Source organism: Phyllobates terribilis, unplaced genomic scaffold (genome assembly GCF_046119375.1).
Source record: "Phyllobates terribilis strain yellow unplaced genomic scaffold, ASM4611937v1 Scaffold_8__6_contigs__length_399053987, whole genome shotgun sequence".
Taxonomy (NCBI): domain Eukaryota; kingdom Metazoa; phylum Chordata; class Amphibia; order Anura; family Dendrobatidae; genus Phyllobates; species Phyllobates terribilis.
The window spans coordinates 234,887,726-234,959,814 of NW_027362768.1; positions in this window are offsets into that span (position 1 = coordinate 234,887,726).

Consider the following 72,089-nt stretch of genomic DNA (forward strand, 5'->3'; position numbering starts at 1 on the left):
ATTGAAAAAAGTTGAAAAAAAATTTTTTTTGGACTTAGTCCTTTTTCCGGCGTTTATCAGACTTTCAGATAGGGGAAATGTCAGTGAGCATTCCGATTTCAGTTCCAGAGCGATTCGCCCAATGAGTCCTTGATATTTAGTCATTTTCAGCCAATTTTCTGGATTTTTGAAAATTTTACTTTTTTGTGAAAATTGCCACTAAATGAGGGAATAATATGTGTGAGGGTACCCCAGGAGAGTTCCAAATGTGTGTGGGTAGAATATATATCCCACGGGGGTAAAATTGAAAAAAGTTGAAAATAATTTTTTTTTGGACTTAGTCATTTTTCCGGCGTTTATCAGACTTTCTGATAGGGGAAATGTCAGTGAGCGTTCCGATTTCAGTTCCAGAGCGATTCGACCAATGAGTCCTTGATATTTAGTTTTTTTCAGCCAATTTTCTGGATTTTTGAAAATTTCACTTTTTTGTTAAAATATCCACTAAATGAGGGAATAATATGTGTGAGGGTACCCCAGGAGAGTTCCAAATGTGTGCGGGTTGAATATATATCCCTCGGGGGTAAAATTGAAAAAAGTTGAAAAATTTTTTTTTTTTGGACTTAGTCATTTTTCCGACGTTTATCAGACTTTCAGATAGGAGAAATGTCAGTGAGCGTTCCAATTTCAGTTCCAGAGCGATTCGCCCAATGAGTCCTTGATATTTAGTCGTTTTCAGCCAATTTTCTGGATTTTTTAAAATTTCACTTTTTTGTGAAAATATCCACTAAATGAGGGAATACTATGTGTGAGGGTACCCCAGGAGAGTTCCAAATGTGTGTGGGTAGAATATATATCCCACGGGGGTAAAATTGAAAAAAGTTGAAAAAAAATTTTTTTTGGACTTAGTCCTTTTTCCGGCGTTTATCAGACTTTCAGATAGGGGAAATGTCAGTGAGCAATCCGATTTCAGTTCCAGAGCGATTCGCCCAATGAGTCCTTGATATTTAGTCGTTTTCAGCCAATTTTCTGGATTTTTGAAAATTTCACTTTTTTGTGAAAATATCCACTAAATGAGGGAATACTATGTGTGAGGGTACCCCTGGAGAGTTCCAAATGTGTGTGGGTAGAATATATATCCCACGGGGGTAAAATTGAAAAAAGTTGAAAAATTTTTTTTTTTGGACTTTGTCATTTTTCCGGCGTTTATCAGACTTTCAGATAGGGGAAATGTCAGTGAGCGTTCCGATTTCAGTTCCAGAGCGATTCGCCCAATGAGTCCTTGATATTTAGTCATTTTCAGCCAATTTTCTGGATTTTTGAACATTTTACTTTTTTGTGAAAATTGCCACTAAATGAGGGAATAATATGTGTGAGGTTACCCCAGGAGAGTTCCAAATGTGTGTGGGTAGAATATATATCCCACGGGGGTAAAACTGAAAAAAGTTGAAAATAATTTTTTTTTGGACTTAGTCATTTTTCCGGCGTTTATCAGACTTTCAGATAGGGGAAATGTCAGTGAGCGTTCCGATTTCAGTTCCAGAGCGATTCGACCAATGAGTCCTTGATATTTAGTCGTTTTCAGCCAATTTTCTGGATTTTTGAAAATTTCACTTTTTTGAGAAAATATCCACTAAATGAGGGAATAATATGTGTGATGGTACCCCAGGAGAGTTCCAAATGTGTGTGGGTAGAATATATATCCCACGGGGGTAAAATTGAAAAAAGTTAAAAAATTTTTTTTTTTGGACTGTCATTTTTCCGGCGTTTATCAGACTTTCAGATAGGGGAAATGTCAGTGAGCGTTCTGATGTCAGTTCCACAGCGATTCGCCCAATGAGTCCTTGATATTTAGTCGTTTTCAGCCAATTTTCGGGATTTTTGAAAATTTCACTTTTTTTGTGAAAATATCCACTAAATGAGGGAATACTATGTGTGAGGGTACCCCAGGAGAGTTCCAAATATGTGTGGGTAGAATATATATCCCACGGGGGTAAAATTGAAAAAAGTTGAAACATTTTTTTTTTTGGGACTTAGTCATTTTTCCGACGTTTATCACACTTTCAGATAGGGGAAATGTCAGTGAGCGTTCCAATTTCAGTTCCAGAGCGATTCGCCCAATGAGTCCTTGATATTTAGTCGTTTTCAGCCAATTTTCTGGATTTTTTAAAATTTCACTTTTTTGTGAAAATATCCACTAAATGAGGGAATACTATGTGTGAGGGTACCCCAGGAGAGTTCCAAATGTGTGTGGGTAGAATATATATCCCACGGGGGTAAAATTGAAAAAAGTTGAAAAAAAATTTTTTGGGGACTTAGTCCTTTTTCCGGCGTTTATCAGACTTTCAGATAGGGGAAATGTCAGTGAGCGTTCCGATTTCAGTTCCAGAGCGATTCGACCAATGAGTCCTTGATATTTAGTTGTTTTCAGCCAATTTTCTAGATTTTTGAAAATTTCACTTTTTTGTTAAAATATCCACTAAATGAGGGAATAATATGTGTGAGGGTACCCCAGGAGAGTTCCAAATGTGTGCGGGTTGAATATATATCCCTCGGGGGTAAAATTGAAAAAAGTTGAAAAATTTTTTTTTTTTGGACTTAGTCATTTTTCCGACGTTTATCAGACTTTCAGATAGGGGAAATGTCAGTGAGCAATCCGATTTCAGTTCCAGAGCGATTCGCCCAATGAGTCCTTGATATTTAGTCGTTTTCAGCCAATTTTCTGGATTTTTGAAAATTTCACTTTTTTGAGAAAATATCCACTAAATGAGGGAATAATATGTGTGAGGGTACCCCAGGAGAGTTCCAAATGTGTGTGGGTAGAATATATATCCCACGGGGGTAAAATTGAAAAAAGTTGAAAAAAAATTTTTTTTGGACTTAGTCCTTTTTCCGGCGTTTATCAGACTTTCAGATAGGGGAAATGTCAGTGAGCAATCCGATTTCAGTTCCAGAGCGATTCGCCCAATGAGTCCTTGATATTTAGTCATTTTCAGCCAATTTTCTGGATTTTTGAACATTTTACTTTTTTGTGAAAATTGCCACTAAATGAGGGAATAATATGTGTGAGGTTACCCCAGGAGAGTTCCAAATGTGTGTGGGTAGAATATATATCCCACTGGGGTAAAATTGAAAAAAGTTGAAAATTATTTTTTTTTGGACTTAGTCATTTTTCCGGCGTTTATCAGACTTTCAGATAGGGGAAATGTCAGTGAGCGTTCCGATTTCAGTTCCAGAGCGATTCGACCAATGAGTCCTTGATATTTAGTCGTTTTCAGCCAATTTTCTGGATTTTTGAAAATTTCACTTTTTTGAGAAAATATCCACTAAATGAGGGAATAATATGTGTGATGGTACCCCAGGAGAGTTCCAAATGTGTGTGGGTAGAATATATATCCCACGGGGGTAAAATTGAAAAAAGTTAAAAAATTTTTTTTTTTGGACTGTCATTTTTCCGGCGTTTATCAGACTTTCAGATAGGGGAAATGTCAGTGAGCGTTCCGATTTCAGTTCCACAGCGATTCGCCCAATGAGTCCTTGATATTTAGTCGTTTTCAGCCAATTTTCGGGATTTTTGAAAATTTCACTTTTTTGTGAAAATATCCACTAAATGAGGGAATACTATGCGTGAGGGTACCCCAGGAGAGTTCCAAATGTGTGTGGGTAGAATATATATCCCACAGGGGTAAAATTGAAAAAAGTTGAAAATAATTTTTTTTTGGACTTAGTCATTTTTCCGGCGTTTATCAGACTTTCAGATAGGGGAAATGTCAGTGAGCATTCCGATTTCAGTTCCAGAGCGATTCGCCCAATGAGTCCTTGATATTTAGTCATTTTCAGCCAATTTTCTGGATTTTTGAAAATTTTACTTTTTTGTGAAAATTGCCACTAAATGAGGGAATAATATGTGTGAGGGTACCCCAGGAGAGTTCCAAATGTGTGTGGGTAGAATATATATCCCACGGGGGTAAAATTGAAAAAAGTTGAAAATAATTTTTTTTGGACTTAGTCATTTTTCCGGCGTTTATCAGACTTTCAGATAGGGGAAATGTCAGTGAGCATTCCGATTTCAGTTCCAGAGCGATTCGCCCAATGAGTCCTTGATATTTAGTCATTTTCAGCCAATTTTCTGGATTTTTGAAAATTTTACTTTTTTGTGAAAATTGCCACTAAATGAGGGAATAATATGTGTGAGGGTACCCCAGGAGAGTTCCAAATGTGTGTGGGTAGAATATATATCCCACGGGGGTAAAATTGAAAAAAGTTAAAAAATTTTTTTTTTTGGACTGTCATTTTTCCGGCGTTTATCAGACTTTCAGATAGGGGAAATGTCAGTGAGCGTTCCGATTTCAGTTCCACAGCGATTCGCCCAATGAGTCCTTGATATTTAGTCGTTTTCAGCCAATTTTCGGGATTTTTGAAAATTTCACTTTTTTGTGAAAATATCCACTAAATGAGGGAATACTATGCGTGAGGGTACCCCAGGAGAGTTCCAAATGTGTGTGGGTAGAATATATATCCCACAGGGGTAAAATTGAAAAAAGTTGAAAAAATTTTTTTTTTGGACTTAGTCATTTTTCCAGCATTTATCAGACTTTCAGATAGGGGAAATGTCAGTGAGCATTCCGATTTCAGTTCCAGTGCGATTTGCCCAATGAGTCCTTGATATTTAGTCGTTTTCAGCCAATTTTCTGGATTTTTGAAAATTTCACTTTTTTGTGAAAATATCCACTAAAGGAGGGAATACTATGTGTGAGGGTACCCCAGGAGAGTTCCAAATGTGTGTGGGTAGAATATATATCCCACGGGGGTAAAATTGAAAAAAGTTGAAAATAATTTTTTTTTGGACTTAGTAATTTATCCGGCGTTTATCAGACTTTCAGATAGGGGAAATGTCAGTGAGCGTTCCGATTTCAGTTCCACAGCGATTCGCCCAATGAGTCCTTGATATTTAGTCGTTTTCAGCCAATTTTCGGGATTTTTGAAAATTTCACTTTTTTGTGAAAATATCCACTAAATGAGGGAATACTATGCGTGAGGGTACCCCAGGAGAGTTCCAAATGTGTGTGGGTAGAATATATATCCCACAGGGGTAAAATTGAAAAAAGTTGAAAATAATTTTTTTTTGGACTTAGTCATTTTTCCAGCGTTTATCAGACTTTCAGATAGGGGAAATGTCAGTGAGCATTCCGATTTCAGTTCCAGAGCGATTCGCCCAATGAGTCCTTGATATTTAGTCATTTTCAGCCAATTTTCTGGATTTTTGAAAATTTTACTTTTTTGTGAAAATTGCCACTAAATGAGGGAATAATATGTGTGAGGGTACCCCAGGAGAGTTCCAAATGTGTGCGGGTTGAATATATATCCCACGGGGGTAAAATTGAAAAAAGTTAAAAAATTTTTTTTTTTGGACTGTCATTTTTCCGCCGTTTATCAGACTTTCAGATAGGGGAAATGTCATTGAGCGTTCCGATTTCAGTTCCACAGCGATTCGCCCAATGAGTCCTTGATATTTAGTCGTTTTCAGCCAATTTTCGGGATTTTTGAAAATTTCACTTTTTTGTGAAAATATCCACTAAATGAGGGAATACTATGCGTGAGGGTACCCCAGGAGAGTTCCAAATGTGTGTGGGTAGAATATATATCCCACAGGGGTAAAATTGAAAAAAGTTGAAAAAATTTTTTTTTTGGACTTAGTCATTTTTCCAGCATTTATCAGACTTTCAGATAGGGGAAATGTCAGTGAGCATTCCGATTTCAGTTCCAGTGCGATTTGCCCAATGATTCCTTGATATTTAGTCGTTTTCAGCCAATTTTCTGGATTTTTGAAAATTTCACTTTTTTGTGAAAATATCCACTAAATGAGGGAATACTATGTGTGAGGGTACCCCAGGAGAGTTCCAAATGTGTGTGGGTAGAATATATATCCCACGGGGGTAAAATTGAAAAAAGTTGAAAATAATTTTTTTTTGGACTTAGTCATTTTTCCGGCGTTTATCAGACTTTCAGATAGGGGAAATGTCAGTGAGCGTTCCAATTTCAGTTCCAGAGAGATTCGCCCAATGAGTCCTTGATATTTAGTCGTTTTCAGCCAATTTTCTGGATTTTTTAAAATTTCACTTTTTTGTGAAAATATCCACTAAGTGAGGGAATACTATGTGTGAGGGTACCCCAGGAGAGTTCCAAATGTGTGTGGATAGAATATATATCCCACGGGGGTAAAATTGAAAAAAGTTAAAACATTTTTTTTTTTTGGACTGTCATTTTTCCTGCGTTTATCAGACTTTCAGATAGGGGAAATGTCAGTGAGCGTTCCGATGTCAGTTCCACAGCGATTCGCCCAATGAGTCCTTGATATTTAGTCGTTTTCAGCCAATTTTCGGGATTTTTGAAAATTTCACTTTTTTGTGAAAATATCCACTAAATGAGGGAATACTATGCGTGAGGGTACCCCAGGAGAGTTCCAAATGTGTGTGGGTAGAATATATATCCCACAGGGGTAAAATTGAAAAAAGTTGAAAAAATCTTTTTTTTCGACTTAGTCATTTTTCCGGCATTTATCAGACTTTCAGATAGGGGAAATGTCAGTGAGCGTTCCAATTTCAGTTCCAGAGAGATTCGCCCAATGAGTCCTTGATATTTAGTCGTTTTCAGCCAATTTTCTGGATTTTTTAAAATGTCACTTTTTTGTGAAAATATCCACTAAGTGAGGGAATACTATGTGTGAGGGTACCCCAGGAGAGTTCCAAATGTGTGTGGGTAGAATATATATCCCACGGGGGTAAAATTGAAAAAAGTTGAAAAAAAATTTTTTTTGGACTTAGTCCTTTTTCCGGCGTTTATCAGACTTTCAGATAGGGGAAATGTCAGTGAGCATTCCGATTTCAGTTCCAGAGCGATTCGCCCAATGAGTCCTTGATATTTAGTCATTTTCAGCCAATTTTCTGGATTTTTGAAAATTTTACTTTTTTGTGAAAATTGCCACTAAATGAGGGAATAATATGTGTGAGGGTACCCCAGGAGAGTTCCAAATGTGTGTGGGTAGAATATATATCCCACGGGGGTAAAATTGAAAAAAGTTGAAAATAATTTTTTTTTGGACTTAGTCATTTTTCCGGCGTTTATCAGACTTTCTGATAGGGGAAATGTCAGTGAGCGTTCCGATTTCAGTTCCAGAGCGATTCGACCAATGAGTCCTTGATATTTAGTTGTTTTCAGCCAATTTTCTGGATTTTTGAAAATTTCACTTTTTTGTTAAAATATCCACTAAATGAGGGAATAATATGTGTGAGGGTACCCCAGGAGAGTTCCAAATGTGTGCGGGTTGAATATATATCCCTCGGGGGTAAAATTGAAAAAAGTTGAAAAATTTTTTTTTTTTGGACTTAGTCATTTTTCCGACGTTTATCAGACTTTCAGATAGGAGAAATGTCAGTGAGCGTTCCAATTTCAGTTCCAGAGCGATTCGCCCAATGAGTCCTTGATATTTAGTCGTTTTCAGCCAATTTTCTGGATTTTTTAAAATTTCACTTTTTTGTGAAAATATCCACTAAATGAGGGAATACTATGTGTGAGGGTACCCCAGGAGAGTTCCAAATGTGTGTGGGTAGAATATATATCCCACGGGGGTAAAATTGAAAAAAGTTGAAAAAAAATTTTTTTTGGACTTAGTCCTTTTTCCGGCGTTTATCAGACTTTCAGATAGGGGAAATGTCAGTGAGCAATCCGATTTCAGTTCCAGAGCGATTCGCCCAATGAGTCCTTGATATTTAGTCGTTTTCAGCCAATTTTCTGGATTTTTGAAAATTTCACTTTTTTGTGAAAATATCCACTAAATGAGGGAATACTATGTGTGAGGGTACCCCTGGAGAGTTCCAAATGTGTGTGGGTAGAATATATATCCCACGGGGGTAAAATTGAAAAAAGTTGAAAAATTTTTTTTTTTGGACTTTGTCATTTTTCCGGCGTTTATCAGACTTTCAGATAGGGGAAATGTCAGTGAGCGTTCCGATTTCAGTTCCAGAGCGATTCGCCCAATGAGTCCTTGATATTTAGTCATTTTCAGCCAATTTTCTGGATTTTTGAACATTTTACTTTTTTGTGAAAATTGCCACTAAATGAGGGAATAATATGTGTGAGGTTACCCCAGGAGAGTTCCAAATGTGTGTGGGTAGAATATATATCCCACGGGGGTAAAACTGAAAAAAGTTGAAAATAATTTTTTTTTGGACTTAGTCATTTTTCCGGCGTTTATCAGACTTTCAGATAGGGGAAATGTCAGTGAGCGTTCCGATTTCAGTTCCAGAGCGATTCGACCAATGAGTCCTTGATATTTAGTCGTTTTCAGCCAATTTTCTGGATTTTTGAAAATTTCACTTTTTTGAGAAAATATCCACTAAATGAGGGAATAATATGTGTGATGGTACCCCAGGAGAGTTCCAAATGTGTGTGGGTAGAATATATATCCCACGGGGGTAAAATTGAAAAAAGTTAAAAAATTTTTTTTTTTGGACTGTCATTTTTCCGGCGTTTATCAGACTTTCAGATAGGGGAAATGTCAGTGAGCGTTCTGATGTCAGTTCCACAGCGATTCGCCCAATGAGTCCTTGATATTTAGTCGTTTTCAGCCAATTTTCGGGATTTTTGAAAATTTCACTTTTTTTGTGAAAATATCCACTAAATGAGGGAATACTATGTGTGAGGGTACCCCAGGAGAGTTCCAAATATGTGTGGGTAGAATATATATCCCACGGGGGTAAAATTGAAAAAAGTTGAAACATTTTTTTTTTTGGGACTTAGTCATTTTTCCGACGTTTATCACACTTTCAGATAGGGGAAATGTCAGTGAGCGTTCCAATTTCAGTTCCAGAGCGATTCGCCCAATGAGTCCTTGATATTTAGTCGTTTTCAGCCAATTTTCTGGATTTTTTAAAATTTCACTTTTTTGTGAAAATATCCACTAAATGAGGGAATACTATGTGTGAGGGTACCCCAGGAGAGTTCCAAATGTGTGTGGGTAGAATATATATCCCACGGGGGTAAAATTGAAAAAAGTTGAAAAAAAATTTTTTGGGGACTTAGTCCTTTTTCCGGCGTTTATCAGACTTTCAGATAGGGGAAATGTCAGTGAGCGTTCCGATTTCAGTTCCAGAGCGATTCGACCAATGAGTCCTTGATATTTAGTTGTTTTCAGCCAATTTTCTAGATTTTTGAAAATTTCACTTTTTTGTTAAAATATCCACTAAATGAGGGAATAATATGTGTGAGGGTACCCCAGGAGAGTTCCAAATGTGTGCGGGTTGAATATATATCCCTCGGGGGTAAAATTGAAAAAAGTTGAAAAATTTTTTTTTTTTGGACTTAGTCATTTTTCCGACGTTTATCAGACTTTCAGATAGGGGAAATGTCAGTGAGCAATCCGATTTCAGTTCCAGAGCGATTCGCCCAATGAGTCCTTGATATTTAGTCGTTTTCAGCCAATTTTCTGGATTTTTTAAAATTTCACTTTTTTGTGAAAATATCCACTAAATGAGGGAATACTATGTGTGAGGGAACCCCAGGAGAGTTCCAAATGTGTGTGGGTAGAATATATATCCCTCGGGGGTAAAATTGAAAAAAGTTGAAAATTTTTTTTTTTGGACTTAGTCATTTTTCCGGCGTTTATCAGACTTTCAGATAGGGGAAATGCCAGTGAGCATTCCGATTTCAGTTCCAGAGCGATTCGCCCAATGAGTCCTAGATATTTAGTCATTTTCAGCCAATTTTCTGGATTATTGAAAATTTTACTTTTTTGTGAAAATTGCCACTAAATGAGGGAATAATATGTGTGAGGGTACCCCAGGAGAGTTCCAAATGTATGTGGGTAGAATATATATCCCACGGGGGTAAATTTGAAAAAAGTTAAAAAATTTTTTTTTTTGGACTGTCATTTTTCCGGCGTTTATCAGACTTTCAGATAGGGGAAATGTCAGTGAGCGTTCCGATTTCAGTTTCAGAGCGACTCGACCAATGAGTCCTTGATATTTAGTCGTTTTCAGCCAATTTTCTGGATTTTTGAAAATTTCACTTTTTTGTGAAAATATCCACTAAATGAGGGAATACTATGTGTGAGGGTACCCCTGGAGAGTTCCAAATGTGTGTGGGTAGAATATATATCCCACGGGGGTAAAATTGAAAAAAGTTGAAAAATTTTTTTTTTTGGACTTAGTCATTTTTCCGGCGTTTATCAGACTTTCAGATAGGGGAAATGTCAGTGAGCGTTCCGATTTCAGTTCCAGAGCGATTCGCCCAATGAGTCCTTGATATTTAGTCGTTTTCAGCCAATTTTCTGGATTTTTGAAAATTTTACTTTTTTGTGAAAATTGCCACTAAATGAGGGAATAATATGTGTGAGGGTACCCCAGGAGAGTTCCAAATGTGTGCGGGTTGAATATATATCCCTCGGGGGTAAAATTGAAAAAAGTTGAAAAATTTTTTTTTTTTGGACTTAGTCATTTTTCCGACGTTTATCAGACTTTCAGATAGGAGAAATGTCAGTGAGCGTTCCAATTTCAGTTCCAGAGCGATTCGCCCAATGAGTCCTTGATATTTAGTCGTTTTCAGCCAATTTTCTGGATTTTTTAAAATTTCACTTTTTTGTGAAAATATCCACTAAATGAGGGAATACTATGTGTGAGGGTACCCCAGGAGAGTTCCAAATGTGTGTGGGTAGAATATATATCCCACAGGGGTAAAATTGAAAAAAGTTGAAAAACAATTTTTTTTGGACTTAGTCCTTTTTCCGGCGTTTATCAGACTTTCAGATAGGGGAAATGTCAGTGAGCAATCCGATTTCAGTTCCAGAGCGATTCGCCCAATGAGTCCTTGATATTTAGTCGTTTTCAGCCAATTTTCTGGATTTTTGAAAATTTCACTGTTTTGAGAAAATATCCACTAAATGAGGGAATAATATGTGTGAGGGTACCCCAGGAGAGTTCCAAATGTGTGCGGGTAGAATATATATCCCACGGGGGTAAAACTGAAAAAAGTTGAAAATAATTTTTTTTTGGACTTAGTCATTTTTCCGGCGTTTATCAGACTTTCAGATAGGGGAAATGTCAGTGAGCGTTCCGATTTCAGTTCCAGAGCGATTCGACCAATGAGTCCTTGATATTTAGTCGTTTTCAGCCAATTTTCTGGATTTTTGAAAATTTCACTTTTTTGAGAAAATATCCACTAAATGAGGGAATAATATGTGTGATGGTACCCCAGGATAGTTCCAAATGTGTGTGGGTAGAATATATATCCCACGGGGGTAAAATTGAAAAAAGTTAAAAAATTTTTTTTTTTGGACTGTCATTTTTCCGGCGTTTATCAGACTTTCAGATAGGGGAAATGTCAGTGAGCGTTCTGATGTCAGTTCCACAGCGATTCGCCCAATGAGTCCTTGATATTTAGTCATTTTCAGCCAATTTTCGGGATTTTTGAAAATTTCACTTTTTTGTGAAAATATCCACTAAATGAGGGAATACTATGTGTGAGGGTACCCCAGGAGAGTTCCAAATATGTGTGGGTAGAATATATATCCCACGGGGGTAAAATTGAAAAAAGTTGAAACATTTTTTTTTTTGGGACTTAGTCATTTTTCCGACGTTTATCAGACTTTCAGATAGGGGAAATGTCAGTGAGCGTTCCAATTTCAGTTCCAGAGCGATTCGCCCAATGAGTCCTTGATATTTAGTCGTTTTCAGCCAATTTTCTGGATTTTTTAAAATTTCACTTTTTTGTGAAAATATCCACTAAATGAGGGAATACTATGTGTGAGGGTACCCCAGGAGAGTTCCAAATGTGTGTGGGTAGAATATATATCCCACGGGGGTAAAATTGAAAAAAGTTGAAAAAAAATTTTTTGGGGACTTAGTCCTTTTTCCGGCGTTTATCAGACTTTCAGATAGGGGAAATGTCAGTGAGCAATCCGATTTCAGTTCCAGAGCGATTCGCCCAATGAGTCCTTGATATTTAGTCGTTTTCAGCCAATTTTCTGGATTTTTGAAAATTTCACTTTTTTGTGAAAATATCCACTAAATGAGGGAATACTATGTGTGAGGGAACCCCAGGAGAGTTCCAAATGTGTGTGGGTAGAATATATATCCCTCGGGGGTAAAATTGAAAAAAGTTGAAAATTTTTTTTTTTGGACTTAGTCATTTTTCCGGCGTTTATCAGACTTTCAGATAGGGGAAATGCCAGTGAGCATTCCGATTTCAGTTCCAGAGCGATTCGCCCAATGAGTCCTAGATATTTAGTCATTTTCAGCCAATTTTCTGGATTATTGAAAATTTTACTTTTTTGTGAAAATTGCCACTAAATGAGGGAATAATATGTGTGAGGGTACCCCAGGAGAGTTCCAAATGTATGTGGGTAGAATATATATCCCACGGGGGTAAATTTGAAAAAAGTTAAAAAATTTTTTTTTTTGGACTGTCATTTTTCCGGCGTTTATCAGACTTTCAGATAGGGGAAATGTCAGTGAGCGTTCCGATTTCAGTTCCAGAGCGATTCGCCCAATGAGTCCTTGATATTTAGTCATTTTCAGCCAATTTTCTGGATTTTTGAAAATTTTACTTTTTTGTGAAAATTGCCACTGAATGAGGGAATAATATGTGTGAGGGTACCCCAGGAGAGTTCCAAATGTGTGTGGGTAGAATATATATCCCACGGGGGTAAAATTGAAAAAAGTTGAAAATAATTTTTTTTTGGACTTAGTAATTTTTCCGGCGTTTATCAGACTTTCTGATAGGGGAAATGTCAGTGAGCGTTCCAATTTCAGTTCCAGAGAGATTCGCCCAATGAGTCCTTGATATTTAGTCGTTTTCAGCCAATTTTCTGGATTTTTTAAAATGTCACTTTTTTGTGAAAATATCCACTAAGTGAGGGAATACTATGTGTGAGGGTACCCCAGGAGAGTTCCAAATGTGTGTGGGTAGAATATATATCCCACGGGGGTAAAATTGAAAAAAGTTGAAAAAAAATTTTTTTTGGACTTAGTCCTTTTTCCGGCGTTTATCAGACTTTCAGATAGGGGAAATGTCAGTGAGCAATCCGATTTCAGTTCCAGAGCGATTCGCCCAATGAGTCCTTGATATTTAGTCGTTTTCAGCCAATTTTCTGGATTTTTGAAAATTTCACTTTTTTGAGAAAATATCCACTAAATGAGGGAATAATATGTGTGATGGTACCCCAGGAGAGTTCCAAATGTGTGTGGATAGAATATATATCCCACGGGGGTAAAATTGAAAAAAGTTAAAAAATTTTTTTTTTTGGACTGTCATTTTTCCGGCGTTTATCAGACTTTCAGATAGGGGAAATGTCAGTGAGCGTTCCGATTTCAGTTTCAGAGCGACTCGACCAATGAGTCCTTGATATTTAGTCGTTTTCAGCCAATTTTCTGGATTTTTGAAAATTTCACTTTTTTGTTAAAATATCCACTAAATGAGGGAATAATATGTGTGAGGGTACCCCAGGAGAGTTCCAAATGTGTGCGGGTTGAATATATATCCCTCGGGGGTAAAATTGAAAAAAGTTGAAAAATAATTTTTTTTTGGACTTAGTCATTTTTCCGACGTTTATCAGACTTTCAGATAGGGGAAATGTCAGTGAGCAATCCGATTTCAGTTCCAGAGCGATTCGCCCAATGAGTCCTTGATATTTAGTCGTTTTCAGCCAATTTTCTGGATTTTTTAAAATTTCACTTTTTTGTGAAAATATCCACTAAATGAGGGAATACTATGTGTGAGGGTACCCCAGGAGAGTTCCAAATGTGTGTGGGTAGAATATATATCCCACGGGGGTAAAATTGAAAAAAGTTGAAAAAAAATTTTTTTTGGACTTAGTCCTTTTTCCGGCGTTTATCAGACTTTCAGATAGGGGAAATGTCAGTGAGCAATCCGATTTCAGTTCCAGAGCGATTCGCCCAATGAGTCCTTGATATTTAGTCGTTTTCAGCCAATTTTCTGGATTTTTGAAAATTTCACTTTTTTGTGAAAATATCCACTAAATGAGGGAATACTATGTGTGAGGGTACCCCTGGAGAGTTCCAAATGTGTGTGGGTAGAATATATATCCCACGGGGGTAAAATTGAAAAAAGTTGAAAAATTTTTTTTTTTGGACTTAGTCATTTTTCCGGCGTTTATCAGACTTTCAGATAGGGGAAATGTCAGTGAGCGTTCCGATTTCAGTTCCAGAGCGATTCGCCCAATGAGTCCTTGATATTTAGTCATTTTCAGCCAATTTTCTGGATTTTTGAACATTTTACTTTTTTGTGAAAATTGCCACTAAATGAGGGAATAATATGTGTGAGGTTACCCCAGGAGAGTTCCAAATGTGTGTGGGTAGAATATATATCCCACGGGGGTAAAACTGAAAAAAGTTGAAAATAATTTTTTTTTGGGCTTAGTCATTTTTCCGGCGTTTATCAGACTTTCAGATAGGGGAAATGTCAGTGAGCGTTCCGATTTCAGTTCCAGAGCGATTCGACCAATGAGTCCTTGATATTTAGTCGTTTTCAGCCAATTTTCTGGATTTTTGAAAATTTCACTTTTTTGAGAAAATATCCACTAAATGAGGGAATAATATGTGTGATGGTACCCCAGGAGAGTTCCAAATGTGTGTGGGTAGAATATATATCCCACGGGGGTAAAATTGAAAAAAGTTAAAAAATTTTTTTTTTTGGACTGTCATTTTTCCGGCGTTTATCAGACTTTCAGATAGGGGAAATGTCAGTGAGCGTTCTGATGTCAGTTCCACAGCGATTCGCCCAATGAGTCCTTGATATTTAGTCGTTTTCAGCCAATTTTCGGGATTTTTGAAAATTTCACTTTTTTGTGAAAATATCCACTAAATGAGGGAATACTATGTGTGAGGGTACCCCAGGAGAGTTCCAAATATGTGTGGGTAGAATATATATCCCACGGGGGTAAAATTGAAAAAAGTTGAAACATTTTTTTTTTTGGGACTTAGTCATTTTTCCGACGTTTATCAGACTTTCAGATAGGGGAAATGTCAGTGAGCGTTCCAATTTCAGTTCCAGAGCGATTCGCCCAATGAGTCCTTGATATTTAGTCGTTTTCAGCCAATTTTCTGGATTTTTTAAAATGTCACTTTTTTGTGAAAATATCCACTAAGTGAGGGAATACTATGTGTGAGGGTACCCCAGGAGAGTTCCAAATGTGTGTGGGTAGAATATATATCCCACGGGGGTAAAATTGAAAAAAGTTGAAAAAAAATTTTTTTTGGACTTAGTCCTTTTTCCGGCGTTTATCAGACTTTCAGATAGGGGAAATGTCAGTGAGCAATCCGATTTCAGTTCCAGAGCGATTCGCCCAATGAGTCCTTGATATTTAGTCGTTTTCAGCCAATTTTCTGGATTTTTGAAAATTTCACTTTTTTGAGAAAATATCCACTAAATGAGGGAATAATATGTGTGATGGTACCCCAGGAGAGTTCCAAATGTGTGTGGATAGAATATATATCCCACGGGGGTAAAATTGAAAAAAGTTAAAAAATTTTTTTTTTTGGACTGTCATTTTTCCGGCGTTTATCAGACTTTCAGATAGGGGAAATGTCAGTGAGCGTTCCGATTTCAGTTTCAGAGCGACTCGACCAATGAGTCCTTGATATTTAGTCGTTTTCAGCCAATTTTCTGGATTTTTGAAAATTTCACTTTTTTGTTAAAATATCCACTAAATGAGGGAATAATATGTGTGAGGGTACCCCAGGAGAGTTCCAAATGTGTGCGGGTAGAATATATATCTCACGGGGGTAAAATTGAAAAAAGTTGAAAATAATTTTTTTTTGGACTTAGTCATTTTTCCGGCGTTTATCAGACTTTCTGATAGGGGAAATGTCAGTGAGCGTTCCGATTTCAGTTCCAGAGCGATTCGCCCAATGAGTCCTTGATATTTAGTTGTTTTCAGCCAATTTTCTGGATTTTTGAAAATTTCACTTTTTTGTTAAAATATCCACTAAATGAGGGAATAATATGTGTGAGGGTACCCCAGGAGAGTTCCAAATGTGTGCGGGTTGAATATATATCCCTCGGGGGTAAAATTGAAAAAAGTTGAAAAATTTTTTTTTTTTGGACTTAGTCATTTTTCCGACGTTTATCAGACTTTCAGATAGGGGAAATGTCAGTGAGCAATCCGATTTCAGTTCCAGAGCGATTCGCCCAATGAGTCCTTGATATTTAGTCGTTTTCAGCCAATTTTCTGGATTTTTTAAAATTTCACTTTTTTGTGAAAATATCCACTAAATGAGGGAATACTATGTGTGAGGGTACCCCAGGAGAGTTCCAAATGTGTGTGGGTAGAATATATATCCCACGGGGGTAAAATTGAAAAAAGTTGAAAAAAAATTTTTTTTGGACTTAGTCCTTTTTCCGGCGTTTATCAGACTTTCAGATAGGGGAAATGTCAGTGAGCAATCCGATTTCAGTTCCAGAGCGATTCGCCCAATGAGTCCTTGATATTTAGTCGTTTTCAGCCAATTTTCTGGATTTTTGAAAATTTCACTTTTTTGTGAAAATATCCACTAAATGAGGGAATACTATGTGTGAGGGAACCCCAGGAGAGTTCCAAATGTGTGTGGGTAGAATATATATCCCTCGGGGGTAAAATTGAAAAAAGTTGAAAATTTTTTTTTTTGGACTTAGTCATTTTTCCGGCGTTTATCAGACTTTCAGATAGGGGAAATGTCAGTGAGCGTTCCGATTTCAGTTTCAGAGCGACTCGACCAATGAGTCCTTGATATTTAGTCGTTTTCAGCCAATTTTCTGGATTTTTGAAAATTTCACTTTTTTGTTAAAATATCCACTAAATGAGGGAATAATATGTGTGAGGGTACCCCAGGAGAGTTCCAAATGTGTGCGGGTAGAATATATATCTCACGGGGGTAAAATTGAAAAAAGTTGAAAATAATTTTTTTTGGACTTAGTCATTTTTCCGGCGTTTATCAGACTTTCTGATAGGGGAAATGTCAGTGAGCGTTCCGATTTCAGTTCCAGAGCGATTCGCCCAATGAGTCCTTGATATTTAGTCGTTTTCAGCCAATTTTCTGGATTTTTGAAAATTTCACTTTTTTGTGAAAATATCCACTAAATGAGGGAATACTATGTGTGAGGGTACCCCTGGAGAGTTCCAAATGTGTGTGGGTAGAATATATATCCCACGGGGGTAAAATTGAAAAAAGTTAAAAAATTTTTTTTTTTGGACTTAGTCATTTTTCCGGCGTTTATCAGACTTTCAGATAGGGGAAATGTCAGTGAGCGTTCCGATTTCAGTTCCAGAGCGATTCGCCCAATGAGTCCTTGATATTTAGTCATTTTCAGCCAATTTTCTGGATTTTTGAACATTTTACTTTTTGGTGAAAATTGCCACTAAATGAGGGAATAATATGTGTGAGGTTACCCCAGGAGAGTTCCAAATGTGTGTGGGTAGAATATATATCCCACGGGGGTAAAACTGAAAAAAGTTGAAAATAATTTTTTTTTGGACTTAGTCATTTTTCCGGCGTTTATCAGACTTTCAGATAGGGGAAATGTCAGTGAGCGTTCCGATTTCAGTTCCAGAGCGATTCGACCAATGAGTCCTTGATATTTAGTCGTTTTCAGCCAATTTTCTGGATTTTTGAAAATTTCACTTTTTTGAGAAAATATCCACTAAATGAGGGAATAATATGTGTGATGGTACCCCAGGAGAGTTCCAAATGTGTGTGGGTAGAATATATATCCCACGGGGGTAAAATTGAAAAAAGTTAAAATTTTTTTTTTTTTGGACTGTAATTTTTCCGGCGTTTATCAGACTTTCAGATAGGGGAAATGTCAGTGAGCGTTCTGATGTCAGTTCCACAGCGATTCGCCCAATGAGTCCTTGATATTTAGTCGTTTTCAGCCAATTTTCGGGATTTTTGAAAATTTCACTTTTTTGTGAAAATATCCACTAAATGAGGGAATACTATGTGTGAGGGTACCCCAGGAGAGTTCCAAATGTGTGTGGGTAGAATATATATCCCACGGGGGTAAAATTGAAAAAAGTTGAAAAAAAATTTTTTGGGGACTTAGTCCTTTTTCCGGCGTTTATCAGACTTTCAGATAGGGGAAATGTCAGTGAGCAATCCGATTTCAGTTCCAGAGCGATTCGCCCAATGAGTCCTTGATATTTAGTCGTTTTCAGCCAATTTTCTGGATTTTTGAAAATTTCACTTTTTTGTGAAAATATCCACTAAATGAGGGAATACTATGTGTGAGGGAACCCCAGGAGAGTTCCAAATGTGTGTGGGTAGAATATATATCCCTCGGGGGTAAAATTGAAAAAAGTTGAAAATTTTTTTTTTTGGACTTAGTCATTTTTCCTGCGTTTATCAGACTTTCAGATAGGGGAAATGTCAGTGAGCATTCCGATTTCAGTTCCAGAGCGATTCGCCCAATGAGTCCTTGATATTTAGTCGTTTTCAGCCAATTTTCTGGATTTTTGAAAATTTCACTTTTTTGAGAAAATATCCACTAAATGAGGGAATAATATGTGTGATGGTACCCCAGGAGAGTTCCAAATGTGTGTGGGTAGAATATATATCCCACGGGGGTAAAATTGAAAAAAGTTAAAAAATTTTTTTTTTTGGACTGTCATTTTTCCGGCGTTTATCAGACTTTCAGATAGGGGAAATGTCAGTGAGCGTTCCAATTTCAGTTCCAGAGCGATTCGCCCAATGAGTCCTTGATATTTAGTCGTTTTCAGCCAATTTTCTGGATTTTTTAAAATTTCACTTTTTTGTGAAAATATCCACTAAATGAGGGAATACTATGTGTGAGGGTACCCCAGGAGAGTTCCAAATGTGTGTGGGTAGAATATATATCCCACGGGGGTAAAATTGAAAAAAGTTGAAAAAAAATTTTTTGGGGACTTAGTCCTTTTTCCGGCGTTTATCAGACTTTCAGATAGGGGAAATGTCAGTGAGCAATCCGATTTCAGTTCCAGAGCGATTCGCCCAATGAGTCCTTGATATTTAGTCGTTTTCAGCCAATTTTCTGGATTTTTGAAAATTTCACTTTTTTGTGAAAATATCCACTAAATGAGGGAATACTATGTGTGAGGGAACCCCAGGAGAGTTCCAAATGTGTGTGGGTAGAATATATATCCCTCGGGGGTAAAATTGAAAAAAGTTGAAAATTTTTTTTTTTGGACTTAGTCATTTTTCCTGCGTTTATCAGACTTTCAGATAGGGGAAATGTCAGTGAGCGTTCCGATTTCAGTTCCAGAGCGATTCGCCCAATGAGTCCTTGATATTTAGTCATTTTCAGCCAATTTTCTGGATTTTTGAACATTTTACTTTTTGGTGAAAATTGCCACTAAATGAGGGAATAATATATGTGAGGTTACCCCAGGAGAGTTCCAAATGTGTGTGGGTAGAATATATATCCCACGGGGGTAAAACTGAAAAAAGTTGAAAATAATTTTTTTTTGGACTTAGTCATTTTTCCGGCGTTTATCAGACTTTCAGATAGGGGAAATGTCAGTGAGCGTTCCGATTTCAGTTCCAGAGCGATTCGACCAATGAGTCCTTGATATTTAGTCGTTTTCAGCCAATTTTCTGGATTTTTGAAAATTTCACTTTTTTGAGAAAATATCCACTAAATGAGGGAATAATATGTGTGATGGTACCCCAGGAGAGTTCCAAATGTGTGTGGGTAGAATATATATCCCACGGGGGTAAAATTGAAAAAAGTTAAAATTTTTTTTTTTTTGGACTGTAATTTTTCCGGCGTTTATCAGACTTTCAGATAGGGGAAATGTCAGTGAGCGTTCTGATTTCAGTTCCACAGTGATTCGCCCAATGAGTCCTTGATATTTAGTCGTTTTCAGCCAATTTTCGGGATTTTTTAAAATTTCACTTTTTTGTGAAAATATCCACTAAATTAGGGAATAATATGTGTGAGGGTACCCCAGGAGAGTTCCAAATGTGTGCGGGTAGAATATATATCTCACGGGGGTAAAATTGAAAAAAGTTGAAAAATTTTTTTTTTGGACTTAGTCCTTTTTCCGGCGTTTATCAGACTTTCAGATAGGGGAAATGTCAGTGAGCAATCCGATTTCAGTTCCAGAGCGATTCGCCCAATGAGTCCTTGATATTTAGTCATTTTCAGCCAATTTTCTGGATTTTTGAAAATTTAACTTTTTTGTGAAAATTGCCACTAAATGAGGGAATAATATGTGTGAGGGTACCCCAGGAGAGTTCCAAATGTGTGTGGGTAGAATATATATCCCACGGGGTAAAATTGAAAAAAGTTGAAAATAATTTTTTTTTGGACTTAGTCATTTTTCCGGCGTTTTTCAGAATTTCAGATAGTGGAAATGTCAGTGAGCGTTCCAATTTCAGTTCCAGAGCGATTCGCCCAATGAGTCCTTGATATTTAGTCGTTTTCAGCCAATTTTCTGGATTTTTTAAAATTTCACTTTTTTGTGAAAATATCCACTAAATGAGGGAATACTATGTGTGAGGGTACCCCAGGAGAGTTCCAAATGTGTGTGGGTAGAATATATATCCCACGGGGGTAAAATTGAAAAAAGTTGAAAAAAAATTTTTTTTGGACTTAGTCCTTTTTCCGGCGTTTATCAGACTTTCAGATAGGGGAAATGTCAGTGAGCAATCCGATTTCAGTTCCAGAGCGATTCGCCCAATGAGTCCTTGATATTTAGTCGTTTTCAGCCAATTTTCTGGATTTTTGAAAATTTCACTTTTTTGTGAAAATATCCACTAAATGAGGGAATACTATGTGTGAGGGTACCCCTGGAGAGTTCCAAATGTGTGTGGGTAGAATATATATCCCACGGGGGTAAAATTGAAAAAAGTTGAAAAATTTTTTTTTTTGGACTTAGTCATTTTTCCGGCGTTTATCAGACTTTCAGATAGGGGAAATGTCAGTGAGCGTTCCGATTTCAGTTCCAGAGCGATTCGCCCAATGAGTCCTTGATATTTAGTCATTTTCAGCCAATTTTCTGGATTTTTGAACATTTTACTTTTTTGTGAAAATTGCCACTAAATGAGGGAATAATATGTGTGAGGTTACCCCAGGAGAGTTCCAAATGTGTGTGGGTAGAATATATATCCCACGGGGGTAAAACTGAAAAAAGTTGAAAATAATTTTTTTTTGGACTTAGTCATTTTTCCGGCGTTTATCAGACTTTCAGATAGGGGAAATGTCAGTGAGCGTTCCGATTTCAGTTCCAGAGCGATTCGACCAATGAGTCCTTGATATTTAGTCGTTTTCAGCCAATTTTCTGGATTTTTGAAAATTTCACTTTTTTGAGAAAATATCCACTAAATGAGGGAATAATATGTGTGATGGTACCCCAGGAGAGTTCCAAATGTGTGTGGGTAGAATATATATCCCACGGGGGTAAAATTGAAAAAAGTTAAAAAATTTTTTTTTTTGGACTGTCATTTTTCCGGCGTTTATCAGACTTTCAGATAGGGGAAATGTCAGTGAGCGTTCTGATGTCAGTTCCACAGCGATTCGCCCAATGAGTCCTTGATATTTAGTCGTTTTCAGCCAATTTTCGGGATTTTTGAAAATTTCACTTTTTTGTGAAAATATCCACTAAATGAGGGAATACTATGTGTGAGGGTACCCCAGGAGAGTTCCAAATATGTGTGGGTAGAATATATATCCCACGGGGGTAAAATTGAAAAAAGTTGAAACATTTTTTTTTTTTGGACTTAGTCATTTTTCCGACGTTTATCAGACTTTCAGATAGGGGAAATGTCAGTGAGCGTTCCAATTTCAGTTCCAGAGCGATTCGCCCAATGAGTCCTTGATATTTAGTCGTTTTCAGCCAATTTTCTGGATTTTTTAAAATTTCACTTTTTTGTGAAAATATCCACTAAATGAGGGAATACTATGTGTGAGGGTACCCCAGGAGAGTTCCAAATGTGTGTGGGTAGAATATATATCCCACGGGGGTAAAATTGAAAAAAGTTGAAAAAAATTTTTTTGGGGACTTAGTCCTTTTTCCGGCGTTTATCAGACTTTCAGATAGGGGAAATGTCAGTGAGCAATCCGATTTCAGTTCCAGAGCGATTCGCCCAGTGAGTCCTTGATATTTAGTCGTTTTCAGCCAATTTTCTGGATTTTTGAAAATTTCACTTTTTTGTGAAAATATCCACTAAATGAGGGAATACTATGTGTGAGGGAACCCCAGGAGAGTTCCAAATGTGTGTGGGTAGAATATATATCCCTCGGGGGTAAAATTGAAAAAAGTTGAAAATAATTTTTTTTTGGACTTAGTCATTTTTCCGGCGTTTATCAGACTTTCAGATAGGGGAAATGTCAGTGAGCATTCCGATTTCAGTTCCAGAGCGATTCGCCCAATGAGTCCTAGATATTTAGTCATTTTCAGCCAATTTTCTGGATTATTGAAAATTTTACTTTTTTGTGAAAATTGCCACTAAATGAGGGAATAATATGTGTGAGGGTACCCCAGGAGAGTTCCAAATGTGTGTGGGTAGAATATATATCCCACGGGGTAAATTTGAAAAAAGTTAAAAAATTTTTTTTTTTGGACTGTCATTTTTCCGGCGTTTATCAGACTTTCAGATAGGGGAAATGTCAGTGAGCGTTCCGATTTCAGTTTCAGAGCGACTCGACCAATGAGTCCTTGATATTTAGTCGTTTTCAGCCAATTTTCTGGATTTTTGAAAATTTCACTTTTTTGTTAAAATATCCACTAAATGAGGGAATAATATGTGTGAGGGTACCCCAGGAGAGTTCCAAATGTGTGCGGGTAGAATATATATCTCACGGGGGTAAAATTGAAAAAAGTTGAAAATAATTTTTTTTGGACTTAGTCATTTTTCCGGCGTTTATCAGACTTTCTGATAGGGGAAATGTCAGTGAGCGTTCCGATTTCAGTTCCAGAGCGATTCGCCCAATGAGTCCTTGATATTTAGTCGTTTTCAGCCAATTTTCTGGATTTTTGAAAATTTCACTTTTTTGTGAAAATATCCACTAAATGAGGGAATACTATGTGTGAGGGTACCCCTGGAGAGTTCCAAATGTGTGTGGGTAGAATATATATCCCACGGGGGTAAAATTGAAAAAAGTTGAAAAATATTTTTTTTTGGACTTAGTCATTTTTCCGGCGTTTATCAGACTTTCAGATAGGGGAAATGTCAGTGAGCGTTCCGATTTCAGTTCCAGAGCGATTCGCCCAATGAGTCCTTGATATTTAGTCATTTTCAGCCAATTTTCTGGATTTTTGAACATTTTACTTTTTGGTGAAAATTGCCACTAAATGAGGGAATAATATGTGTGAGGTTACCCCAGGAGAGTTCCAAATGTGTGTGGGTAGAATATATATCCCACGGGGGTAAAACTGAAAAAAGTTGAAAATAATTTTTTTTTGGACTTAGTCATTTTTCCGGCGTTTATCAGACTTTCAGATAGGGGAAATGTCAGTGAGCGTTCCGATTTCAGTTCCAGAGCGATTCGACCAATGAGTCCTTGATATTTAGTCGTTTTCAGCCAATTTTCTGGATTTTTGAAAATTTCACTTTTTTGAGAAAATATCCACTAAATGAGGGAATAATATGTGTGATGGTACCCCAGGAGAGTTCCAAATGTGTGTGGGTAGAATATATATCCCACGGGGGTAAAATTGAAAAAAGTTAAAATTTTTTTTTTTTTGGACTGTAATTTTTCCGGCGTTTATCAGACTTTCAGATAGGGGAAATGTCAGTGAGCGTTCTGATGTCAGTTCCACAGCGATTCGCCCAATGAGTCCTTGATATTTAGTCGTTTTCAGCCAATTTTCTGGATTTTTTAAAATTTCACTTTTTTGTGAAAATATCCACTAAATGAGGGAATACTATGTGTGAGGGTACCCCAGGAGAGTTCCAAATGTGTGTGGGTAGAATATATATCCCACGGGGGTAAAATTGAAAAAAGTTGAAAAAAAATTTTTTTTGGACTTAGTCCTTTTTCCGGCGTTTATCAGACTTTCAGATAGGGGAAATGTCAGTGAGCAATCCGATTTCAGTTCCAGAGCGATTCGCCCAATGAGTCCTTGATATTTAGTCGTTTTCAGCCAATTTTCTGGATTTTTGAAAATTTCACTTTTTTGTGAAAATATCCACTAAATGAGGGAATACTATGTGTGAGGGTACCCCTGGAGAGTTCCAAATGTGTGTGGGTAGAATATATATCCCACGGGGGTAAAATTGAAAAAAGTTGAAAAATTTTTTTTTTTGGACTTAGTCATTTTTCCGGCGTTTATCAGACTTTCAGATAGGGGAAATGTCAGTGAGCGTTCCGATTTCAGTTCCAGAGCGATTCGCCCAATGAGTCCTTGATATTTAGTCATTTTCAGCCAATTTTCTGGATTTTTGAACATTTTACTTTTTTGTGAAAATTGCCACTAAATGAGGGAATAATATGTGTGAGGTTACCCCAGGAGAGTTCCAAATGTGTGTGGGTAGAATATATATCCCACGGGGGTAAAACTGAAAAAAGTTGAAAATAATTTTTTTTTGGACTTAGTCATTTTTCCGGCGTTTATCAGACTTTCAGATAGGGGAAATGTCAGTGAGCGTTCCGATTTCAGTTCCAGAGCGATTCGACCAATGAGTCCTTGATATTTAGTCGTTTTCAGCCAATTTTCTGGATTTTTGAAAATTTCACTTTTTTGAGAAAATATCCACTAAATGAGGGAATAATATGTGTGATGGTACCCCAGGAGAGTTCCAAATGTGTGTGGGTAGAATATATATCCCACGGGGGTAAAATTGAAAAAAGTTAAAAAAAATTTTTTTTCGGACTGTCATTTTTCCGGCGTTTATCAGACTTTCAGATAGGGGAAATGTCAGTGAGCGTTCTGATGTCAGTTCCACAGCGATTCGCCCAATGAGTCCTTGATATTTAGTCGTTTTCAGCCAATTTTCGGGATTTTTGAAAATTTCACTTTTTTGTGAAAATATCCACTAAATGAGGGAATACTATGTGTGAGGGTACCCCAGGAGAGTTCCAAATATGTGTGGGTAGAATATATATCCCACGGGGGTAAAATTGAAAAAAGTTGAAACATTTTTTTTTTTTGGACTTAGTCATTTTTCCGACGTTTATCAGACTTTCAGATAGGGGAAATGTCAGTGAGCGTTCCAATTTCAGTTCCAGAGCGATTCGCCCAATGAGTCCTTGATATTTAGTCGTTTTCAGCCAATTTTCTGGATTTTTTAAAATTTCACTTTTTTGTGAAAATATCCACTAAATGAGGGAATACTATGTGTGAGGGTACCCCAGGAGAGTTCCAAATGTGTGTGGGTAGAATATATATCCCACGGGGGTAAAATTGAAAAAAGTTGAAAAAAATTTTTTTGGGGACTTAGTCCTTTTTCCGGCGTTTATCAGACTTTCAGATAGGGGAAATGTCAGTGAGCAATCCGATTTCAGTTCCAGAGCGATTCGCCCAATGAGTCCTTGATATTTAGTCGTTTTCAGCCAATTTTCTGGATTTTTGAAAATTTCACTTTTTTGTGAAAATATCCACTAAATGAGGGAATACTATGTGTGAGGGAACCCCAGGAGAGTTCCAAATGTGTGTGGGTAGAATATATATCCCTCGGGGGTAAAATTGAAAAAAGTTGAAAATAATTTTTTTTTGGACTTAGTCATTTTTCCGGCGTTTATCAGACTTTCAGATAGGGGGAATGTCAGTGAGCATTCCGATTTCAGTTCCAGAGCGATTCGCCCAATGAGTCCTAGATATTTAGTCATTTTCAGCCAATTTTCTGGATTATTGAAAATTTTACTTTTTTGTGAAAATTGCCACTAAATGAGGGAATAATATGTGTGAGGGTACCCCAGGAGAGTTCCAAATGTGTGTGGGTAGAATATATATCCCACGGGGTAAATTTGAAAAAAGTTAAAAAAAATTTTTTTTTGGACTGTCATTTTTCCGGCGTTTATCAGACTTTCAGATAGGGGAAATGTCAGTGAGCGTTCCGATTTCAGTTTCAGAGCGACTCGACCAATGAGTCCTTGATATTTAGTCGTTTTCAGCCAATTTTCTGGATTTTTGAAAATTTCACTTTTTTGTTAAAATATCCACTAAATGAGGGAATAATATGTGTGAGGGTACCCCAGGAGAGTTCCAAATGTGTGCGGGTAGAATATATATCTCACGGGGGTAAAATTGAAAAAAGTTGAAAATAATTTTTTTTGGACTTAGTCATTTTTCCGGCGTTTATCAGACTTTCTGATAGGGGAAATGTCAGTGAGCGTTCCGATTTCAGTTCCAGAGCGATTCGCCCAATGAGTCCTTGATATTTAGTCGTTTTCAGCCAATTTTCTGGATTTTTGAAAATTTCACTTTTTTGTGAAAATATCCACTAAATGAGGGAATACTATGTGTGAGGGTACCCCTGGAGATTTCCAAATGTGTGTGGGTAGAATATATATCCCACGGGGGTAAAATTGAAAAAAGTTGAAAAATATTTTTTTTTGGACTTAGTCATTTTTCCGGCGTTTATCAGACTTTCAGATAGGGGAAATGTCAGTGAGCGTTCCGATTTCAGTTCCAGAGCGATTCGCCCAATGAGTCCTTGATATTTAGTCATTTTCAGCCAATTTTCTGGATTTTTGAACATTTTACTTTTTGGTGAAAATTGCCACTAAATGAGGGAATAATATGTGTGAGGTTACCCCAGGAGAGATCCAAATGTGTGTGGGTAGAATATATATCCCACGGGGGTAAAACTGAAAAAAGTTGAAAATAATTTTTTTTTGGACTTAGTCATTTTTCCGGCGTTTATCAGACTTTCAGATAGGGGAAATGTCAGTGAGCGTTCCGATTTCAGTTCCAGAGCGATTCGACCAATGAGTCCTTGATATTTAGTCATTTTCAGCCAATTTTCTGGATTTTTGAATATTTTACTTTTTTGTGAAAATTGCCACTAAATGAGGGAATAATATGTGTGATGGTACCCCAGGAGAGTTCCAAATGTGTGTGGGTAGAATATATATCCCACGGGGGTAAAATTGAAAAAAGTTAAAAAATTTTTTTTTTTTGGATTGTCATTTTTCCGGCGTTTATCAGACTTTCAGATAGGGGAAATGTCAGTGAGCGTTCTGATTTCAGTTCCACAGTGATTCGCCCAATGAGTCCTTGATATTTAGTCGTTTTCAGCCAATTTTCGGGATTTTTTAAAATTTCACTTTTTTGTGAAAATATCCACTAAATTAGGGAATAATATGTGTGAGGGTACCCCAGGAGAGTTCCAAATGTGTGCGGGTAGAATATATATCTCACGGGGGTAAAATTGAAAAAAGTTGAAAAATTTTTTTTTTGGACTTAGTCCTTTTTCCGGCGTTTATCAGACTTTCAGATAGGGGAAATGTCAGTGAGCAATCCGATTTCAGTTCCAGAGCGATTCGCCCAATGAGTCCTTGATATTTAGTCATTTTCAGCCAATTTTCTGGATTTTTGAAAATTTAACTTTTTTGTGAAAATTGCCACTAAATGAGGGAATAATATGTGTGAGGGTACCCCAGGAGAGTTCCAAATGTGTGTGGGTAGAATATATATCCCACGGGGTAAAATTGAAAAAAGTTGAAAATAATTTTTTTTTGGACTTAGTCATTTTTCCGGCGTTTTTCAGAATTTCAGATAGTGGAAATGTCAGTGAGCGTTCCAATTTCAGTTCCAGAGCGATTCGCCCAATGAGTCCTTGATATTTAGTCGTTTTCAGCCAATTTTCTGGATTTTTTAAAATTTCACTTTTTTGTGAAAATATCCACTAAATGAGGGAATACTATGTGTGAGGGTACCCCAGGAGAGTTCCAAATGTGTGTGGGTAGAATATATATCCCACGGGGGTAAAATTGAAAAAAGTTGAAAAAATTTTTTTTGGGGACTTAGTCCTTTTTCCGGCGTTTATCAGACTTTCAGATAGGGGAAATGTCAGTGAGCAATCCGATTTCAGTTCCAGAGCGATTCGCCCAATGAGTCCTTGATATTTAGTCGTTTTCAGCCAATTTTCTGGATTTTTGAAAATTTCACTTTTTTGTGAAAATATCCACTAAATGAGGGAATACTATGTGTGAGGGTACCCCAGGAGAGTTCCAAATGTGTGTGGGTAGAATATATATCCCACGGGGGTAAAATTGAAAAAAGTTGAAAATAATATTTTTTTGGACTTAGTCATTTTTCCGGCGTTTATCAGACTTTCAGATAGGGGAAATGTCAGTGAGCGTTCCGATTTCAGTTCCAGAGCGATTCGACCAATGAGTCCTTGATATTTAGTCATTTTCAGCCAATTTTCTGGATTTTTGAACATTTAACTTTTTTGTGAAAATTGCCACTAAATGAGGGAATAATATGTGTGATGGTACCCCAGGAGAGTTCCAAATGTGTGTGGGTAGAATATATATCCCACGGGGGTAAAATTGAAAAAAGTTAAAAAATTTTTTTTTTTGGACTGTCATTTTTCCGGCGTTTATCAGACTTTCAGATAGGGGAAATGTCAGTGAGCGTTCTGATTTCAGTTCCACAGTGATTCGCCCAATGAGTCCTTGATATTTAGTCGTTTTCAGCCAATTTTCGGGATTTTTTAAAATTTCACTTTTTTGTGAAAATATCCACTAAATTAGGGAATAATATGTGTGAGGGTACCCCAGGAGAGTTCCAAATGTGTGTGGGTAGAATATATATCCCACGGGGGTAAAATTGAAAAAAGTTGAAAATTTTTTTTTTTGGACTTAGTCATTTTTCCGGCGTTTATCAGACTTTCTGATAGGGGAAATGTCAGTGAGCGTTCCGATTTCAGTTTCAGAGCGATTCGACCAATGAGTCCTTGATATTTAGTCGTTTTCAGCCAATTTTCTGGATTTTTGAAAATTTCACTTTTTTGTTAAAATATCCACTAAATGAGGGAATAATATGTGTGAGGGTACCCCAGGAGAGTTCCAAATGTGTGCGGGTAGAATATATATCTCACGGGGGTAAAATTGAAAAAAGTTGAAAAATTTTTTTTTTGGACTTAGTCCTTTTTCCGGCGTTTATCAGACTTTCAGATAGGGGAAATGTCAGTGAGCGTTCCGATTTCAGTTCCAGAGCGATTCGACCAATGAGTCCTTGATATTTAGTCGTTTTCAGCCAATTTTCTGGATTTTTGAAAATTTCACTTTTTTGAGAAAATATCCACTAAATGAGGGAATAATATGTGTGATGGTACCCCAGGAGAGTTCCAAATGTGTGTGGGTAGAATATATATCCCACGGGGGTAAAATTGAAAAAAGTTAAAAATTTTTTTTTTTTGGACTGTCATTTTTCCGGCGTTTATCAGACTTTCAGACAGGGGAAATGTCAGTGAGCGTTCCGATTTCAGTTCCAGAGCGATTCGACCAATGAGTCCTTGATATTTAGTTGTTTTCAGCCAATTTTCTTGATTTTTGAAAATTTCACTTTTTTGTTAAAATATCCACTAAATGAGGGAATAATATGTGTGAGGGTACCCCAGGAGAGTTCCAAATGTGTGTGGGTAGAATATATATCTCACGGGGGTAAAATTGAAAAAAGTTGAAAAATTTTTTTTTTGGACTTAGTCCTTTTTCCGGCGTTTATCAGACTTTCAGATAGGGGAAATGTCAGTGAGCAATCCGATTTCAGTTCCAGAGCGATTCGCCCAATGAGTCCTTGATATTTAGTCATTTTCAGCCAATTTTCTGGATTTTTGAACATTTTACTTTTTTGTGAAAATTGCCACTAAATGAGGGAATAATATGTGTGAGGTTACCCCAGGAGAGTTCCAAATGTGTGTGGGTAGAATATATATCCCACGGGGGTAAAATTGAAAAAAGTTGAAAATAATTTTTTTTTCGACTTAGTCATTTTTCCGGCGTTTATCAGACTTTCAGATAGGGGAAATGTCAGTGAGCGTTCCGATTTCAGCTCCAGAGTGATTCGACCAATGAGTCCTTGATATTTAGTTGTTTTCAGCCAATTTTCTGGATTTTTGAAAATTTCACTTTTTTGTTAAAATATCCACTAAATGAGGGAATACTATGTGTGAGGGAACCCCAGGAGAGTTCCAAATGTGTGTGGGTAGAATATATATCCCTCGGGGGTAAAATTGAAAAAAGTTGAAAATAATTTTTTTTTGGACTTAGTCATTTTTCCGGCGTTTATCAGACTTTCAGATAGGGGAAATGTCAGTGAGCATTCCGATTTCAGTTCCAGAGCGATTCGCCCAATGAGTCCTAGATATTTAGTCATTTTCAGCCAATTTTCTGGATTATTGAAAATTTTACTTTTTTGTGAAAATTGCCACTAAATGAGGGAATAATATGTGTGAGGGTACCCCAGGAGAGTTCCAAATGTGTGTGGGTAGAATATATATCCCACGGGGTAAATTTGAAAAAAGTTAAAAAAAATTTTTTTTTGGACTGTCATTTTTCCGGCGTTTATCAGACTTTCAGATAGGGGAAATGTCAGTGAGCGTTCCGATTTCAGTTTCAGAGCGACTCGACCAATGAGTCCTTGATATTTAGTCGTTTTCAGCCAATTTTCTGGATTTTTGAAAATTTCACTTTTTTGTTAAAATATCCACTAAATGAGGGAATAATATGTGTGAGGGTACCCCAGGAGAGTTCCAAATGTGTGCGGGTAGAATATATATCTCACGGGGGTAAAATTGAAAAAAGTTGAAAATAATTTTTTTTGGACTTAGTCATTTTTCCGGCGTTTATCAGACTTTCTGATAGGGGAAATGTCAGTGAGCGTTCCGATTTCAGTTCCAGAGCGATTCGCCCAATGAGTCCTTGATATTTAGTCGTTTTCAGCCAATTTTCGGGATTTTTTAAAATTTCACTTTTTTGTGAAAATATCCACTAAATGAGGGAATACTATGTGTGAGGGTACCCCTGGAGAGTTCCAAATGTGTGTGGGTAGAATATATATCCCACGGGGGTAAAATTGAAAAAAGTTGAAAAATATTTTTTTTTGGACTTAGTCATTTTTCCGGCGTTTATCAGACTTTCAGATAGGGGAAATGTCAGTGAGCGTTCCGATTTCAGTTCCAGAGCGATTCGCCCAATGAGTCCTTGATATTTAGTCATTTTCAGCCAATTTTCTGGATTTTTGAACATTTTACTTTTTGGTGAAAATTGCCACTAAATGAGGGAATAATATGTGTGAGGTTACCCCAGGAGAGATCCAAATGTGTGTGGGTAGAATATATATCCCACGGGGGTAAAACTGAAAAAAGTTGAAAATAATTTTTTTTTGGACTTAGTCATTTTTCCGGCGTTTATCAGACTTTCAGATAGGGGAAATGTCAGTGAGCGTTCCAATTTCAGTTCCAGAGCGATTCGCCCAATGAGTCCTTGATATTTAGTCGTTTTCAGCCAATTTTCTGGATTTTTTAAAATTTCACTTTTTTGTGAAAATATCCACTAAATGAGGGAATACTATGTGTGAGGGTACCCCAGGAGAGTTCCAAATGTGTGTGGGTAGAATATATATCCCACGGGGGTAAAATTGAAAAAAGTTGAAAAAATTTTTTTTGGGGACTTAGTCCTTTTTCCGGCGTTTATCAGACTTTCAGATAGGGGAAATGTCAGTGAGCAATCCGATTTCAGTTCCAGAGCGATTCGCCCAATGAGTCCTTGATATTTAGTCGTTTTCAGCCAATTTTCTGGATTTTTGAAAATTTCACTTTTTTGTGAAAATATCCACTAAATGAGGGAATACTATGTGTGAGGGTACCCCAGGAGAGTTCCAAATGTGTGTGGGTAGAATATATATCCCACGGGGGTAAAATTGAAAAAAGTTGAAAATAATATTTTTTTGGACTTAGTCATTTTTCCGGCGTTTATCAGACTTTCAGATAGGGGAAATGTCAGTGAGCGTTCCGATTTCAGTTCCAGAGCGATTCGACCAATGAGTCCTTGATATTTAGTCATTTTCAGCCAATTTTCTGGATTTTTGAACATTTAACTTTTTTGTGAAAATTGCCACTAAATGAGGGAATAATATGTGTGATGGTACCCCAGGAGAGTTCCAAATGTGTGTGGGTAGAATATATATCCCACGGGGGTAAAATTGAAAAAAGTTAAAAAATTTTTTTTTTTGGACTGTCATTTTTCCGGCGTTTATCAGACTTTCAGATAGGGGAAATGTCAGTGAGCGTTCTGATTTCAGTTCCACAGTGATTCGCCCAATGAGTCCTTGATATTTAGTCGTTTTCAGCCAATTTTCGGGATTTTTTAAAATTTCACTTTTTTGTGAAAATATCCACTAAATTAGGGAATAATATGTGTGAGGGTACCCCAGGAGAGTTCCAAATGTGTGCGGGTAGAATATATATCTCACGGGGGTAAAATTGAAAAAAGTTGAAAAATTTTTTTTTTGGACTTAGTCCTTTTTCCGGCGTTTATCAGACTTTCAGATAGGGGAAATGTCAGTGAGCAATCCGATTTCAGTTCCAGAGCGATTCGCCCAATGAGTCCTTGATATTTAGTCATTTTCAGCCAATTTTCTGGATTTTTGAAAATTTAACTTTTTTGTGAAAATTGCCACTAAATGAGGGAATAATATGTGTGAGGGTACCCCAGGAGAGTTCCAAATGTGTGTGGGTAGAATATATATCCCACGGGGTAAAATTGAAAAAAGTTGAAAATAATTTTTTTTTGGACTTAGTCATTTTTCCGGCGTTTTTCAGAATTTCAGATAGTGGAAATGTCAGTGAGCGTTCCAATTTCAGTTCCAGAGCGATTCGCCCAATGAGTCCTTGATATTTAGTCGTTTTCAGCCAATTTTCTGGATTTTTTAAAATTTCACTTTTTTGTGAAAATATCTACTAAATGAGGGAATACTATGTGTGAGGGTACCCCAGGAGAGTTCCAAATGTGTGTGGGTAGAATATATATCCCACGGGGGTAAAATTGAAAAAAGTTGAAAATAATATTTTTTTGGACTTAGTCCTTTTTCCGGCGTTTATCAGACTTTCAGATAGGGGAAATGTCAGTGAGCAATCCGATTTCAGTTCCAGAGCGATTCGCCCAATGAGTCCTTGATATTTAGTCGTTTTCAGCCAATTTTCTGGATTTTTGAGCATTTTACTTTTTTGTGAAAATTGCCACTAAATGAGGGAATAATATGTGTGATGGTACCCCAGGAGAGTTCCAAATGTGTGTGGGTAGAATATATATCCCACGGGGGTAAAATTGAAAAAAGTTAAAAAATTTTTTTTTTTGGACTGTCATTTTTCCGGCGTTTATCAGACTTTCAGATAGGGGAAATGTCAGTGAGCGTTCTGATTTCAGTTCCACAGTGATTCGCCCAATGAGTCCTTGATATTTAGTCGTTTTCAGCCAATTTTCGGGATTTTTTAAAATTTCACTTTTTTGTGAAAATATCCACTAAATTAGGGAATAATATGTGTGAGGGTACCCCAGGAGAGTTCCAAATGTGTGTGGGTAGAATATATATCCCACGGGGGTAAAATTGAAAAAAGTTGAAAATTTTTTTTTTTGGACTTAGTCATTTTTCCGGCGTTTATCAGACTTTCTGATAGGGGAAATGTCAGTGAGCGTTCCGATTTCAGTTTCAGAGCGATTCGACCAATGAGTCCTTGATATTTAGTCGTTTTCAGCCAATTTTCTGGATTTTTGAAAATTTCACTTTTTTGTTAAAATATCCACTAAATGAGGGAATAATATGTGTGAGGGTACCCCAGGAGAGTTCCAAATGTGTGCGGGTAGAATATATATCTCACGGGGGTAAAATTGAAAAAAGTTGAAAAATTTTTTTTTTGGACTTAGTCCTTTTTCCGGCGTTTATCAGACTTTCAGATAGGGGAAATGTCAGTGAGCGTTCCGATTTCAGTTCCAGAGCGATTCGACCAATGAGTCCTTGATATTTAGTCGTTTTCAGCCAATTTTCTGGATTTTTGAAAATTTCACTTTTTTGAGAAAATATCCACTAAATGAGGGAATAATATGTGTGATGGTACCCCAGGAGAGTTCCAAATGTGTGTGGGTAGAATATATATCCCACGGGGGTAAAATTGAAAAAAGTTAAAAATTTTTTTTTTTTGGACTGTCATTTTTCCGGCGTTTATCAGACTTTCAGACAGGGGAAATGTCAGTGAGCGTTCCGATTTCAGTTCCAGAGCGATTCGACCAATGAGTCCTTGATATTTAGTTGTTTTCAGCCAATTTTCTTGATTTTTGAAAATTTCACTTTTTTGTTAAAATATCCACTAAATGAGGGAATAATATGTGTGAGGGTACCCCAGGAGAGTTCCAAATGTGTGTGGGTAGAATATATATCTCACGGGGGTAAAATTGAAAAAAGTTGAAAATAATTTTTTTTTGGACTTAGTCCTTTTTCCGGCGTTTATCAGACTTTCAGATAGGGGAAATGTCAGTGAGCAATCCGATTTCAGTTCCAGAGCGATTCGCCCAATGAGTCCTTGATATTTAGTCGTTTTCAGCCAATTTTCTGGATTTTTGAGCATTTTACTTTTTTGTGAAAATTGCCACTAAATGAGGGAATAATATGTGTGATGGTACCCCAGGAGAGTTCCAAATGTGTGTGGGTAGAATATATATCCCACGGGGGTAAAATTGAAAAAAGTTAAAAAATTTTTTTTTTTGGACTGTCATTTTTCCGGCGTTTATCAGACTTTCAGATAGGGGAAATGTCAGTGAGCGTTCTGATTTCAGTTCCACAGTGATTCGCCCAATGAGTCCTTGATATTTAGTCGTTTTCAGCCAATTTTCGGGATTTTTTAAAATTTCACTTTTTTGTGAAAATATCCACTAAATTAGGGAATAATATGTGTGAGGGTACCCCAGGAGAGTTCCAAATGTGTGCGGGTAGAATATATATCTCACGGGGGTAAAATTGAAAAAAGTTGAAAAATTTTTTTTTTGGACTTAGTCCTTTTTCCGGCGTTTATCAGACTTTCAGATAGGGGAAATGTCAGTGAGCAATCCGATTTCAGTTCCAGAGCGATTCGCCCAATGAGTCCTTGATATTTAGTCATTTTCAGCCAATTTTCTGGATTTTTGAAAATTTAACTTTTTTGTGAAAATTGCCACTAAATGAGGGAATAATATGTGTGAGGGTACCCCAGGAGAGTTCCAAATGTGTGTGGGTAGAATATATATCCCACGGGGTAAAATTGAAAAAAGTTGAAAATAATTTTTTTTTGGACTTAGTCATTTTTCCGGCGTTTTTCAGACTTTCAGATAGTGGAAATGTCAGTGAGCGTTTTGATTTCAGTTCCAGAGCGATTCGCCCAATGAGTCCTTGATATTTAGTCATTTTCAGCCAATTTTCTGGATTTTTGAAAATTTCACTTTTTTGAGAAAATATCCACTAAATGAGGGAATAATATGTGTGATGGTACCCCAGGAGAGTTCCAAATGTGTGTGGGTAGAATATATATCCCACGGGGGTAAAATTGAAAAAAGTTAAAACATTTTTTTTTTTGGACTGTCATTTTTCCGGCGTTTATCAGACTTTCAGACAGGGGAAATGTCAGTGAGCGTTCTGATGTCAGTTCCACAGCGATTCGCCCAATGAGTCCTTGATATTTAGTCGTTTTCAGCCAATTTTCGGGATTTTTGAAAATTTCACTTTTTTGTGAAAATATCCACTAAATGAGGGAATACTATGTGTGAGGGTACCCCAGGAGAGTTCCAAATATGTGTGGGTAGCATATATATCCCACGGGGGTAAAATTGAAAAAAGTTGAATCATTTTTTTTTTTTGGACTTAGTCATTTTTCCGACGTTTATCAGACTTTCAGATAGGGGAAATGTCAGTGAGCGTTCCAATTTCAGTTCCAGAGCGATTCGCCCAATGAGTCCTTGATATTTAGTCGTTTTCAGCCAATTTTCTGGATTTTTTAAAATTTCACTTTTTTGTGAAAATATCCACTAAATGAGGGAATACTATGTGTGAGGGTACCCCAGGAGAGTTCCAAATGTGTGTGGGTAGAATATATATCCCACGGGGGTAAAATTGAAAAAAGTTGAAAAAAAATTTTTTTTTGGACTTAGTCATTTTTCCGGCGTTTATCAGACTTTCAGATAGGGGAAATGTCAGTGAGCGTTCCGATTTCAGTTTCAGAGCGATTCGACCAATGAGTCATTGATATTTAGTCGTTTTCAGCCAATTTTCTGGATTTTTGAAAATTTCACTTTTTTGTGAAAATATCCACTAAATGAGGGAATAATATGTGTGAGGGTACCCCAGGAGAGTTCCAAATGTGTGTGGGTAGAATATATATCCCACGGGGGTAAAATTGAAAAAAGTTGAAAATTTTTTTTTTTGGACTTAGTCATTTTTCCGGCGTTTATCAGACTTTCTGATAGGGGAAATGTCAGTGAGCGTTCCGATTTCAGTTTCAGAGCGATTCGACCAATGAGTCCTTGATATTTAGTCGTTTTCAGCCAATTTTCTGGATTTTTGAAAATTTCACTTTTTTGTTAAAATATCCACTAAATGAGGGAATAATATGTGTGAGGGTACCCCAGGAGAGTTCCAAATGTGTGCGGGTAGAATATATATCTCACGGGGTAAAATTGAAAAAAGTTGAAAAATTTTTTTTTTGGACTTAGTCCTTTTTCCGGCGTTTATCAGACTTTCAGATAGGGGAAATGTCAGTGAGCGTTCCGATTTCAGTTCCAGAGCGATTCGACCAATGAGTCCTTGATATTTAGTCGTTTTCAGCCAATTTTCTGGATTTTTGAAAATTTCACTTTTTTGAGAAAATATCCACTAAATGAGGGAATAATATGTGTGATGGTACCCCAGGAGAGTTCCAAATGTGTGTGGGTAGAATATATATCCCACGGGGGTAAAATTGAAAAAAGTTAAAAAATTTTTTTTTTTGGACTGTCATTTTTCCGGCGTTTATCAGACTTTCAGACAGGGGAAATGTCAGTGAGCGTTCCGATTTCAGTTCCAGAGCGATTCGACCAATGAGTCCTTGATATTTAGTTGTTTTCAGCCAATTTTCTTGATTTTTGAAAATTTCACTTTTTAGTTAAAATATCCACTAAATGAGGGAATAATATGTGTGAGGGTACCCCAGGAGAGTTCCAAATGTGTGTGGGTAGAATATATATCCCACGGGGGTAAAATTGAAAAAAGTTGAAAATTTTTTTTTTTGGACTTAGTCATTTTTCCGGCGTTTATCAGACTTTCAGATAGGGGAAATGTCAGTGAGCAATCCGATTTCAGTTCCAGAGCGATTCGCCCAATGAGTCCTTGATATTTAGTCATTTTCAGCCAATTTTCTGGATTTTTGAACATTTTACTTTTTTGTGAAAATTGCCACTAAATGAGGGAATAATATGTGTGAGGTTACCCCAGGAGAGTTCCAAATGTGTGTGGGTAGAATATATATCCCACGGGGGTAAAATTGAAAAAAGTTGAAAATAATTTTTTTTTCGACTTAGTCATTTTTCCGGCGTTTATCAGACTTTCAGATAGGGGAAATGTCAGTGAGCGTTCCGATTTCAGCTCCAGAGTGATTCGACCAATGAGTCCTTGATATTTAGTTGTTTTCAGCCAATTTTCTGGATTTTTGAAAATTTCACTTTTTTGTTAAAATATCCACTAAATGAGGGAATAATATGTGTGAGGGTACCCCAGGAGAGTTCCAAATGTGTGTGGGTAGAATATATATCCCACGGGGGTAAATTTGAAAAAAGTTAAAAATAATTTTTTTTTGGACTTAGTCATTTTTCCGACGTTTATCAGACTTTCAGATAGGGGAAATGTCAGTGAGCGTTCCAATTTCAGTTCCAGAGCGATTCGCCCAATGAGTCCTTCATATTTAGTCGTTTTCAGCCAATTTTCTGGATTTTTTAAAATTTCACTTTTTTGTGAAAATATCCACTAAATGAGGGAATACTATGTGTGAGGGAACCCCAGGAGAGTTCCAAATGTGTGTGGGTAGAATATATATCCCACGGGGGTAAATTTGAAAAAAGATGAAAATAATTTTTTTTTGGACTTAGTCATTTTTCCGGCGTTTATCAGACTTTCAGATAGGGGAAATGTCAGTGAGCGTTCCGATTTCAGTTTCAGAGCGATTCGACCAATGAGTCCTTGATATTTAGTCGTTTTCAGCCAATTTTCTGGATTTTTGAAAATTTCACTTTTTTGTTAAAATATCCACTAAATGAGGGAATAATATGTGTGAGGGTACCCCAGGAGAGTTCCAAATGTGTGTGGGTAGAATATATATCCCACGGGGGTAAAATTGAAAAAAGTTGAAAATAATTTTTTTTTCGACTTAGTCATTTTTCCGGCGTTTATCAGACTTTCAGATAGGGGAAATGTCAGTGAGCGTTTTGATTTCAGTTCCAGAGGGATTCGACCAATGAGTCCTTGATATTTAGTCGTTTTCAGCCAATTTTCTGGATTTTTGAAAATTTCACTTTTTTGTGAAAATATCCACTAAATGAGGGAATACTATGTGTGAGGGTACCCCAGGAGAGTTCCAAATGTGTGTGGGTAGAATATATATCCCACGGGGGTAAAATTGAAAAAAGTTAAAAAATTTTTTTTTTTGGACTGTCATTTTTCCGGCGTTTATCAGACTTTCAGATAGGGGAAATGTCAGTGAGCGTTCCGATGTCAGTTCCACAGCGATTCGCCCAATGAGTCCTTGATATTTAGTCGTTTTCAGCCAATTTTCGGGATTTTTGAAAATGTCACTTTTTTGTGAAAATATCCACTAAATGAGGGAATACTATGCGTGAGGGTACCCCAGGAGAGTTCCAAATGTGTGTGGGTAGAATATAAATCCCACAGGGGTAAAATTGAAAAAAGTTGAAAAATTTTTTTTTTTGGACTTTGTCATTTTTCCGGCATTTATCAGACTTTCAGATAGGGGAAATGTCAGTGAGCATTCCGATTTCAGTTCCAGAGCGATTCGACCAATGAGTGCTTGATATTTAGTCGTTTTCAGCCAATTTTCTTGATTTTTGAAAATTTCACTTTTTTGTGAAAATATCCACTAAATGAGGGAATAATATGTGTGAGGGTACCCCAGGAGAGTTCCAAATGTGTGTGGGTAGAATATATATCCCACGGGGGTAAAATTGAAAAAAGTTGAAAATTTTTTTTTTTTGGACTTAGTCATTTTTCCGGCGTTTATCAGACTTTCAGATAGGGGAAATGTCAGTGAGCATTCCGATTTCAGTTCCAGAGTGATTTGCCCAATGAGTCCTTGATATTTAGTCGTTTTCAGCCAATTTTCTGGATTTTTGAAAAGGTCACTTTTTTGTGAAAATATCCACTAAATGAGGGAATACTATGTGTGAGGGTACCCCAGGAGAGTTCCAAATGTGTGTGGGTAGAATATATATCCCACGGGGGTAAAATTGAAAAAAGTTGAAAAAAAATTTTTTTTGGACTCAGTCCTTTTTCCGGCGTTTATCAGAATTTCAGATAGGGGAAATGTCAGTGAGCATTCCAATTTCAATTCCAGAGCGATTCGCCCAATGAGTAAAAGATATTTAGTCATTTTCAGCCAATTTTCTGGATTTTTGAAAATTTTACTTTTTTGTGAAAATTGCCACTAAATGAGGGAATAATATGTGTGAGGGTACCCCAGGAGAGTTCCAAATGTGTGTGGGTAGAATATATATCCCACGGGGGTAAAATTGAAAAAAGTTGAAAATAATTTTTTTTTGGACTTAGTCATTTTTCCGGCGTTTATCAGACTTTCAGATAGGGGAAATGTCAGTGAGCGTTTTGATTTCAGTTCCAGAGCGATTCGACCAATGAGTACTTGATATTTAGTCGTTTTCAGCCAATTTTCTGGATTTTTTAAAATTTCACTTTTTTGTGAAAATATCCACTAAATGAGAGAATACTATGTGTGAGGGTACCCCAGGAGAATTCCAAATGTGTGTGGGTAGAATATATATCCCACGGGGGTAAAATTGAAAAAAGTTGAAAAAAAATTTTTTTTGGACTCAGTCCTTTTTCCGGCGTTTATCAGACTTTCAGATAGGGGAAATGTCAGTGAGCATTCCGATTTCAGTTCCAGAGCGATTCGCCCAATGAGTCCTAGATATTTAGTCATTTTCAGCCAATTTTCTGGATTTTTGAAAATTTTACTTTTTTGTGAAAATTGCCACTAAATGAGGGAATAATATGTGTGAGGGTACCCCAAGAGAGTTCCAAATGTGTGTGGGTAGAATATACATCCCACGGGGGTAAAATTGAAAAAAGTTGAAAATAATTTTTTTTTGGACTTAGTCATTTTTCCAGCGTTTATCAGACTTTCAGATAGGGGAAATGTCAGTGAGCGTTTTGATTTCAGTTCCAGAGCGATTCGACCAATGAGTACTTGATATTTAGTCATTTTCAGCCAATTTTCTGGATTTTTGAACATTTTACTTTTTTGTGAAAATTGCCACTAAATGAGGGAATAATATGTGTGAGGTTACCCCAGGAGAGTTCCAAATGTGTGTGGGTAGAATATATATCCCACGGGGGTAAAATTGAAAAAAGTTAAAAAATTTTTTTTTTTGGACTGTCATTTTTCCGGCGTTTATCAGACTTTCAGATAGGGGAAATGTCACTGAGCGTTCCGATGTCAGTTCCACAGCGATTCGCCCAATGAGTCCTTGATATTTAGTCGTTTTCAGCCAATTTTCGGGATTTTTGAAAATTTCACTTTTTTGTGAAAATATCCACTAAATGAGGGAATACTATGTGTGAGGGTACCCCAGGAGAGTTCCAAATGTGTGTGGGTAGAATATATATCCCACAGGGGTAAAATTGAAAAAAGTTGAAAATAATTTTTTTTTGGACTTAGTCATTTTTCCGGCGTTTATCAGACTTTCAGATAGGGGAAATGTCAGTGAGCGTTCCGATGTCAGTACCACAGCGATTCGCCCAATGAGTCCTTGATATTTAGTCGTTTTCAGCCAATTTTCGGGATTTTTGAAAATGTCACTTTTTTGTGAAAATATCCACTAAATGAGGGAATACTATGCGTGAGGGTACCCCAGGAGAGTTCCAAATGTGTGTGGGTAGAATATAAATCCCACAGGGGTAAAATTGAAAAAAGTTGAAAAATTTTTTTTTTTGGACTTAGTCATTTTTCCGGCATTTATCAGACTTTCAGATAGGGGAAATGTCAGTGAGCATTCCGATTTCAGTTCCAGAGCGATTCGACCAATGAGTGCTTGATATTTAGTCGTTTTCAGCCAATTTTCTTGATTTTTGAAAATTTCACTTTTTTGTGAAAATATCCACTAAATGAGGGAATAATATGTGTGAGGGTACCCCAGGAGAGTTCCAAATGTGTGTGGGTAGAATATATATCCCACGGGGGTAAAATTGAAAAAAGTTGAAAATTTTTTTTTTTTGGACTTAGTCATTTTTCCGGCGTTTATCAGACTTTCAGATAGGGGAAATGTCAGTGAGCATTCCGATTTCAGTTCCAGAGTGATTTGCCCAATGAGTCCTTGATATTTAGTCGTTTTCAGCCAATTTTCTGGATTTTTGAAAAGGTCACTTTTTTGTGAAAATATCCACTAAATGAGGGAATACTATGTGTGAGGGTACCCCAGGAGAGTTCCAAATGTGTGTGGGTAGAATATATATCCCACGGGGGTAAAATTGAAAAAAGTTGAAAAAAAATTTTTTTTGGACTCAGTCCTTTTTCCGGCGTTTATCAGAATTTCAGATAGGGGAAATGTCAGTGAGCATTCCGATTTCAGTTCCAGAGCGATTCGCCCAATGAGTAATAGATATTTAGTCATTTTCAGCCAATTTTCTGGATTTTTGAAAATTTTACTTTTTTGTGAAAATTGCCACTAAATGAGGGAATAATATGTGTGAGGGTACCCCAGGAGAGTTCCAAATGTGTGTGGGTAGAATATATATCCCACGGGGGTAAAATTGAAAAAAGTTGAAAATAATTTTTTTTTGGACTTAGTCATTTTTCCGGCGTTTATCAGACTTTCAGATAGGGGAAATGTCAGTGAGCGTTTTGATTTCAGTTCCAGAGCGATTCGACCAATGAGTACATGATATTTAGTCGTTTTCAGCCAATTTTCTGGATTTTTGAAAATTTCACTTTTTTGTGAAAATATGCACTAAATGAGGGAATACTATGTGTGAGGGTACCCCAGGAGAGTTCCAAATGTGTGTGGGTAGAATATATATCCCACGGGGGTAAAATTGAAAAAAGTTGAAAAATTTTTTTTTTGGACTTAGTCCTTTTTCCGGCGTTTATCAGACTTTCAGATAGGGGAAATGTCAGTGAGCATTCCGATTTCAGTTCCAGAGCGATTCGCCCAATGAGTCCTAGATATTTAGTCATTTTCAGCCAATTTTCTGGATTTTTGAAAATTTTACTTTTTTGTGAAAATTGCCACTAAATGAGGGAATAATATGTGTGAGGGTACCCCAAGAGAGTTCCAAATGTGTGTGGGTAGAATATACATCCCACGGGGGTAAAATTGAAAAAAGTTGAAAATAATTTTTTTTTGGACTTAGTCATTTTTCCAGCGTTTATCAGACTTTCAGATAGGGGAAATGTCAGTGAGCGTTTTGATTTCAGTTCCAGAGCGATTCGACCAATGAGTACTTGATATTTAGTCATTTTCAGCCAATTTTCTGGATTTTTGAACATTTTACTTTTTTGTGAAAATTGCCACTAAATGAGGGAATAATATGTGTGAGGTTACCCCAGGAGAGTTCCAAATGTGTGTGGGTAGAATATATATCCCACGGGGGTAAAATTGAAAAAAGTTAAAAAATTTTTTTTTTTGGACTGTCATTTTTCCGGCGTTTATCAGACTTTCAGATAGGGGAAATGTCAGTGAGCGTTCCGATGTCAGTTCCACAGCGATTCGCCCAATGAGTCCTTGATATTTAGTCGTTTTCAGCCAATTTTCGGGATTTTTGAAAATTTCACTTTTTTGTGAAAATATCCACTAAATGAGGGAATACTATGTGTGAGGGTACCCCAGGAGAGTTCCAAATGTGTGTGGGTAGAATATATATCCCACAGGGGTAAAATTGAAAAAAGTTGAAAATAATTTTTTTTTGGACTTAGTCATTTTTCCGGCGTTTATCAGACTTTCAGATAGGGGAAATGTCAGTGAGCGTTCCGATGTCAGTACCACAGCGATTCGCCCAATGAGTCCTTGATATTTAGTCGTTTTCAGCCAATTTTCGGGATTTTTGAAAATGTCACTTTTTTGTGAAAATATCCACTAAATGAGGGAATACTATGCGTGAGGGTACCCCAGGAGAGTTCCAAATGTGTGTGGGTAGAATATAAATCCCACAGGGGTAAAATTGAAAAAAGTTGAAAAATTTTTTTTTTTGGACTTAGTCATTTTTCCGGCATTTATCAGACTTTCAGATAGGGGAAATGTCAGTGAGCATTCCGATTTCAGTTCCAGAGCGATTCGACCAATGAGTGCTTGATATTTAGTCGTTTTCAGCCAATTTTCTTGATTTTTGAAAATTTCACTTTTTTGTGAAAATATCCACTAAATGAGGGAATAATATGTGTGAGGGTACCCCAGGAGAGTTCGAAATGTGTGTGGGTAGAATATATATCCCACGGGGGTAAAATTGAAAAAAGTTGAAAATTTTTTTTTTTTGGACTTAGTCATTTTTCCGGCGTTTATCAGACTTTCAGATAGGGGAAATGTCAGTGAGCATTCCGATTTCAGTTCCAGAGTGATTTGCCCAATGAGTCCTTGATATTTAGTCGTTTTCAGCCAATTTTCTGGATTTTTGAAAAGGTCACTTTTTTGTGAAAATATCCACTAAATGAGGGAATACTATGTGTGAGGGTACCCCAGGAGAGTTCCAAATGTGTGTGGGTAGAATATATATCCCACGGGGGTAAAATTGAAAAAAGTTGAAAAAAAATTTTTTTTGGACTCAGTCCTTTTTCCGGCGTTTATCAGAATTTCAGATAGGGGAAATGTCAGTGAGCATTCCGATTTCAGTTCCAGAGCGATTCGCCCAATGAGTAATAGATATTTAGTCATTTTCAGCCAATTTTCTGGATTTTTGAAAATTTTACTTTTTTGTGAAAATTGCCACTAAATGAGGGAATAATATGTGTGAGGGTACCCCAGGAGAGTTCCAAATGTGTGTGGGTAGAATATATATCCCACGGGGGTAAAATTGAAAAAAGTTGAAAATAATTTTTTTTTGGACTTAGTCATTTTTCCGGCGTTTATCAGACTTTCAGATAGGGGAAATGTCAGTGAGCGTTTTGATTTCAGTTCCAGAGCGATTCGACCAATGAGTACATGATATTTAGTCGTTTTCAGCCAATTTTCTGGATTTTTGAAAATTTCACTTTTTTGTGAAAATATGCACTAAATGAGGGAATACTATGTGTGAGGGTACCCCAGGAGAGTTCCAAATGTGTGTGGGTAGAATATATATCCCACGGGGGTAAAATTGAAAAAAGTTGAAAAATTTTTTTTTTGGACTTAGTCCTTTTTCCGGCGTTTATCAGACTTTCAGATAGGGGAAATGTCAGTGAGCATTCCGATTTCAGTTCCAGAGCGATTCGCCCAATGAGTCCTAGATATTTAGTCATTTTCAGCCAATTTTCTGGATTTTTGAAAATTTTACTTTTTTGTGAAAATTGCCACTAAATGAGGGAATAATATGTGTGAGGGTACCCCAAGAGAGTTCCAAATGTGTGTGGGTAGAATATACATCCCACGGGGGTAAAATTGAAAAAAGTTGAAAATAATTTTTTTTTGGACTTAGTCATTTTTCCAGCGTTTATCAGACTTTCAGATAGGGGAAATGTCAGTGAGCGTTTTGATTTCAGTTCCAGAGCGATTCGACCAATGAGTACTTGATATTTAGTCATTTTCAGCCAATTTTCTGGATTTTTGAACATTTTACTTTTTTGTGAAAATTGCCACTAAATGAGGGAATAATATGTGTGAGGTTACCCCAGGAGAGTTCCAAATGTGTGTGGGTAGAATATATATCCCACGGGGGTAAAATTGAAAAAAGTTAAAAAATTTTTTTTTTTGGACTGTCATTTTTCCGGCGTTTATCAGACTTTCAGATAGGGGAAATGTCAGTGAGCGTTCCGATGTCAGTTCCACAGCGATTCGCCCAATGAGTCCTTGATATTTAGTCGTTTTCAGCCAATTTTCGGGATTTTTGAAAATTTCACTTTTTTGTGAAAATATCCACTAAATGAGGGAATACTATGTGTGAGGGTACCCCAGGAGAGTTCCAAATGTGTGTGGGTAGAATATATATCCCACAGGGGTAAAATTGAAAAAAGTTGAAAATAATTTTTTTTTGGACTTAGTCATTTTTCCGGCGTTTATCAGACTTTCAGATAGGGGAAATGTCAGTGAGCGTTCTGATGTCAGTACCACAGCGATTCGCCCAATGAGTCCTTGATATTTAGTCGTTTTCAGCCAATTTTCGGGATTTTTGAAAATGTCACTTTTTTGTGAAAATATCCACTAAATGAGGGAATACTATGCGTGAGGGTACCCCAGGAGAGTTCCAAATGTGTGTGGGTAGAATATAAATCCCTCAGGGGTAAAATTGAAAAAAGTTGAAAATTTTTTTTTTTTGGACTTAGTCATTTTTCCGGCGTTTATCAGACTTTCAGATAGGGGAAATGTCAGTGAGCATTCCGATTTCAGTTCCAGAGTGATTTGCCCAATGAGTCCTTGATATTTAGTCGTTTTCAGCCAATTTTCTGGATTTTTGAAAAGGTCACTTTTTTGTGAAAATATCCACTAAATGAGGGAATACTATGTGTGAGGGTACCCCAGGAGAGTTCCAAATGTGTGTGGGTAGAATATATATCCCACGGGGGTAAAATTGAAAAAAGTTGAAAAAAAATTTTTTTTGGACTCAGTCCTTTTTCCGGCGTTTATCAGAATTTCAGATAGGGGAAATGTCAGTGAGCATTCCGATTTCAGTTCCAGAGCGATTCGCCCAATGAGTAATAGATATTTAGTCATTTTCAGCCAATTTTCTGGATTTTTGAAAATTTTACTTTTTTGTGAAAATTGCCACTAAATGAGGGAATAATATGTGTGAGGGTACCCCAGGAGAGTTCCAAATGTGTGTGGGTAGAATATATATCCCACGGGGGTAAAATTGAAAAAAGTTGAAAATAATTTTTTTTTGGACTTAGTCATTTTTCCGGCGTTTATCAGACTTTCAGATAGGGGAAATGTCAGTGAGCGTTTTGATTTCAGTTCCAGAGCGATTCGACCAATGAGTACATGATATTTAGTCGTTTTCAGCCAATTTTCTGGATTTTTGAAAATTTCACTTTTTTGTGAAAATATGCACTAAATGAGGGAATACTATGTGTGAGGGTACCCCAGGAGAATTCCAAATGTGTGTGGGTAGAATATATATCCCACGGGGGTAAAATTGAAAAAAGTTGAAAAATTTTTTTTTTGGACTTAGTCCTTTTTCCGGCGTTTATCAGACTTTCAGATAGGGGAAATGTCAGTGAGCGTTCCGATTTCAGTTCCAGAGCGATTCGCCCAATGAGTCCTTGATATTTAGTCGTTTTCAGCCAATTTTCTGGATTTTTGAAAATTTCACTTTTTTGTGAAAATATCCACTAAATGAGGGAATACTATGTGTGAGGGTACCCCAGGAGAGTTCCAAATGTGTGTGGGTAGAATATATATCCCACGGGGGTAAAATTGAAAAAAGTTGAAAAAAAATTTTTTTTGGACTTAGTCCTTTTTCCAGCATTTATCAGACTTTCAGATAGGGGAAATGTCAGTGAGCGTTCCGATTTCAGTTCCAGAGCGATTCGCACAATGAGTCCTTGATATTTAGTCGTTTTCAGCCAATTTTCGGGATTTTTGAAAATGTCACTTTTTTGTGAAAATATCCACTAAATGAGGGAATACTATGTGTGAGGGTACCCCAGGAGAGTTCCAAATGTGTGTGGGTAGAATATATATCCCACGGGGGTAAAATTGAAAAAAGTTGAAAATAATTTTTTTTTGGACTTAGTCATTTTTCCGGCGTTTATCAGACTTTCTGATAGGGGAAATGTCAGTGAGCGTTCTGATTTCAGCTCCAGAGTGATTCGACCAATGAGTCCTTGATATTTAGTTGTTTTCAGCCAATTTTCTGGATTTTTGAAAATTTCACTTTTTTGTTAAAATATCCACTAAATGAGGGAATAATATGTGTGAGGGTACCCCAGGAGAGTTCCAACTGTGTGTGGGTAGAATATATATCCCACGGGGGTAAATTTGAAAAAAGTTGAAAATAATTTTTTTTTGGACTTAGTCATTTTTCCGACGTTTATCAGACTTTCAGATAGGGGAAATGTCAGTGAGCGTTCCAATTTCAGTTCCAGAGCGATTCGCCCAATGAGTCCTTGATATTTAGTCGTTTTCAGCCAATTTTCTGGATTTTTTAAAATTTCACTTTTTTGTGAAAATATCCACTAAATGAGGGAATGCTATGTGTGAGGGAACCCCAGGAGAGTTCCAAATGTGTGTGGGTAGAATATATATCCCACGGGGGTAAAATTGAAAAAAGTTGAAAATAATTTTTTTTTGGACTTAGTCATTTTTCCGGCGTTTATCAGACTTTCAGATAGGGGAAATGTCAGTGAGCGTTTTGATTTCAGTTCCAGAGCGATTCGACCAATGAGTACATGATATTTAGTCGTTTTCAGCCAATTTTCTGGATTTTTGAAAATTTCACTTTTTTGTGAAAATATGCACTAAATGAGGGAATACTATGTGTGAGGGTACCCCAGGAGAGTTCCAAATGTGTGTGGGTAGAATATATATCCCACGGGGGTAAAATTGAAAAAAGTTGAAAAATTTTTTTTTTGGACTTAGTCCTTTTTCCGGCGTTTATCAGACTTTCAGATAGGGGAAATGTCAGTGAGCGTTCCGATTTCAGTTCCAGAGCGATTCGCCCAATGAGTCCTTGATATTTAGTCGTTTTCAGCCAATTTTCTGGATTTTTGAAAATTTCACTTTTTTGTGAAAATATCCACTAAATGAGGGAATACTATGTGTGAGGGTACCCCAGGAGAGTTCCAAATGTGTGTGGGTAGAATATATATCCCACGGGGGTAAAATTGAAAAAAGTTGAAAATAATTTTTTTTTGGACTTAGTCATTTTTCCAGCGTTTATCAGACTTTCAGATAGGGGAAATGTCAGTGAGCGTTCCCATTTCAGTTCCAGAGTGATTCGACCAATGAGTCCTTGATATTTAGTCGTTTTCAGCCAATTTTCTGGATTTTTGAAAATTTCACTTTTTTGTGAAAATATCCACTAAATTAGGGAATACTATGTGTGAGGGTACCCCAGGAGAGTTCCAAATGTGTGTGGGTAGAATATATATCCCACGGGGGTAAAATTGAAAAAAGTTGAAAAAAAATTTTTTTTGGACTTAGTCCTTTTTCCAGCATTTATCAGACTTTCAGATAGGGGAAATGTCAGTGAGCGTTCCGATTTCAGTTCCAGAGCGATTCGCACAATGAGTCCTTGATATTTAGTCGTTTTCAGCCAATTTTCGGGATTTTTGAAAATGTCACTTTTTTGTGAAAATATCCACTAAATGAGGGAATACTATGTGTGAGGGTACCCCAGGAGAGTTCCAAATGTGTGTGGGTAGAATATATATCCCACGGGGGTAAAATTGAAAAAAGTTGAAAATAATTTTTTTTTGGACTTAGTCATTTTTCCGGCGTTTATCAGACTTTCTGATAGGGGAAATGTCAGTGAGCGTTCTGATTTCAGCTCCAGAGTGATTCGACCAATGAGTCCTTGATATTTAGTTGTTTTCAGCCAATTTTCTGGATTTTTGAAAATTTCACTTTTTTGTTAAAATATCCACTAAATGAGGGAATAATATGTGTGAGGGTACCCCAGGAGAGTTCCAACTGTGTGTGGGTAGAATATATATCCCACGGGGGTAAATTTGAAAAAAGTTGAAAATAATTTTTTTTTGGACTTAGTCATTTTTCCGACGTTTATCAGACTTTCAGATAGGGGAAATGTCAGTGAGCGTTCCAATTTCAGTTCCAGAGCGATTCGCCCAATGAGTCCTTGATATTTAGTCGTTTTCAGCCAATTTTCTGGATTTTTTAAAATTTCACTTTTTTGTGAAAATATCCACTAAATGAGGGAATGCTATGTGTGAGGGAACCCCAGGAGAGTTCCAAATGTGTGTGGGTAGAATATATATCCCACGGGGGTAAATTTGAAAAAAGTTGAAAATAATTTTTTTTTGGACTTAGTCATTTTTCCGATGTTTATCAGACTTTCAGATAGGGGAAATGTCAGTGAGCATTCCAATTTCAGTTCCAGAGCGATTCGCCCAATGAGTCCTTGATATTTAGTCGTTTTCAGCCAATTTTCTGGATTTTTTAAAATTTCACTTTTTTGTGAAAATATCCACTAAATGAGGGAATACTATGTGTGAGGGAACCCCAGGAGAGTTCCAAATGTGTGTGGGTAGAATATATATCCCACGGGGGTAAATTTGAAAAAAGATGAAAATAATTTTTTTTTGGACTTAGTCATTTTTCCGGCGTTTATCAGACTTTCAGATAGGGGAAATGTCAGTGAGCGTTCCGATTTCAGTTTCAGAGCGATTCGACCAATGAGTCCTTGATATTTAGTCGTTTTCAGCCAATTTTCTGGATTTTTGAAAATTTCACTTTTTTGTTAAAATATCCACTAAATGAGGGAATAATATGTGTGAGGGTACCCCAGGAGAGTTCCAAATGTGTGTGGTTAGAATATATATCCCACGGGGGTAAAATTGAAAAAAGTTGAAAATAATTTTTTTTTCGACTTAGTCATTTTTCCGGCGTTTATCAGACTTTCAGATAGGGGAAATGTCAGTGAGCGTTTTGATTTCAGTTCCAGAGCGATTCGACCAATGAGTCCTTGATATTTAGTCGTTTTCAGCCAATTTTCTGGATTTTTGAAAATTTCACTTTTTTGTGAAAATATCCACTAAATGAGGGAATACTATGTGTGAGGGTACCCCAGGAGAGTTCCAAATGTGTGTGGGTAGAATATATATCCAACGGGGGTAAAATTGAAAAAAGTTTTAAAATTTTTTTTTTTGGACTTAGTCATTTTTCCGGCGTTTATCAGACTTTCAGATCGGGGAAATGTCAGTGAGTAGTGTTGAGCGATACCTTCCGATATCGGGAAATATCGGATCGGATTGGATCGGACCGATACCGAAAAAGTATCGGATATCGCCGATTCCGATACCGGAAACCAATGCAAGTCAATGGGACATAAATATCGGAATTAAAATAAACCCTTTCTTTCCTTGTAGGTTATTTCTACATGAAGGAAAACAACTAAGAATAATGTAGAATGTATTGGGGGAGGTGGGGGAGACAATAAAGGCATAGAGGTTTAGCCCAGTCAAATGGAATAGCAGGAATTAATATTTTTTTATTATGTTCTGAGTTACGGAAATATTAACTATGTTAAGTATTTGTATATTTTGTCAGATATTTATGTTTCACTACTTCCATGCTCTTCACCTTCTTTTTTACTTCTCCCACACTTTCTCCTTCATCATCCTCAGCATCTTTTTCATCCACTTCTTCTTCACCTTCTTCTTCTTCACCTTCTTCGTATTATTCTTTTTTTTACATTCTTCATATTCTACTTCTTCATCTTCTTCATATTCTTCTTCATCATATTCTTATTTGTGACAGGCATTCCTGTAGTTGTTATCTATAAAAGGTTGGACATTACACCTTTCGTTCTGCCCGTCACAAAAGATTTACAACAGGATTTGTCCGCGTTCAGTTTGGCCTGCAGCAGCAGGTCTTTTCCAGGGGCACCACGAGGAGGAACGGACTCACCCCCATACACTGCTTAGTCATCTTCTGCTTATAATTTAGATATTATCTTTTGCTCTGATTTTTAGTCTTATGCTTAATGTTCTTCCGCTTTTTGTTCTGCAGCTTCTTGTATTTCTGCTTCTTGGTTTTCTGTCTCTTGTTTTTCTGTATCTTGGTGCTTGTCTTCTCTTCTTTGTCTTCTTGGTCAACTTCTTCAGGGTCATCTTCCTGGTCTTCTTCGGGGTGGTCTTCAGGGTCGTCGTCTTCGGGGGTCCTCGTCTTCGGGGTCCTCGTCTTCTTCGGGTTGGTCTTCTGGGTCCTCGTCTTCGGGGTCCTCGTCTTCTTCGGGGTGGTCTTCAGGGTCCTCGTCTTCAGGGTCATTGTCTTCGGGGTCCTCGTCTTCTTAGGGTTGGTCTTCAGGGTCCTCGTCTTCAGGGTCCTCGTCAGGGAGATCCAGAGTGATTACCAAGAACCATTTCAAAAAGATTGAACTTGGAAATGTAGCAGAAGGTACAAGAAAGCTGAGGAACTACCGAGGACCAGCTGACGGTACTGGAACCCGGATGGATAGCAGAAGGTACAAGAGCCAATGGAACTACCGAGGACCAGCTGATGTTACTGGAACTCGGTTACTAAGCAGGAGGTACCTGTGCCAGAAAGCACTACCAAGGACCAGCAGACGTTGGTGGAACTTGGATACCGAGAAGGAGGCACCTAATCCAAAGGCACTGCCGAGAACCAGCTGACGGTACTGGAACCCGGATGGGTAGCAGAAGGTACAAGAGCCAATGGAACTACCGAGGACCAGCTGATGTTACTGGAACCCGGATGGGTAGCAGAAGGTACAAGAGCCAATGGAACTACCGAGGACCAGCTGATGTTACTGGAACTCGGTTACTAAGCAGGAGCTACCTGTGCCAGAAAGCACTACCAAGGACCAGCAGACGTTGGTGGAACTTGGATACCGAGAAGGAGGCACCTAATCCAAAGGCACTGCCGAGAACCAGCTGACGGTACTGGAACCCGGATGGGTAGCAGAAGGTACCCATGTAAAAAAAAAGTTCAAGGCCGCGAGCCGGCCGCAGTTACCAAAACCCACAGTCCTACAGAGGGTGCTTGTCCTATTGGCACTATGGAACCAGCCTTCATTGCCAGATCCCGCAGCCCACATAGGAGTCACCTAAACTGCAGGCACCATAGAGTCGGCTAACCCGACCGCAACACGACAGGACAACGCATTGGAGGCAAAGTGACGTTGACACTACCCGGAAACAGCTGGCGTGCTGGAACCAGGCTGGGCAGGAGGGAGTACCCGTGCCAAAGACACTGCCGAGAACCAGCTGACGGTACTGGAACCCGGATGGGTAGCAGAAGATACAAGAGCAAATGGAACTACCGAGGACCAGCTGACGGTACTGGAACCCGGATGGGTAGCAGAAGGTACAAGAGCCAATGGAACTACCGAGGACCAGCTGATGTTACTGGAACTCGGTTACTAAGCAGGAGGTACCTGTGCCAGAAAGCACTACCAAGGACCAGCAGACGTTGGTGGAACTTGGATACCGAGAAGGAGGCACCTAATCCAAAGGCACTGCCGAGAACCAGCTGACGGTACTGGAACCCGGATGGGTAGCAGAAGGTACCCATGTAAAAAAAAAGTTCAAGGCCGCGAGCCGGCCGCAGTTACCAAAACCCACAGTCCTACAGAGGGTGCTTGTCCTATTGGCACTATGGAACCAGCCTTCATTGCCAGATCCCGCAGTCCACATAGGAGTCACCTAAACTGCAGGCACCATAGAGTCGGCTAACCCGACCGCAACACGACAGGACAACGCATTGGAGGCAAAGTGACGTTGACACTACCCGGAAACAGCTGGCGTGCTGGAACCAGGCTGGGCAGGAGGGAGTACCCGTGCCAAAGACACTGCCGAGAACCAGCTGACGGTACTGGAACCCGGATGGGTAGCAGAAGATACAAGAGCAAATGGAACTACCGAGGACCAGCTGACGGTACTGGAACCCGGATGGGTAGCAGAAGGTACAAGAGCCAATGGAACTACCGAGGACCAGCTGATGTTACTGGAACTCGGTTACTAAGCAGGAGGTACCTGTGCCAGAAAGCACTACCAAGGACCAGCAGACGTTGGTGGAACTTGGATACCGAGAAGGAGGCACCTAATCCAAAGGCACTGCCGAGAACCAGCTGACGGTACTGGAACCCGGATGGGTAGCAGAAGATACAAGAGCAAATGGAACTACCGAGGACCAGCTGACGGTACTGGAACCCGGATGGGTAGCAGAAGGTACAAGAGCCAATGGAACTACCGAGGACCAGCTGATGTTACTGGAACTCGGTTACTAAGCAGGAGGTACCTGTGCCAGAAAGCACTACCAAGGACCAGCAGACGTTGGTGGAACTTGGATACCGAGAAGGAGGCACCTAATCCAAAGGCACTGCCGAGAACCAGCTGACGGTACTGGAACCCGGATGGGTAGCAGAAGGTACCCATGTAAAAAAAAAGTTCAAGGCCGCGAGCCGGCCGCAGTTACCAAAACCCACAGTCCTACAGAGGGTGCTTGTCCTATTGGCACTATGGAACCAGCCTTCATTGCCAGATCCCGCAGCCCACATAGGAGTCACCTAAACTGCAGGCACCATAGAGTCGGCTAACCCGACCGCAACACGACAGGACAACGCATTGGAGGCAAAGTGACGTTGACACTACCCGGAAACAGCTGGCGTGCTGGAACCAGGCTGGGCAGGAGGGAGTACCCGTGCCAAAGACACTGCCGAGAACCAGCTGACGGTACTGGAACCCGGATGGGTAGCAGAAGATACAAGAGCAAATGGAACTACCGAGGACCAGCTGACGGTACTGGAACCCGGATGGGTAGCAGAAGGTACAAGAGCCAATGGAACTGCCGAGAACCAGCTGGCGGTGCTGGAGCCCAGGGTAAATACTAAAAACAGAAGAGCCAGAGGTGTATTTGGAGGAGGTTTTAAATCCGTACTACAGTGGATGTGGACAAAGCAGGAGAATTTGCCGGACACACAGCTGGGGATCAGCTGACGTTACTGAATCCCAATAACATTGGAGCAAGCGTTGACTGTGCAGACGGCACTTCTGAGCAGCAACTAGCGGTATTGGAGCCCAGGGTAAATACTAAAAACGGAGGAGCCAGAGGTGTAATTGGAGCAAGTTTTAAATAAGTAGCACAGTGAATATGGACAGAGCAGGAGAAATTGCCGTGAACACAGCAGGGGAACAGCTGACGTTACCGAACCCCAATAACACCGCAGCAAGTGTTGACTGTGCAGACGGCACTTCCGAGCGCCAACTGGCGGTGCTGGAGCCCAGGGATAAGAATGAAAACAGAGGAGCCAGAGGTGTAATTGGAGCAACTTTAAAATCTGTAGTAGTGAGAATGTGGACAGAGCAGGAGAAATTGCCGTCCGCACAGCAGGGGAACAGCTGACGTTACTGAACCCCAATAACATGGTAGCAAGTGTTGACTGTGCAGACAGCACTTCCGAGCGCCAACTGGCGGTGCTGGAGCCCAGGGATAAGAATGAAAACAGAGGAGCCAGAGGTGTAATTCGAGCAACTTTAAAATCTGTAGTAGTGAGAATGTGGACAGAGCAGGAGAAATTGCCGTCCGCACAGCAGGGGAACAGCTGACGTTACTGAACCCCAATAACATGGTAGCAAGTGTTGACTGTGCAGACAGCACTTCCGAGCGCCAACTGGCGGTGCTGGAGCCCAGGGATAAGAATGAAAACAGAGGAGCCAGAGGAGTAATTGGAGCAACTTTAAAATGTGTAGTACAGTGGATGTGGACAAATCAGGAGAAATTGCCGTCCGCACAGCAGGAGAACAGCTGACGTTACTGAACCCCAATAACACGGCAGCAAGTGTTGACTGTGCAGACGGCACTTCCGAGCGCCAACTGGCGGTGCTGGAGCCCAGGGATAAGAATGAAAACAGAGGAGCCAGAGGTGTAATTGGAGCAACTTTAAAATCTGTAGTAGTGAGAATGTGGACAGAGCAGGAGAAATTGCCGTCCGCACAGCAGGGGAACAGCTGACGTTACTGAACCCCAATAACATGGTAGCAAGTGTTGACTGTGCAGACAGCACTTCCGAGCGCCAACTGGCGGTGCTGGAGCCCAGGGATAAGAATGAAAACAGAGGAGCCAGAGGTGTAATTGGAGCAACTTTAAAATCTGTAGTAGTGAGAATGTGGACAGAGCAGGAGAAATTGCCGTCCGCACAGCAGGGGAACAGCTGACGTTACTGAACCCCAATAACACGGCAGCAAGTGTTGACTGTGCAGACAGCACTTCCGAGCGCCAACTGGCGGTGTTGGAGCCCAGGGTAAATACTAAAAACGGAGGAGCCAGAGGTGTAATTGGAGCAAGTTTTAAATAAGTAGCACAGTGAATATGGACAGAGCAGGAGAAATTGCCGTGAACACAGCAGGGGAACAGCTGACGTTACTGAACCCCAATAACATGGTAACAAGTGTTGACTGTGCAGACGGCACTTCCGAGCGCCAACTGGCGGTGCTGGAGCCCAGGGATAAGAATGAAAACAGAGGAGCCAGAGGTGTAATTCGAGCAACTTTAAAATGTGTAGTACAGTGGATGTGGACAAAGCAGGAGAAATTGCCGTCCGCACAGCAGGAGAACAGCTGACGTTACTGAACCCCAATAACACGGCAGCAAGTGTTGACTGTGCAGACGGCACTTCCGAGCGCCAACTGGCGGTGCTGGAGCCCAGGGATAAGAATGAAAACAGAGGAGCCAGAGGTGTAATTCGAGCAACTTTAAAATGTGTAGTACAGTGGATTTGGACAAAGCAGGAGAAATTGCCGTCCGCACAGCAGGAGAACAGCTGACGTTACTGAACCCCAATAACACGGCAGCAAGTGTTGACTGTGCAGACGGCACTTCCGTGCGCCAACTGGCGGTGTTGGAGCTCAGGGATAATACTGAAAACAGAGGAGCCAGAGGTGTAATTGGAGCAACTTTAAAATCTGTAGAAGTGAGAATGTGGACAGAGCAGGAGAAATTGCCGTCCGCACAGCAGGGGAACAGCTGACGTTACTGAACCCCAATAACATGGTAGCAAGTGTTGACTGTGCAGACAGCACTTCCGAGCGCCAACTGGCGGTGCTGGAGCCCAGGGATAAGAATGAAAACAGAGGAGCCAGAGGAGTAATTGGAGCAACTTTAAAATGTGTAGTACAGTGGATGTGGACAAATCAGGAGAAATTGCCGTCCGCACAGCAGGAGAACAGCTGACGTTACTGAACCCCAATAACACGGCAGCAAGTGTTGACTGTGCAGACGGCACTTCCGAGCGCCAACTGGCGGTGTTGGAGCTCAGGGATTACAGTTCAGGTGGTAGAAACATGAACAGAACAGGAGACCTGGATACTGTTGCCAACCAATTATTTATTCTGGAAGAGGACTGGCAAATTCATGAGAGATCCAGGCCTTGTTCATTTTGAGAAAAGTAAGCCGGTCAACGTTATCGGAGGATAGTCGCATGCGACGGTCTGTTAGTACACCACCTGCGGCACTAAAGACGCGTTCCGATAATACACTAGCAGCAGGGCAAGCTAGCACCTCCAGTGCATACTGACTAAGCTCTGGCCATGTATCCAGCTTACAGACCCAAAACTTGAAGGGAGAAGAGCCGTCTGGGAGTACACTAAGAGGGCAAGACATGTAGTCTGTCACCATCTGACGGAAACGTTGCCTCCTGCTGACTGGAGCTGTCTGTGATGGTGTAGACATTTGTGGCGGCGGGGACAGAAAACTTTGCCACATTTCGGCCATACTGGTCTTGCCTTGTGCTGAGGCGCTGCTTCTGCTCCCTCTTTGTGCAGAGCTTCCTCCACTGCCTCGACGCACTGAGCTGCTTTGTAAAGCACTAGCAGCACTGCTCTCGGTTGGAATGGAGAACATGATGGAATGCACCAGTGCGTCTTGGTACTCCCGCATTTTACGCTCCCGGTTCAATGGTGTTATGAGGCTTTGTAAGTTGTCCCGGTAGCGAGGATCTAGGAGGGTGGACACCCAATAATCAGCCGTGTTGAGAATGTGGGCGATGCGGCGGTCGTTTCTGAGGCACTGCAGCATGAAATCAACCATGTGCTGCAGACTGCCAACTGGCCAAGAAACGCTGTCCCCTGCTTGAGGCGTGATCTCTGCCTGCTCTGCATCACCCCACCCTCGCTCTAGATACTGACTACTAGAGCATTGTGTACCTCCCTCCTCTGGACAGATGTCTTCCTCATCCATTGACTCCTCCTCATCCTCCTCACAAAGTGTCCCCTGCCTAGGCCTTTGTGAGGAACCACGTTGCGCAGACTGTAGAGAAGCAGATGGCATTTGTGACTCCTCATCCTCCACCTCTTCCAAAACCTCGTCCCTTAGTGCTTGCAGTGTTTTTTCAAGCAGGCAGATAAGGGGGATAGTCATGCTGACTAGTGCATCATCTGCACTCGCCATCTGCGTGGAATAATCGAAGGCACGCAAAACGTGGCAAATGTCCTTCATAGAGGCCCACTCAGTGGTGGTGAAGTGTGAACGGCGCGCACTGCGACTTGTTTGCGCCTGCTGCAGCTGGTACTCCATTACTGCTGCCTGCTGCTCACACAACCTCTCCAACATATGTAACGTTGAATTCCACCTGGTGGGTAGGTCACATATGATGCGATGTTCCGGAAGACATAATCGGCGCTGCAGAGCTGCAATGCGTGATCTTGCATTGCTGGAACGCCGCAAGTGAGCGCACTCTATGCGGACCTTGTGAAGCAGTGCATCAAGATCCGGATAGTCCCTCAAAAAACTCTGCACGACCAAGTTGAGCACATGTGCCAGACATGGGATGTGAGTGAGGTTGCCTAGGCCCAGAGCTGCCACCAGATTTCGGCCATTGTCACACACTACCATGCCTGGCTGGAGATTCGCTGGCACAAACCACACGTCACTCTGCTGCTTGATGGCATTCCAGAGCTCCTGCGCTGTGTGGCTTCGATTCCCCAAAGAAATTAATTTTAATACGGCCTGTTGACGTTTGGCCACGGCTGTGCTCATATCGGTCATCATAACAGGTAACCGTTCACGGGTCGATGTGGAGGTAGACCGTGACGGCTCCTGCAGCGCTGATTCAGAGGAACTGGAGTATGAGGAGGAGTCAATGTGTACAGACTGGATTCCTGCAATCCTTGGAGTTGGCAGAACACGTACAGCGCCACTCTCAAGATCTGTACCCGGCTCCACAACATTTACCCAATGGGCAGTGAGGGAAAGGTATCGTCCCTGTCCATGCTTACTGGTCCACGCATCAGTGGTCAGGTGGACCTTGCTACTGACGGCGTTTTGTAGCGCATGTTTAATTTTTCCCTCCACATGATGTTGCAGGGCAGGGACGGCTTGCCTGCTGAAATAAAAGCGGCTGGGCACGTTGTATTGTGGGACTGCCAATGCCATAAAGTTACGGAATGTGTCAGTCTCCACCAGCCTGAATGATAGCATTTCAAGGGCCAGTAGTTTAGCAATGCCAGCATTCAGAGCCTGTGCTCGGGGGTGGTTTGCTGAGTATGGGCGCCTTTTCTCCCATGCCTGTGCTAACGATGGCTGTAGACTGGCCTGGGAGTGTGAGGATGACTGGGAAAGTGGTGCTGTGGGTGGAATTACACTGTGTCTCTGTACAACAGTGCCAGAGATTCTTCCATGGCGATCCTGTGAGGAAGCCGAACCAGCTGTGTGTGAGCTGGAGGAAGAGGCTACAACACGAGCTGAAGAGGTGGTAGGTGGCGCTGTAGGTTGGCCTAGGTCTTCAGTGTGTTTGTGTAACTCCACCACGTGCTTGGTCCGCACATGTTTCCACATATTTGTGGTATTGAGGTTGCTGACACTTTTCCCTCTTTTCACCTTCTGATTACACAGCTTGCATTTGACAAAGCAAATGTCATCTGCAACTGTGTCAAAAAAGGACCAGGCACTGCAAGTCTTGGGAGCGCCCGCTTTGGATTTTGGAAGAGCCATGCTCCTAATGGGTGCCGAAGTGGAGGCTACAGGCAACCAAGTCTGCCCCCTCCCTCTCCCTCCTTTTTGGGCCGTTCGGGGAATCTCTTCCTCAGAGCTGCTCCCACCACCTTCCTGTCCCTCACGCCATGATGGGTCAAGGACCTCATCATCTACACCACCCTCTTCAAACAACTGCTTCTCCTGGGTAGTCTCGACAGCACAGTACGCACCAGAAAGTGGCACCTGAGTCTCATCATCAGATGCGTACTGAGGTGTGCTGCTGACCATAGGCACTGGCCCACCCGCCTCTTCAGATTCAGAGAGACAAAACGGTTGCGCATCACTGCATACTACCTCTTCTTCAAATTCTCGAATTCTGCTTGGCTGGCCCCCTCTTTCCAAGCCAAGAGATTCAGAGAACAGAAGTAGAGATGGCTCCTGTCCAGGGCTCTCTGACTGCCTGGGCAATTTGGCAGGTGGTGAAGAGACAGATGGGTGCTCTTCAGTGCTCAGGACCTGAGAGGATCTGGAACTAATTGAAGTCGATGCGTTAGCTGCCATCCATCCGACAACGGCTTCAATTTGGTCCTCGCGCAGCAGTGGGGTACGGCTAGCTCCTACAAAGCTGCGCATAAAGGACTGTTCCCTGGTAAAACTGGGGGATGCTGAGTCACTGGTGCCCGCAGCAGGCACAGAATCCCCACGTCCTCTCCCTGCAGGCACAGAATCCTCACGTCCTCTCCCTGCAGAAACTCCACGCCCACGCCCACGACCACGACCACATGCCTTACTCCCTGCCTTCTTCATCTTGGTAGACTGATAAAGATAGGCAGAAAAGTACTAAGGGCTTAGTGTGCTTATTCCTGAACAGCTGCTAACAGGTATAAGAAACACTAATTTTATAAAGTGTGGACTAGACTTTAATATGAGCTAATGTGGCCTACACAACTGTAAAGTGGAGTGTTTGGTGAACTTTATTTAGGTTTTTTTTGTCACAAAAAGACACTGGATGTGCCTAAAGATGTAATAACGATAGTATCACAAACTTTTTGTAGCTATTACAATGTAGGAAGGTAACCTACAATGCAATAGATGAGGCTGCAAAAAATAGGCTAATACTAATCTGGCTGGGGCTGCAGGGCCCAATGCTGCAGAAAGGCTCCTCTATCTACTCCTATATAGTGTGTTTGGAATCAATTTAGCTGAATATGGATGGAACCACCACACTAATAGGAGATATCAGGAAAAATTATGAATTGGCAATAAAGGACAATGTATGAGGCAGTGACACACACTGAGTGCACTACAACCAGACGGGGTTGAAGCACACACTACAGGGTGAGCTGCACTCACACACCAGACCTTGCAGACAGCGGTGAACAGTACAGATGCAGAGCACTGTGCACTAGTGCTGCAAGACGGAAAAAAAATTCTCTATCTACTCCTATATAGTGTGTTTGGAACCAATTTAGCTGAATACAGATGGAACCACCACACTAATAGGAGATATCAGGAAAAATTATGAATTGGCAATAAAGGACAATGTATGAGGCAGTGACACACACTGAGTGCACTACAACCAGACGGGGTTGAAGCACACACTACAGGGTGAGCTGCACTCACACACCAGACCTTGCAGACAGCGGTGAACAGTACAGATGCAGAGCACTGTGCACTAGTGCTGCAAGACGGAAAAAAATTTCTCTATCTACTCCTATATAGTGTGTTTGGAACCAATTTAGCTGAATACAGATGGAACCACCACACTAATAGGAGATATCAGGAAAAATTATGAATTGGCAATAAAGGACAATGTATGAGGCAGTGACACACACTGAGTGCACTACAACCAGACTTGGCTGAAGCACACATTACAGGGTGAGCTGCACTCACACACACAGACCTTGCAGATAGCGGTGAACAGCACAGGGAACTGTGCACTAGCACTGCAAGGCACAGTGATTTAGAAAGTAGCTTGGGTAAAGCAGTATAGAGCAAATAGGTAGCTAAAACTGTCCCTCAGAACAACAGCGTCCTATCCCTAACTGAATTCACAGCAGAGTGAGCTCAAAATGGCGGCGGTGGCTTTTATAGTGCATCATGACATCATTTCAGCAGCCAATCACAGCCATGCCATTAGTTAAGATGCCTACATGCCTAACAGGATGTGCCCACACTTCTTAGGATCCTCATTGGCTGAATAAAATGAAAATGTCTCATTGCATTATGGGAACTTCCGATTCCGGTATACGATATTGCAATAGTATCGGAATTAAGTATCGGAATTCCGATACCGCGAATATCGGCCGATACCCGATATTTCACTATCGGAATGCTCAACACTATCAGTGAGCGTTCCGATTTCAGTTCCAGAGCGATTCGCCCAATGAGTCCTAGATATTTAGTCATTTTCAGCCAATTTTCTGGATTTTTGAAAATTTTTCTTTTTTGTGAAAATTGCCACTAAATGAGGGAATAATATGTGTGAGGGTACCCCAGGAGAGTTCCAAATGTGTGTGGGTAGAATATATATCCCACGGGGGTAAATTTGAAAAAAGTTGAAAATAATTTTTTTTTGGACTTAGTCATTTTTCCGGCGTTTATCAGAATTTCAGATAGGGGAAATGTCAGTGAGCGTTCCGATTTCAGTTCCAGAGCGATTCGACCAATGAGTCCTTGATATTTAGTCGTTTTCAGCCAATTTTCTGGATTTTTGAAAATTTCACTTTTTTGTTAAAATATCCACTAAATGAGGGAATAGTATGTGTGAGGGTACCCCAGGAGAGTTCCAAATGTGTGCGGGTAGAATATATATCTCACGGGGGTAAAATTGAAAAAAGTTGAAAAATTTTTTTTTGGACTTAGTCCTTTTTCCGGCGTTTATCAGACTTTCAGATAGGGGAAATGTCAGTGAGCAATCCGATTTCAGTTCCAGAGCGATTCGCCCAATGAGTCCTTGATATTTAGTCATTTTCAGCCAATTTTCTGGATTTTTGAACATTTTACTTTTTTGTGAAAATTGCCACTAAAAGAGGGAATAATATGTGTGAGGTTACCCCAGGAGAGTTCCAAATGTGTGTGGGTAGAATATATATCCCACCGGGGTAAAATTGAAAAAAGTTAAAAATTTTTTTTTTTTGGACTGTCATTTTTCCGGCGTTTATCAGACTTTCAGATAGGGGAAATGTCAGTGAGCGTTCCTATGTCAGTTCCACAGCGATTCGCCCAATGAGTCCTTGATATTTAGTCGTTTTCAGCCAATTTTCGGGATTTTTGAAAATTTCACTTTTTTGTGAAAATACCACTAAATGAGGGAATACTATGCGTGAGGGTACCCCAGGAGAGTTCCAAATGTGTGCGGGTAGAATATATATCCCACAGGGCTAAAATTGAAAAAAGTTGAAAAATTTTTTTTTTTGGACTTAGTCATTTTTCCGGCATTTATAAGACTTTCAGATAGGGGAAATGTCAGTGAGCATTCCGATTTCAGTTCCAGAGCGATTCGACCAATGAGTGCTTGATATTTAGTCGTTTTCAGCCAATTTTCTGGATTTTTGAAAATTTCACTTTTTTGTGAAAATATCCACTAAATGAGGGAATAATATGTGTGAGGGTACCCCAGGAAAGTTCCAAATGTGTGTGGGTAGAATATATATCCCACGGGGGTAAAATTGAAAAAAGTTGAAAAAAAATTTTTTTTGGACTCAGTCCTTTTTCCGGCGTTTATCAGACTTTCTGATAGGGGAAATGTCAGTGAGCATTCCGATTTCAGTTCCAGAGCGATTCGACCAATGAGTACTTGATATTTAGTCATTTTCAGCCAATTTTCTGGATTTTTGAACATTTTACTTTTTTGTGAAAATTGCCACTAAATGAGGGAATAATATGTGTGAGGTTACCCCAGGAGAGTTCCAAATGTGTGTGGGTAGAATATATATCCCACGGGGGTAAAATTGAAAAAAGTTAAAAAATTTTTTTTTTTGGACTGTGATTTTTCCGGCGTTTATCAGACTTTCAGATAGGGGAAATGTCAGTGAGCGTTCCGATGTCAGTTCCACAGCGATTCGCCCAATGAGTCCTTGATATTTAGTCGTTTTCAGCCAATTTTCGGGATTTTTGAAAATTTCACTTTTTTGTGAAAATATCCACTAAATGAGGGAATACTATGTGTGAGGGTACCCCAGGAGAGTTCCAAATGTGTGTGGGTAGAATATATATCCCACAGGGGTAAAATTGAAAAAAGTTGAAAATAATTTTTTTTTGGACTTAGTCATTTTTCCGGCGTTTATCAGACTTTCAGATAGGGGAAATGTCAGTGAGCGTTCCGATGTCAGTACCACAGCGATTCGCCCAATGAGTCCTTGATATTTAGTCGTTTTCAGCCAATTTTCGGGATTTTTGAAAATGTCACTTTTTTGTGAAAATATCCACTAAATGAGGGAATACTATGCGTGAGGGTACCCCAGGAGAGTTCCAAATGTGTGTGGGTAGAATATATATCCCACGGGGGTAAAATTGAAAAAAGTTGAAAATTTTTTATTTTTGGACTTAGTCATTTTTCCGGCGTTTATCAGACTTTCAGATAGGGGAAATGTCAGTGAGCATTCCGATTTCAGTTCCAGAGTGATTTGCCCAATGAGTCCTTGATATTTAGTCGTTTTCAGCCAATTTTCTGGATTTTTGAAAAGGTCACTTTTTTGTGAAAATATCCACTAAATGAGGGAATACTATGTGTGAGGGTACCCCAGGAGAGTTCCAAATGTGTGTGGGTAGAATATATATCCCACGGGGGTAAAATTGAAAAAAGTTGAAAAATTTTTTTTTTGGACTTAGTCCTTTTTCCGGCGTTTATCAGACTTTCAGATAGGGGAAATGTCAGTGAGCGTTCCAATTTCAGTTCCAGAGCGATTCGCCCAATGAGTCCTTGATATTTAGTCGTTTTCAGCCAATTTTCTGGATTTTTGAAAATTTCACTTTTTTGTGAAAATATCCACTAAATGAGGGAATACTATGTGTGAGGGTACCCCAGGAGAGTTCCAAATGTGTGTGGGTAGAATATATATCCCACAGGGGTAAAATTGAAAAAAGTAAAAAAATTTTTTTTTTTTGGACTTAGTCATTTTTCCGGCATTTATCAGACTTTCAGATAGGTGAAATGTCAGTGAGCATTCCGATTTCAGTTCCAGAGCGATTCGACCAATGAGTGCTTGATATTTAGTCGTTTTCAGCCAATTTTCTGGATTTTTGAAAATTTCACTTTTTTGTGAAAATATCCACTAAATGAGGGAATAATATGTGTGAGGGTACCCCAGGAAAGTTCCAAATGTGTGTGGGTAGAATATATATCTCACGGGGGTAAAATTGAAAAAAGTTGAAAAAAAATTTTTTTTGGACTCAGTCCTTTTTCCGGCGTTTATCAGAATTTCAGATAGGGGAAATGTCAGTGAGCATTCCGATTTCAGTTCCAGAGCGATTCGCCCAATGAGTAATAGATATTTAGTCATTTTCAGCCAATTTTCTGGATTTTTGAAAATTTTACTTTTTTGTGAAAATTGCCACTAAATGAGGGAATAATATGTGTGAGGGTACCCCAGGAGAGTTCCAAATGTGTGTGGGTAGAATATATATCCCACGGGGGTAAAATTGAAAAAAGTTGAAAATAATTTTTTTTTGGACTTAGTCATTTTTCCGGCGTTTATCAGACTTTCAGATAGGGGAAATGTCAGTGAGCGTTTTGATTTCAGTTCCAGAGCGATTCGACCAATGAGTACATGATATTTAGTCGTTTTCAGCCAATTTTCTGGATTTTTGAAAATTTCACTTTTTTGTGAAAATATGCACTAAATGAGGGAATACTATGTGTGAGGGTACCCCAGGAGAGTTCCAAATGTGTGTGGGTAGAATATATATCCCACGGGGGTAAAATTGAAAAAAGTTGAAAAATTTTTTTTTTGGACTTAGTCCTTTTTCCGGCGTTTATCAGACTTTCAGATAGGGGAAATGTCAGTGAGCGTTCCGATTTCAGTTCCAGAGCGATTCGCCCAATGAGTCCTTGATATTTAGTCGTTTTCAGCCAATTTTCTGGATTTTTGAAAATTTCACTTTTTTGTGAAAATATCCACTAAATTAGGGAATACTATGTGTGACGGTACCCCAGGAGAGTTCCAAATGTGTGTGGGTAGAATATATATCCCTCGGGGGTAAAATTGAAAAAAGTTTTAAAAAAATTTTTTTTGGACTTAGTCCTTTTTCCAGCATTTATCAGACTTTCAGATAGGGGAAATGTCAGTGAGCGTTCCGATTTCAGTTCCAGAGCGATTCGCACAATGAGTCCTTGATATTTAGTCGTTTTCAGCCAATTTTCGGGATTTTTGAAAATGTCACTTTTTTGTGAAAATATCCACTAAATGAGGGAATAATATGTGTGAGGGTACCCCAGGAGAGTTCCAAATGTGTGTGGGTAGAATATATATCCCACAGGGGTAAAATTGAAAAAAGTAAAAAAATTTTTTTTTTTTGGACTTAGTCATTTTTCCGGCATTTATCAGACTTTCAGATAGGGGAAATGTCAGTGAGCATTCCGATTTCAGTTCCAGAGCGATTCGACCAATGAGTGCTTGATATTTAGTCGTTTTCAGCCAATTTTCTGGATTTTTGAAAATTTCACTTTTTTGTGAAAATATCCACTAAATGAGGGAATAATATGTGTGAGGGTACCCCAGGAAAGTTCCAAATGTGTGTGGGTAGAATATATATCCCACGGGGGTAAAATTGAAAAAAGTTGAAAATTTTTTTTCTTTGGACTTAGTCATTTTTCCGGCGTTTATCAGACTTTCAGATAGGGGAAATGTCAGTGAGTGTTTTGATTTCAGTTCCAGAGCGATTCGACCAATGAGTACTTGATATTTAGTCGTTTTCAGCCAATTTTCTGGATTTTTGAACATTTTACTTTTTTGTGAAAATTGCCACTAAATGAGGGAATAATATGTGTGAGGTTACCCCAGGAGAGTTCCAAATGTGTGTGGGTAGAATATATATCCCACGGGGGTAAAATTGAAAAAAGTTAAAAAATTTTTTTTTTTGGACTGTCATTTTTCCGGCGTTTATCAGACTTTCAGATAGGGGAAATGTCAGTGAGCGTTCCGATGTCAGTTCCACAGCGATTCGCCCAATGAGTCCTTGATATTTAGTCGTTTTCAGCCAATTTTCGGGATTTTTGAAAATTTCACTTTTTTGTGAAAATATCCACTAAATGAGGGAATACTATGTGTGAGGGTACCCCAGGAGAGTTCCAAATGTGTGTGTGTAGAATATATATCCCACAGGGGTAAAATTGAAAAAAGTTGAAAATAATTTTTCTTTGGACTTAGTCATTTTTCCGGCATTTATCAGACTTTCAGATAGGGGAAATGTCAGTGAGCATTCCGATTTCAGTTCCAGAGCGATTCTACCAATGAGTGCTTGATATTTAGTCGTTTTCAGCCAATTTTCTTGATTTTTGAAAATTTCACTTTTTTGTGAAAATATCCACTAAATGAGGGAATAATATGTGTGAGGGTACCCCAGGAGAGTTCCAAATGTGTGTGGGTAGAATATATATCCCACGGGGGTAAAATTGAAAAAAGTTGAAAATTTTTTTTTTTTGGACTTAGTCATTTTTCCGGCGTTTATCAGACTTTCAGATAGGGGAAATATCAGTGAGCATTCCGATTTCAGTTCCAGAGTGATTTGCCCAATGAGTCCTTGATATTTAGTCGTTTTCAGCCAATTTTCTGGATTTTTGAAAAGGTCACTTTTTTGTGAAAATATCCACTAAATGAGGGAAAACTATGTGTGAGGGTACCCCAGGAGAGTTCCAAATGTGTGTGGGTAGAATATATATCCCACGGGGGTAAAATTGAAAAAAGTTGAAAAAAAATTTTTTTTGGACTCAGTCCTTTTTCCGGCGTTTATCAGAATTTCAGATAGGGGAAATGTCAGTGAGCATTCCGATTTCAGTTCCAGAGCGATTCGCCCAATGAGTAATAGATATTTAGTCATTTTCAGCCAATTTTCTGGATTTTTGAAAATTTTACTTTTTTGTGAAAATTGCCACTAAATGAGGGAATAATATGTGTGAGGGTACCCCAGGAGAGTTCCAAATGTGTGTGGGTAGAATATATATCCCACGGGGGTAAAATTGAAAAAAGTTGAAAATAATTTTTTTTTGGACTTAGTCATTTTTCCGGCGTTTATCAGACTTTCAGATAGGGGAAATGTCAGTGAGCGTTTTGATTTCAGTTCCAGAGCGATTCGACCAATGAGTACATGATATTTAGTCGTTTTCAGCCAATTTTCTGGATTTTTGAAAATTTCACTTTTTTGTGAAAATATCCACTAAATGAGGGAATACTATGTGTGAGGGTACCCCAGGAGAGTTCCAAATGTGTGTGGGTAGAATATATATCCCACGGGGGTAAAATTGAAAAAAGTTGAAAAATTTTTTTTTTGGACTTAGTCCTTTTTCCGGCGTTTATCAGACTTTCAGATAGGGGAAATGTCAGTGAGCCTTCCGATTTCAGTTCCAGAGCGATTCGCCCAATGAGTCCTTGATATTTAGTCGTTTTCAGCCAATTTTCTGGATTTTTGAAAATTTCACTTTTTTGTGAAAATATCCACTAAATGAGGGAATACTATGTGTGAGGGTACCCCAGGAGAGTTCCAAATGTGTGTGGGTAGAATATATATCCCACGGGGGTAAAATTGAAAAAAGTTGAAAATAATTTTTTTTTGGACTTAGTCATTTTTCCGGCGTTTATCAGACTTTCAGATAGGGGAAATGTCAGTGAGCGTTCCCATTTCAGTTCCAGAGTGATTCGACCAATGAGTCCTTGATATTAAGTAGTTTTCAGCCAATTTTCTGGATTTTTGAAAATTTCACTTTTTTGTGAAAATATCCACTAAATTAGGGAATACTATGTGTGAGGGTACCCCAGGAGAGTTCCAAATGTGTGTGGGTAGAATATATATCCCACGGGGGTAAAATTGAAAAAAGTTGAAAAAAAATTTTTTTTGGACTTAGTCCTTTTTCCAGCATTTATCAGACTTTCAGATAGGGGAAATGTCAGTGAGCGTTCCGATTTCAGTTCCAGAGCGATTCGCACAATGAGTCCTTGATATTTAGTCGTTTTCAGCCAATTTTCGGGATTTTTGAAAATGTCACTTTTTTGTGAAAATATCCACTAAATGAGGGAATACTATGTGTGAGGGTACCCCAGGAGAGTTCCAAATGTGTGTGGGTAGAATATATATCCCACAGGGGTAAAATTGAAAAAAGTAAAAAAATTTTTTTTTTTGGACTTAGTCATTTTTCTGGCATGTATCAGACTTTCAGATAGGGGAAATGTCAGTGAGCATTCCGATTTCAGTTCCAGAGCGATTCGCTCAATGAGTTCTTGATATTTAGTCATTTTCAGCCAATTTTCTGGATTTTTGAACATTTTACTTTTTTGTGAAAATTGCCACTAAATGAGGGAATAATATGTGTGAGGTTACCCCAGGAGAGTTCCAAATGTGTGTGGGTAGAATATATATCCCACGGGGGTAAAATTGAAAAAAGTTGAAAATAATTTTTTTTTGGACTTAGTCATTTTTCCGGCGTTTATCAGACTTTCAGATAGGGGAAATGTCAGTGAGCGTTCCGATTTCAGTTCCAGAGCGATTCGACCAATGAGTCCTTGATATTTAGTCGTTTTCAGCCAATTTTCTGGATTTTTGAAAATTTTACTTTTTTGTGAAAATTGCCACTAAATGAGGGAATAATATGTGTGAGGGTACCCCAGGAGAGTTCCAAATGTGTGTGGGTAGAATATATATCCCACGGGGGTAAATTTGAAAAAAGTTGAAAATAATTTTTTTTTGGACTTAGTCATTTTTCCGGCTTTTATCAGACTTTCAGATAGGGGAAATGTCAGTGAGCGTTCCCATTTCAGTTCCAGAGTGATTCGACCAATGAGTCCTTGATATTTAGTCGTTTTCAGCCAATTTTCTGGATTTTTGAAAATTTCACTTTTTTGTGAAAATATCCACTAAATGAGGGAATACTATGTGTGAGGGTACCCCAGGAGAGTTCCAAATGTGTGTGGGTAGAATATATATCCCACGGGGGTAAAATTGAAAAAAGTTGAAAAAAAATTTTTTTTGGACTTAGTCCTTTTTCCGGCGTTTATCAGACTTTCAGATAGGGGAAATGTCAGTGAGCGTTCCGATTTCAGTTCCAGAGCGATTCGCCCAATGAGTCCTTGATAATTAGTCGTTTTCAGCCAATTTTCTGGATTTTTTAAAATTTCACTTTTTTGTGAAAATACACACTAAATGAGAGAATACTATGTGTGAGGGTACCCCAGGAGAATTCCAAATGTGTGTGGGTAGAATATATATCCCACGGGGGTAAAATTGAAAAAAGTTGAAAAAAAATTTTTTTTGGACTCAGTCCTTTTTCCGGCGTTTATCAGACTTTCAGATAGGGGAAATGTCAGTGAGCATTCCGATTTCAGTTCCAGAGCGATTCGCCCAATGAGTCCTAGATATTTAGTCATTTTCAGCCAATTTTCTGGATTTTTGAAAATTTTACTTTTTTGTGAAAATTGCCACTAAATGAGGGAATAATATGTGTGAGGGTACCCCAAGAGAGTTGAAATGTGTGTGGGTAGAATATATATCCCACGGGGGTAAAATTGAAAAAAGTTGAAAATAATTTTTTTTTGGACTTAGTCATTTTTCCGGCGTTTATCAGACTTTCAGATAGGGGAAATGTCAGTGAGTGTTTTGATTTCAGTTCCAGAGCGATTCGACCAATGAGTACTTGATATTTAGTGGTTTTCAGCCAATTTTCTGGATTTTTGAACATTTTACTTTTTTGTGAAAATTGCCACTAAATGAGGGAATAATATGTGTGAGGGTACCCCAGGAGAGTTCCAAATGTGTGTGGGTAGAATATATATCCCACGGGGGTAAATTTGAAAAAAGTTGAAAATAATTTTTTTTTGGACTTAGTCATTTTTCCGGCTTTTATCAGACTTTCAGATAGGGGAAATGTCAGTGAGCGTTCCCATTTCAGTTCCAGAGCGATTCGACCAATGAGTCCTTGATATTTAGTCGTTTTCAGCCAATTTTCTGGATTTTTGAAAATTTCACTTTTTTGTGAAAATATCCACTAAATGAGGGAATACTATGTGTGAGGGTACCCCAGGAGAGTTCCAAATGTGTGTGGGTAGAATATATATCCCACGGGGGTAAAATTGAAAAAAGTTGAAAAAAAATTTTTTTTGGACTTAGTCCTTTTTCCGGCGTTTATCAGACTTTCAGATAGGGGAAATGTCAGTGAGCATTCCGATTTCAGTTCCAGAGTGATTTGCCCAATGAGTCCTTGATATTTAGTCGTTTTCAGCCAATTTTCTGGATTTTTGAAAAGGTCACTTTTTTGTGAAAATATCCACTAAATGAGGGAAAACTATGTGTGAGGGTACCCCAGGAGAGTTCCAAATGTGTGTGGGTAGAATATATATCCCACGGGGGTAAAATTGAAAAAAGTTGAAAAAAAATTTTTTTTGGACTCAGTCCTTTTTCCGGCGTTTATCAGAATTTCAGATAGGGGAAATGTCAGTGAGCATTCCGATTTCAGTTCCAGAGCGATTCGCCCAATGAGTAATAGATATTTAGTCATTTTCAGCCAATTTTCTGGATTTTTGAAAATTTTACTTTTTTGTGAAAATTGCCACTAAATGAGGGAATAATATGTGTGAGGGTACCCCAGGAGAGTTCCAAATGTGTGTGGGTAGAATATATATCCCACGGGGGTAAAATTGAAAAAAGTTGAAAATAATTTTTTTTTGGACTTAGTCATTTTTCCGGCGTTTATCAGACTTTCAGATAGGGGAAATGTCAGTGAGCCTTCCGATTTCAGTTCCAGAGCGATTCGCCCAATGAGTCCTTGATATTTAGTCGTTTTCAGCCAATTTTCTGGATTTTTGAAAATTTCACTTTTTTGTGAAAATATCCACTAAATGAGGGAATACTATGTGTGAGGGTACCCCAGGAGAGTTCCAAATGTGTGTGGGTAGAATATATATCCCACGGGGGTAAAATTGAAAAAAGTTGAAAATAATTTTTTTTTGGACTTAGTCATTTTTCCGGCGTTTATCAGACTTTCAGATAGGGGAAATGTCAGTGAGCGTTCCCATTTCAGTTCCAGAGTGATTCGACCAATGAGTCCTTGATATTAAGTAGTTTTCAGCCAATTTTCTGGATTTTTGAAAATTTCACTTTTTTGTGAAAATATCCACTAAATGAGGGAATACTATGTGTGAGGGTACCCCAGGAGAGTTCCAAATGTGTGTGGGTAGAATATATATCCCACAGGGGTAAAATTGAAAAAAGTAAAAAAATTTTTTTTTTTGGACTTAGTCATTTTTCTGGCATGTATCAGACTTTCAGATAGGGGAAATGTCAGTGAGCATTCCGATTTCAGTTCCAGAGCGATTCGCTCAATGAGTTCTTGATATTTAGTCATTTTCAGCCAATTTTCTGGATTTTTGAACATTTTACTTTTTTGTGAAAATTGCCACTAAATGAGGGAATAATATGTGTGAGGTTACCCCAGGAGAGTTCCAAATGTGTGTGGGTAGAATATATATCCCACGGGGGTAAAATTGAAAAAAGTTGAAAATAATTTTTTTTTGGACTTAGTCATTTTTCCGGCGTTTATCAGACTTTCAGATAGGGGAAATGTCAGTGAGCGTTCCGATTTCAGTTCCAGAGCGATTCGACCAATGAGTCCTTGATATTTAGTCGTTTTCAGCCAATTTTCTGGATTTTTGAAAATTTTACTTTTTTGTGAAAATTGCCACTAAATGAGGGAATAATATGTGTGAGGGTACCCCAGGAGAGTTCCAAATGTGTGTGGGTAGAATATATATCCCACGGGGGTAAATTTGAAAAAAGTTGAAAATAATTTTTTTTTGGACTTAGTCATTTTTCCGGCTTTTATCAGACTTTCAGATAGGGGAAATGTCAGTGAGCGTTCCCATTTCAGTTCCAGAGTGATTCGACCAATGAGTCCTTGATATTTAGTCGTTTTCAGCCAATTTTCTGGATTTTTGAAAATTTCACTTTTTTGTGAAAAT